At 36.7% G+C, this 72,089-nt stretch overlaps 1 protein-coding gene across 1 annotated transcript; it reads right to left on the reverse strand.

Annotated features, from left to right (window-relative positions):
• Positions 1 to 2,753: 2,753 nt before the first annotated feature.
• CYLC1 (cylicin 1) lies at positions 2,754 to 59,665 on the reverse strand. The gene is made up of 6 exons (XM_043459129.1): positions 59,625 to 59,665; positions 40,497 to 40,550; positions 36,146 to 36,186; positions 34,509 to 34,627; positions 31,490 to 33,232; positions 2,754 to 2,907 (listed from the first exon to the last, which is right to left on the reverse strand). The coding sequence occupies exons 1-6, from the start codon at positions 59,639 to 59,641 to the stop codon at positions 2,875 to 2,877; spliced, it is 2,007 nt and encodes a 668-aa protein (XP_043315064.1). The 5' UTR covers positions 59,642 to 59,665; the 3' UTR covers positions 2,754 to 2,874.
• Between the last annotated feature and the right edge of the window lie 12,424 nt (positions 59,666 to 72,089).

Genomic DNA, 72,089 nt, shown 5'->3' on the forward strand with positions numbered 1-72,089 from the left:
TGATTTGTGCATGCTAGCTGAGTACGGGGTCTGAACTTCATTCTTGTCCCTCATCTATTCTTGAAGCATCATTCCTCCTTTATTGGTAGGTTTATTTATGTGAATCTATAATGTGTGTGAATATATATATATATATATATGAATCTATATATATTCATTCATGTGAATTATATATATATATATATATATATATATATATATATATATATATATATATATATATACTCTTACCCTTTTAAAAAATACTATAGCTCATACACCATATGCTCTCTTCTGCACCTTGACTTTTTCACTTATATTTATACTGGACATCTTTCCATCTCACGACATAGGTAACATTCTTTTTCACATCCATATGACATTTCCTTGAGAAGTATTTTTATATATCAACCAATCACTTATTTATAGAAGATTGGATTGTTTCTAAACTTTCTGTATTTACAATGTCTAAATGAAAAACCTTTCATGTGTCATTTAGGGCATGTGTAAATTTATAAAATGAGCTATAAAAATGACACCTATTTAAGAATTGCATTTGAAATCTAGTAATTTCTAAGAGAAAATGGAAGTCAATATAATAATAAAAGGACAGAAAGCAGACCGAGTAAAGTGAAGGAAAGTCACCAAATTTTTGTCTGTCTGTGGCCACCATCAGGTGGCCAAAGTATTGGAATTTCAGCTTCGGTCTCAGTTCTTCCAGTGAATATTCAGGACTGATTTCCTTTAGGATTGACTGGTTGGCTCTCCTTGTAGTCCAAGGGATTCTCAAGAGTCTTCTCCAACACCGTAGTTCAAAAGCATCATTTCTTCTGTGCTCAGCTTTCTTTATAGTCCAACTCTCACATCCATACATGACTACTGGAAAAACCATAACTTTGACTAGATGGACCTTTGCTGGCAAAGTAATGTCTCTGCCTTTTAATATGCTATCTATGTTGGTCAGAGCTTTTATTCCAAGGAGCAAGCATCTTTTAATTTCATGATAGCTTTGACTATATGGACCTTTGCTGGCAAAGTAATATCTCTGCTTTTTAATAAGCTGTCTAGGAGCAAGGGTCTTTTAATTTTGTGGCTGCAGTCACCATCTACAGTGATTTTGGATCCCAAGAAAATAAATTATTTCACTGTTTCCATTGTTTCCCCATCTATTTGTCATGAAATGATGGAACCGGATGCCATGATCTTAGTTTTCTGAATGTTGAGTTTTAAGTGAGCTTTTTCACTCTCCTCTTTCACCTTCGTCAAGAGGCTCTTTAGTTCCTCTTTGCTTTCTGCCATAAGGGTGGTGTCATCTTCATATCTGAGGTTATTGATATTTCTTCTGGTAATCTTGATTCCACTTTGTGCTTCATCTAGTACAGCATTTCACATTGATGTACTCTGCATATAAGTTAAATAAGCAGGGTGACAATATGCAGCCTTGCTGTCCGTGTCAGGTTCTAACTGTTGCTTCTTGACTTGTATACAGGATTCTCAGGAGGCAGGTAAAGTGATCTGGTACTTCCATCTCTTTAAGAATTTTCCATAGTTTGTTGTGATCCACACAGTTGAAGTCTTTAAGCAGAAATAAATATTTTTCTGGAGTTCTCTTGCCTTTTCTATGATCCAATGAATGTTAGCAGTTTGATCTCTGGTTCCTCTGCCTTTTCTAAATCCAGCTTGTACATCTGTAATTTCTCAATTCACATACTGTGGAAGCCTAGCTTGAAGAATTTTGAGCATTGCCTTGCTAGCATGTGAAATGAGTGCTATTGTGTGGTAGTTTGAGCATCTTTGGCGTTGCCCTTCTTTGGGACTGAAATGAAAACTGACCTTTTCCAGTCCTGTGACCACTACTGAGTTTTCCAAATTTGCTGGCATATTCAGTGCAGCACTTTGACAGCGTTGTCTTTAGAATTTGAAATAGCTCAGCTGGAATCCCCTCACCCCCACTAGTGATGGTGGTGATGCTTGTAGTGATGCTTGATGCTTTGTAGTGATGCTTCCTAAGGCCCACTTGGCTTCACACTCCAGGATGTCAGTCTGTAGGTAACTGGTCAGACCATTGTGGTTATCCAGTTCATTAAGATTTTTTTTAAATAGTTCTTCTGTGTATTCTTGACACCTCTTCTTAATCTCTTCTGTTTCTGTTAGGTCCATACCATTTCTGTCTTTTATTGTGCCCACCTTGGCATGAGCTACTCAGTTCATGGTATTTTTATTATAGCAGCCTGAACAGATTGTCTCTTTGTATGTATGTCTATATGCATGCATGGATACATGCATGTATCTTTCCTTCCACATCCATTTGCTCTCTCCAGAAGGAATATGAAAAGCATATTCATAGGAATTTGTATAATGATTGATAAGCATGTTTTATCCTCCTATGGTCACTTGCAGTGTATCATTAAATAAAATAATAAACTAAAGAACTAATTTCTAAAGATAAATGATTGCATTTGGAATTTTGTTTATGTAGGTTGGTGGTGGGGATTATGATCTACATATATCTCTGATTATTTTAATGGTGTGAAAGATCTGGTTCCTTCCATTTTCTTTGCTTTTTCTAAATATAAAGTAAAACAGAAATTTAACAGAACACACAAGAGAATCCCAAAGAAGATTGCTGTTACAACCTGAACACAGAAGTAGCTTCCAAAGTGAAGTGATGTAAAATGCTGCAAAACTTTGTCTTGAGTAGGTCAGGCTTTTAGTAAATAAATCACACCTCTATACATCACCTTTATAAATTATGTGTAAAAAATCAACTCCTGGTGCTCACAGAAGACTTGTTTTTATTTATTACAGTTCCACAGAAGTAGAAATGCTCATTTGAGAGTAGCTATTGTTAACTGTGGTAAGGCCATTCTGTGAAATGAAGTGCTCAGATGTTCTTTAAAGCAGTTTATGGATCCATTTTGCTTCAGGCTGAGGAATAAAGTAGAAAAAAGATTAAAATAAATAGTAGGATTAAGAAAAAGCTAGTAATTATAGAGAGTTCCTGGTGTGTTAAAGACCACAATGAAACACACAATTGGAAGCAAACTTGGATATGATTTTTACATTTTCTTATTAAAAATGTAGATCCCTACATCCCACCCCAGAGTTACCAAGTAAAAGCCTGAGATGGAGTCAGCAATGGCATGTTTAATAATTTCTCTGCATGATCCTAATGTTCATTTAAAGATGTGAAATACTGAATACTAGTCCAAACACCACCATTTGTGTAGGAACCAAGTCCTAAGCAATGTTACATCATGAACACAACTACTTTAATGGACAAGGACTTCAAAAATTGATAATATAAAAACACAAAAATACATTTAAAATACTGGTAGTCTCTCTAAATTTCACCACATTAATACAAGTGTTTTCACATTTGCACATCACTGTCTATTGTTTGTAGAGTAGTTGCAAATTACACATAGTTGCAAATCTATAGTATTTTCCTCTACGTTCTCCCTTAGTATTATAGTATAAACTTTACCCTCTAAACTCAAGGTCTCACAACTAGTATTTCAATGAATAAATACTATGTTTTATATTTCAGTAAGCCAATCTTCTAATTTTCTACATTTAGTTTAATTCCAAAATTTTTGTCTTATAGACAGTATTGCAACTATCATCCTTATGCCCAGAGTTATTTTTTCCTTCTGCTGACTTGTTTTTGTTGTGATACATTTTTACTAATGGGATTACTGAATCAAATAGTACCATCCCATTTGTGACTCTTCCTACATAGTACCATATAGGTCTAGAAGAAATTTAACCAGTTTGTGTTGTTCCTCTTTTGCCATCAGCAGTGAATTAATGGTATAGATACATAGATATACATATATCTGTGTATCTTACTTGGAACTATTGAGGCTTCAGGGATAGTGGTGTATTTATTCATTTATTCACAATTCAGAGAGTAGTAGTAGAATTTTTTCCATACATAAAAGAGTTTTGGGAATGTTCAGAAAATGGAACTTTGCTAAAGGAAGGCAGATCATGGAATTAGAGCTTATTCTTGACAGTCAGACTTCAGCAAGAAGACATCAAAACTAATGGTGAGTGAGGGGAAAGGGTAGATTAGTTGCACACTTAGAGCAGAGCAAAGAAGCAGTGTATCAACACCGTTATATAACAGGTAAAAAGAAATATCTTGAAACTATATATATATATATTTTAAATCAAAGAATCATCATGGAACAAATCAGTACTTTGTTTATCTTCCATTTATTTATAGTTTAGTATTTCTTAAAAAGAAAACTGAAGCTGTAGTAGAGGTATCACAATTTTCTATTGCTGCTTTTATGCCCCTTAGCCTTGCATTATGATTACTATGCCTGTTGCCAACTCTGTGTCACTCCCATCAACCACTTTATCTGCATCCTGGTCTGGAAATTTTGTTTCTTCCTTCAGTTAATATCATCTTTCAATGTCATACTCATATTCCGTTTCATGACGCAATTTCATAGACTGGTTCTGGTATTAACTAGCTGAGTATTCTTGAATAGAAACTTCTCCCATCGCCTTTGCCCTTTAAAAATCTTTTTTTATCTTTCATGACCCAGTTCATATATCACTTTTTTACCCTAACTGAATGGGTGAATGAGTAAGTTAATTCATAAACTGGGCAGACTAAAATTTCATACTATCTAGTACCATCTGGAGTTTTAAAAATGCCCAGCAATTCGTTCATTCATTTCTTGCTAATTTCTAATAAATGACAAATTAATTGATTTATTAAATTAATATTGAGTGCCAGCCACTCTCTTGTACATATAAGCAAAGAGTTTTTATCTTCACAGAGCTTACGTTTTACCAAAGGATACACAAAATAAACATAATAAATAAGTAAATTACATAGTGGAAGGTAACAAATTTCATAGGAAAAAATGTAGATGAGGTGAGGACTAGTATGCAATAGTGGGGATTGTTGCAATTTTAAATTGTATGATTAAATTAACCTCATTGAAAAATTGATATTTGAGCAAATATTTGAAGAGAGAATTAACCACATGGAAATCTGAGGAAATAAGATTCTAGCTTGAAGAGTGGATCTGTGCAAAGTCCTACTCCTGGGATGTATGGAAGGATGCCAGTGTGGTTTTATCAGACTGATGAAAAGGTGAGATCAGAGAGAATAGCAAGTCAGATTATCTAGGATCTTATTGGCAATTGTAAGCATTTTGACATTCATTCTGAGTGAAATTAAGTACTAGAGTTTGTTGTTGTTCTTGTTTTGTTTCATTAGGTTTAATTTAACTTTGTTAATTCTAAGTATACATTTTAATAAACCTTATCAATTAGATGATGTTCAATAAATTGCATCCATGTTGAGGATATGAAAAGGAAAGATTAGAAGCAAGAGATATATTAGGAGGCTACTGCAGTAATAAAGGAGATAGATAATAGTGATGAGGGCCAGGCTGGTAGCAATGTGGTTCACAAGCAGTCAGATTTTAGATATATACTGAGTCAACAGGATCCAAGAAGGGCTGTGAAAGAAAGATAATAAAGATATTTCTAATGAATTATAATCTTATTCTTGATTTTCAAGAAAATGTGTCTTGAGAATTTACTGTTTCCTTTCAGTCTTTGATAGATAGCTATTATCAAGATAAGGGAATTCTCTATTCCTTTTTAAATTGGTGTTTTCATCTTAAGTAAGTGCTGAAATTTATCAAATACTTTTCCAAAGACATCCAATTCCAGTTCTCAAGAATAAAGTACATGAGCAAAGAACATAAAGATGGAAAATTTGTGTGGTATTTTGACTGTTTCTATTCTCAGGGAACTTCCCAGTTGGCTCAGTGGTAAAGAATCTGCCAGCCAAGCAGGAGACAGAAGTTCAGTCCTTGGGTCAGGAAGATCCCCTGGAGAAGGAAATGGCAACTTATACCAGTATTCTTGCCTGGGAAATCCCATGGACAGAGGAACCTGCAGGGCTACAGTCCATGGGATTGTACATGAATTAAAGTTGGACATGACTTAGTGACTAAGCAACAACAATTCTCGAGGAAGACTATCTTCAAGATTATTGTTGTTCAGTTGCTAAATTGTGTCTGACTCTTTGTGACCCTATTGGCTGCAGCATGTCAGGCTCCTCTGTCCTTCACTATCTCCTGCAGTTTGCTCAGATTCACGTCCATTGAGTTGGTGGTTCTATCTAACATTCTCATCCTCTGTTGCCCCCTTCTTCTCTTGCCCTCAATTTTTCCTAGCATCAGGGTCTTTTCCAAGGAGTCAGCTCTTTGCTTCAGGTGGCCAAAGTATTATTGGAACTTCAACTTCAGCATCAGCCTTTCCAATGAATATTTAGAGTTGATTTCCTTTAGGATTTACTCTTTTGATCTCCTTGCAGTCCAAGGGACTCTCAAGAGTCTTCTCTGGCACCACAGTTAGAAAGCATCAATTATTCAGCACTCAGCCATTTTTATGACTCAAATCTCACATCTATAGATGACTACTGTGTAAACCATAGCTTTGACTATAGGGTCCTTTGTTGGCAAAGTGATGTTCTTGTTTTTTAATATGCTGTCCAGGTTTGTCATAACTTTCCTTCCAAGGAGCAAGCATCTTTTAATTTCATGATTTTAGTAACCATCTGAAGTGATTTTGGAGCCCAAGAAAATAAAATCTGTTACTGCTTCACTTTTTCCCCTTCCATTTACCATGATGATGGTATTGGATGCCATGATTTAGGTTTCTAATTTTGAGTTTTAAGCCAGTTTTCTCAGTCTCTTCTTTCATCATCATTAAGAGGATCTTTAGGTCCTCTTCACTTTCTGCCATTAGGGTGGTGTCATCTGTGTACCTGAGGTTGTTGATATTTCTCCTGGTAATCTTGATTCCAGCTTGTAACTCATCCAGCCTGACATTTCGCATAATGTACTTTGTATCTGGAAGTTCTTGGATCATGTTCTATTGATGCCTAGCTTGAAGGATGTTTAGCATAACCTTGCTAGCATGTGAAATGAGTGCAACTGTACAGTAGTTTGAACATTATTTGGCATTTCTCTTCTTTGGGATAGGAATGAAAATTGACCTTTTCCAGTTCTGTGGCCACTGCTGAAGTTTCCAAATTTGCTGACATATTGAGGGCAGCACTTTAATTGCATCATCTTTTAGAATTTGAAAGAAGTAGGGTGATGACATACAGCCTTGTGGTACTCTTCCTGTTTTTTTCTGTTGCATCTTGACCTGCATACAAGCTTTTCAGAAGACAGGTAAGGTGGTCTGATATTCCCATGCCTTTAAGAATTTTCATAGTTTCTCATGACCCACACTGTCAAAGTCTTTAGCATGGTCAATGAAGCAGAAGGAGATGTTTTTCTGGAACTCTCTTGCTTTCTCAATGATCCATTGAATGTTAGCAATTTGATCTCCAATTCCTCTCTTTTCTAAACCCAGCTTGTACATCTGGAACTTCTTTGATCATGTCTTATTGAAGCCTGGCCTGGAGAATTTTGAGGATAACCATGTTAGCATGTGAAATGAGTGCATTTGTACAGTAGTTTGATTACTCTTTGGCATTGCCCTTCTTTGGGATTGCAATAAAAACTGACCTTTTCAAGTCCTGTGGACACTGATGAGTCTTCCAAATTTGCTGACATATTGAGTACAGCACTTTAATTGCATTCTTTTAGGATTTTAAATGAGTCAGCTGGAAATCCATCACCTCCACTAGCTTTGTTCGTAGTAATGCTTCCTAAGGCCCACGTGACTTCACACTCAACGATGTCTGGATCTAGGTGAGTTACCACGCCATCATCATTATCTGTATCATTAATACAATTTTTTGGTATAGTTCTTCTGTGCATTCTTGCCAACACTTCTTAATCTCTTCTGCTTTGGTTAGGTCCATACAGTTTCTGTCCTTTATCATGCCCGTCTTTGTCTGAAATGTTCCCTTGATATCTCCAAATTTCTTGAAGAGTTTTCTAGTATCCCATTCTATTGTTTTCCTCTATTTTTTTGCATTGTTTATTTAAAAGCCCTTCTTATCTCTCCTTGTTATACTCTGGAAATTTGAATTCAGTTGGGTATATCTTTCCCTTTCTCCTTTGCCTTTCATTTCTCTTCTTTCCCCACTGTTTGTCAAGCCTCCTCAGACAACCATTTGGCCTTCTTGCAATTTTTTTTACCTTTGGGATGGTTTTGGTCACTGTCTCATATACAATGCTATGAACATCCATCCATAGTTCCTCAGGCACTCTGTCTACCAGATCTAATTCCTTGAACCAATTTATCACATCCACTGTATAAATTTTTTGACTTAGATCATACATGATTGGCCTAGTGGTTTTCCCTACTTTCTTCAATTTAAGCCTGAATTTTGCAACAAGGAGCTCATGCTCTGAGTCACAGTCAGCTCCCGGCCTTGTTTTCGGTGACTGTATAGAGCTTCTCCATCTTTGGCTGCTAAGAACAAAATCAGTCTGATACTGGTATTGACCATTTGGTGATGTCCATGTATAATTATCTCTTGTGTTTTTGGAAGAGGGTGTTTGCTATGACCAATATGTTCTTTTGACAAAACTGTTAACATTTGCCTTGCTTCATTCTGTACTCCAAGGACAACCTTGCCTGTTACTCCAGATATCTCTTGACTTCCTAGTTTTACATTCTGTTATCCTGTGAAGAAAATGACACCCCTTTTTTTTTGGTGTTAGTTCTAGAAGTTTGTCTAGAAGTTTAATTCTTGTAGGTCTTCAGAGAACCAGTCAACTTCAGTTTCTTCAGCATCAGTGATTGGGGCATCAACTTGTATTACTATGATAATAAATGTTTTGCCTTGGAAACAAACCAAGATCATTCTTTCATTTTTGAGATCACATCCAAATATGCTATCTCAGACTAGTTTGTTGACTTTGAGGGTACTCTATTTCTTCTAAGGGATTCTTTCCCACAGCAGTAGATATAATGGTCATCTGAATTAAGTTCACTCAATTCTGTCCATTTTAATTCACTGATTCCTAAGATGGCAAAGTTCACTCTTGCCACTTCCTGCTTTACCACGTTCAATTTATCTTGGTTCATGGATCTAACATCCCAGGTTCCTATGCAATATTTTTCTTTACAGCACCAGGCTTTCCTTTCACCATCAAAAAAAGTCACAGCAGAGCATCATTTCTTCTTTGGCCCACCCACTTCATTATTTCTGAAGCTATTAGTAACTGCCCTTCACTCTTCCCCAGTAGTGTATTGGATGTCTTCTGACTTGGAGGACTCATCTTCTGGTGTCATATCTTTTTGCCTTTTCATACTGTTCATGGGGTTCTTGTGGAAACAATACTAGAGTAGTTTGTCAAACTAGAGTAGAAACGGCAAACTACTCTAGTATTCTTTCCATAAGTGGGCCATGTTTTATCAGAACTCTTCACTCTGACCTGTCCATCTTGGGTGGCTCTGCATGGCATGACTCATAGATTCACTGAGTTATGCAAGTTCTCTTGTCATGACAAGGTTGTTATCCATGAAGGGGAGCTTCAAGAAAGGGGACAAATGAAAGATGTGTTGCAGGCATTTTCATTTCCTGGGGAAAGATCTTATGTTTTACGACAGAAGTAGACATGTATCTGTGTATCTGCTTTCTTTAGCTCAGTGTTCAGCACAGAATATTTGTTCAAGAAATATTTGTTGACTGATGAAACAAAAAATGAAGTTGGATGATTCTAATGAATACCGAATTTTCCTAAATATATTTAGAATTCAAATATAAATCATTCTAAATATAAAATTTTAATGTAACTGATAACAAAACCAGAGATTGCTCTGGCAACATCTGAAAGTTCATCAGTCAAATATATGTATTAACTTCCTTACACTGCTATTTTCTTGGTGGAAGACTTAACCAAAAGCACAAAATAACTCCTATTTAGTGGTGGAGCTAAGTCTCAAGTCTAGTTTTTGTGTTTCTTTCAACTTAGAAGTTGAATGAAAGGAGATAGCCTACAAGAGTATGGATGAGAAAATAGTCTAGGGACACAGATTTGGAAATACACACAGAAAGGTGAAAATTAAACACATAAAATAGATGAATGCTTCTAAGTACAGTGGAAGATAGAAATATAATATAGTAGGATTCAAATATGCAAAAAAGTGTATCTATTTATTTAATCCATATATTTATGAGTGGTTGCATGTGTTTTTGGGAAACAGTGTTTGCTATGAGCAGTGAGTTCTCTTGTCAAAATTCTGTTAGTCTTTGCCCTGCCTAATTTTGTATTCCAAGGCCAAATTTGCCTGTTACTATACCTGTATATTTGCACAATTGCACTCCTCTCACACGTTAGTAAAGTGATGCTTAAAATTCTCCAAGCCAGGCTTCAGCAATATGTGAACCATGAACTTCCAGATGTTTAAGCTGGTTTTAGAAAAGGGAGAGGAACCAGAGATCAAATTGCAAACATCTGCTGGATCATTGAAAAAGCAAGAGAGTTTCAGAAAAGAACATCTATTTCCATGTTATTGACTATGTCAAAGCCTTTGACTGTGTGGATCACAATAAACTGTGGAAAATTCTGAAAGAGATGGGAATACCAGACCACCTGACCTGCCTCTTGAGAAACCTGTGTGCAGGTCAGGAAGCAACAGTTCGAACTGGACATGGAACAACAGACTTGCTCCAAATAGGAAAAGGGGTACGTCAAGGCTGTATATTGTCACCCTGCTTATTTAACTTATATGTAGAGTACATCATGAGAAACGCTGGGCTGGAGGAAGCACAAGATGGAATCAAGATTTCTGGGAGAAATATCAATAACCTCAGATATGCAGATGACACCACCCTTATGGCAGAAAGTGAAGAAGAACAAAAAAGCCTCTTGATGAAAGAGGAGAGTGAAAAAGTTGGCTTAAAGCTCAACATTCAGCAAACTAAGATCATGGCATCCAGTACCACCACTTCATGGCAAATAGATGGGGAAACGGAGGAAACAGTGATTGATTTTATTTTTCTGGGCTCCAAAATCACTGCAGATGGTGATTGCAACCATGAAATTAAAAGACACTTACTCCTTGGAAGGAAAATTATGACCACCCTAGACAGCATATTAAAAAGCAGAGACATTACCTTGCCAACAAAGGTCCATCTAGTCAAGGCTATGGTTTCTCCAGTGGTCATTATGGATGTGAGAGTTGGACTATAAAGAAAGCTGAGCACCAAAGAATTGATGCTTTTGAACTGTAGTGTTGGAAAAGACTCTTGAGAGTCCCATGGACTGCAAGGAGATTCAACCAGTCCATCCTAATGAAGATCAGTCCTGGGTGTTCATTGGAAGAACTGATGTTGAAGCTGAAACTCCAATATTTTGGCCACCTGATGCGAAGAGCTGACTCATTTGAAAAGACCCTGATGCAGGGAGGGATTGGTGGCAGGAGGAGGAGGGGATGACAGAAGATGACATGGTTGGATAGCATCACTGACTCAATGAACATGGGTTTGGGTGGACTCTTGGAGTTGGTGATGGACAGGGAGGCCTTATGTGCTGTGGTTCATGATGTTGTGAAGAGTCAGACACAAGTGAGCGACTGAACTGAACTGAACTGATACCTGTATATTGTCACTCCTGTATATTGTACACTTATTGTATATTGTCACCCTGCTTATTTAACTTGCATGCAGTGTACATCATGCCAAATTCTGGGGCTGGATGAAGCAGAAGCTGGAATCAAGATAGCCTGGAGAAATATCAGTAACCTCAGATATGCAGATGACACCAACCTTATGGCGTAAAGTGAAGACCTAAAGAGTCTCTTGATGAAAGTGAAAGAGGAGAGTGAAAAAGCTGGCTTAAAACTTAACATTCAGAAAACTAAGATCATGGCATCCGGTCCCATCACTTCACGGCAAATAGATAGGGAAACAATAGAAACAGTGAAGGACTTGATTTTTTTTGGGTTCCAAAATCACTGCAGATGGTGGCTGCAGCATGAAATTAAAAGACGCTTGCTCCTTGGAAGAAAAGTTATAACCAATCTAGACAGCATGTTAAAAAGCAGAGGCATTACTTTACCAACAACAGACCAACTAGTCAAAGCTATGGTTTTTCAAGGAGTCAAGTGTGGATGTGAGAGTTGGACCATAAAGAAAGCTGAGCACCAAAGAATTGATGCCTTTGAACTGTGGTGTTTTAGAAGACTCTTCAGAGTCCTTTGGACTGCAAGATCAAGCCAGTCAATCTTAAAGGGAATCAGTCCTGAATATTCATTGCAAGGACTGATGCTCCAGTACTTTGGACACCTGATGTGAAGAACTGACTCACTGGAAAACACCCTGATGCCAGGAAAGACTGAAGGCAAGAGGTGAAAGGGATGGTAGAGGATGAGAAGGTTGGATGGCATCACCAGCTCAATGATTTTGAGTAAGTTCTCGGAATTGGTGATGGACAGGGAAGCCTGGAGTGCTTCAGTGCATGGTGTTTTAAAGAGTCAGACACGACAGAGCAACTGAACTGTACTGAACTGAGGAGTGGTTGCTAGTACTGATAACTAGGGGCAGAAAAATTAACTTGCTGGAAATAATATATATTTTATGGCTTATAACAGTCTCTTCAAGGTTAACCCCAAAAATGAACCATAGGAAAAACACTGAGTTGGACATGGGATGAAGAATAAGTGACAGACATGAATATAGATACATAGTAATTAGGAAGGATAAAAGAGAACAGTAAGTGTAGAAATTCAAACTAGTTAAGGGAGGAGACATTTCCAATGAAAGCAAGAAGTCACAAGGTAATGAGGATGGAGATAAGGCCATAGTATTTGGTAAAAGATTATTTCAGGACATCCCTAAAAGAATGCTTTTAATAGAAAAACTAGAGTAAGAGAACAAGAAAGGAGAACTGAAGAGAAAAAATTAAGAGCACTAGGAAAAAATGAAGTTACAAATACAATGTTTCAAGTTATAAGTGTAATTAACAAATTAACTAAAAACAAAGAATCATATTAGAAAAAGAGAAGATGAATAAAATCTTCATCCATTTTGGAAGCGAGCCAATGGAAAATATATAAAACTGAGAAAAAACTATATAAATACATTATGTAGAGATACAGAAGGGTCACAAAGCGACTGAACTGACTGACTGACTGATCTCTATTCTAATCCAATTATGGGCAGGCATATTGCCTACATCTTTAAACCACCAGTAGGGAACACCAAGCTCTTCCTCCTGTGCTGTCTACAGTTACATTTTATAGTTCATCTAGTTTGATTCCTTATTCTGGAAATGAAGAAACACGTTTGGAATAAGAAAGACATTTATGTGCCTTATTTTATCATGAAGCAACACGAGTTTTAGGAATAAAGTATATTTTTAAGCCAGTTTTATAATTCAATAATTCCTATCTGTTTAACTTCAATTTGTAATTTGGCTGATTTTACATAGAATAAGTATGTTGAAGTCTTGAGGCTACTTTTGGAGAAGGGCCAAAAGCTAGAGGCAGGAGGCTTGACTCCAACACTTTAGAACATCATAGAACTCCTGACTCCAGGGAATATTAATAGACAAGAGATCACCCAAAAGTTTCCATACCTACACTGAAACCAAGCTCCACCCAAGAGTCAACAAGTTCCACTGCAAGACAAACCACACTAATTCTCCAGCAAAATAGGAACACAACCATGAATATTAAAAGACAGGCTGCCCAAAGAGATGCCAAGCCCATAGACTGTCCAAAACCCTCTACTGGACACTTCATTGCAAGCCAGAGAGTGGATCCAGCTCCATCAACCAGAACAGAGACATGAGTTCTCCCAACCAGGAAACCTTTACAAACCACTGGTCCAACCCCATCTTCAGGGAGCAGTCTCCACAATAAACAGGAACCATGAACTTCCAACCTGCAGAAAGGGCACCCCAAACACAGCAATCTAAACAAGGTGAAAAGGCAGAGAAATATTCATCAGGTGAAGGAACATGATGAAAACCCACTGTATCAAACAGAAAAGGAGGAAACAGGGAGTCTACCTGAAAAATAATTCAGAATAATGATAGTAAATATGATCCAAAATCTTAAAAACAAAATGGAGTTACAGGTAAATAGACAACAGACAAGAATTGAGAAGATGCAAGAAATATTTACAAGACCTAAAAGAAATATAGAGGAGTCAATCAATATTGAACAATACAATAACTGAGATTAAAAGCACTATGGAGTGAACCAACAGTAGAATGACTGAGGCAGAAGAGAAGATAAGTGAGGTGGAAGATAGAATGGTAGAAATAAATGAAGCAGAGAGGAGGAAAGAAAAAGAATTAAAAGAAAGGAGGACAATCTCAGAGACCTCGAGGACAATGTTAAATGCCCCAACATTCAAATCATAGGTGTCCTAGAAGAAGAAGACAAAACGATAAGGCATGAAAAAAATACTTGAGGGGATACTAGTTGAAAACTTCCCTAAAATGGTGAAGGAAATAGTCACCCAAGTCCAAGAACCCCGACAACTTCAAACAGGATAAACCCAAGGTGAAACACCCCAAAACATGTATTAATCAAACTTACAAAAATTGAAAACAAAGAGCAAATATTAAAAGCAGCAAGGGTAAAGCCAGAAGGGAATGGTTGGACATACTTAAAGTGAAGAAAGAGAAAAACCTACAACCAAGACTACTCTACCAAGCCAAGATCTCATTCAGATATGAAGGAGAAATCAAAAGCTGTACAGACAAGCAAAACTGAGAGAATTCAGTACACCAAACGAGCACCTCAACAAATGCTAAAGGATATTCTCTACTCAGAAACACAAAAGAGTCTTATAAAAAAGAGACCAAAACAAAAAAAGTAAATGGTAAGGGGATCACACTTATCAATAATTACCTTAAATGTAAATGGACTGAATGTTCCAACAGAAAGACAAAGACTGGATGAATGAATGGATACAAAAACAAAACCCCTCTATATGCTGTCTAAAACAGACCCACCTCAAACCTAGGGACACATGCATACTGAAAGTGAGAGGCTGGAAAAAGATATTTTATGCAAATGGAGACCAAAAGAAAGCAGGAGTAGGAATACCCATATCAGATAAAATAGACTTTGAAATAAAGACAGTGATAAGAGACAAAGAGCACCCTCTATAATGACCAAAGGATCAATCCAAGAAGAAAATATAGCAATTATAAATATATATATGCATCCAACATAGGAGCACCAAATACATAAGGCAAATGCCAACAAATATGAAAGGGGGAATTAACAGTAATACAATAATAGAGGGGGACTTCAACACTGTACACACACCTATGGATAGATCAACAAAATAGAAACTTAGCAATGTAACATAAGCTTTAAATGATACAATGGACCAGTTAGACCTAATTGATATCTACAAGGCATATCACCCCAAAACAATGGATTTCAACTTTTCTCAAGTGCACATGGAACATTCTCCAGGGTAGATCACATCCTAGGCCATAAATCAGCCTTGGTAAATTTAACAAACATGATCATTTCAAGTATCTTTTCTAATTGCAATGTGCTAAGATTAGATGTCAACTACAGGGAACAAAAATGTATTAAAAACACAAACATATGGAGGCTAAATCACATACATCTAAATAACTAGCAGATCATGGAAGAAATCAAAAAGGAAATCAAAACATGCATAGAAACAAATGAACATTTAAAAAAAATGACAACTGAAAACGTATGGGATTCAGTAAAAGCAATGCTAAGACAGAGATCCATAGCAATACAAGCCTACTTCAAGAAACAAGGGAATCATTAAATAAACAATCCAAATTTTTACCTAAAACAGCTAGAAAAAGAAGAAGAAAAAGAACTCAAAGTTAATAGAAGGAAAGAAATCATAAGAATCAGAGCAGAAATAAATGAGAAAGAAACAAAGGAGACTATAGCAAAGAACAACAAAACTAAAATTTTGTTGTTTGAGAAGATAAACAAAATAGACAAACTGTTAGCCAACTCATCAAGAAAAAAGGGAGAAGAATCAAGTTCATAAAATTTGAAATGGAAATGAAGAAATAACAACAGACAAACAGAAATATGAAGGAACATAAGTGACTACTGTGAGCAAATATATGCCAATAAAATGGACAGTTTGGAAGAAATAGACAAATTCTCAGAAAAGAAGAACCTTCCAAAACTGAACCAGGAAGAAATAAAAATCTGAACAGACCCATCACAAACATGGAAACTGAAACTGTAATAAAAAATCTTCCAAGAAACAAAAGCCCAGGACCAGATGGCTTCAGAGGTGAATTCTACCAAAAAACTAGAGGAAAAACTGACATCTATCATATTTAAACTCTTCCAGAAAATTGCAGAGTAAGATCAACTCCCAAACTCATTGTATGAAGCTACCATCACCCTAATAACAAAACCAGACAAAGATGTCGCAAAAAAAAAAAAAAAAAGAAAGAAAACTGCAAGCCAATATCACCGATGAACATAGATGCAAAAATGCTCAACAAAATTCTAGCAAACAGAGCCCAAAAACATATTAAAAAGACCATATATGGTGACCAAGTGGGCTTTATCCCAGGGATGCAAGGATTCTTCAATATTTGCAAATCAATCAATGTGATACACCATATTAACAAATTGAAAGATAAAAACCATATGATTATCCCAATAGATGCAGAGAAAGCCTTTGACAAAATTCAACACCCATTTATGATAGAAACTCTCCAGAAAGCAGGCATAGAAGGAACATATCTCAACATAATAAAAAACTTATACAACAAACCTGCAGCAAACACTATCCTCAATGGTGAAAAATTGAAACCATTTCCTCTAAAATCAGGAACAGAACATAGGTGCCCACTGTCACCACTGCTATTCAACATAGTTTTTAATTCCTAGCCACAGCAACAAGAGAAGAAAAAGAAATAAATGTAATCTAGATAGGAAAAGAAGAAGTAAAACTCTCACTGTTTGCAGGTGACATGATACTCTACATAGAAAACCCTAAAGATACCACCAGAAAATTACTAGAGCTAATCAACAAATATAGTAAAGTTGCAGGATATAAAATTAACACACAGAAATCCTTTGCATTCCTATAAACTATTGATGAAAAAACAGAAAGAGAAATTAGGAAACAATCCCATTCACCATTGCAACGAAACGAATAAAATACTTTGGAGTAAATGTACCTAAGGAAACAAAAGACTTGTATACAGAAAACTATAAAACACTGATGAAAGAAATTAAAGATGACACAAATAGATGGAAAAATATACCATGCTCATGGATTGGAAGAATAAATATAGTGAAAATTAGTGTACTCCCAAAGGCAATCTATAAATTCAACACAATCTCTATCAAGTTACCAATGGTATTTTTCAAATAACTAGAACAAATAATTCCACAATTTGTATGGAAATACAAAAAAACATGGAAAACCAAAGCAATCTTGAGAAAGAGGAATGGAACTGGAGAAATCATCCTTCCTGATCTCAGACTATACTACAAAGCTACAGTCATCAAGGCGGTATGGTACTGGTGCAAAGACATAAACGTAGATCAATGGAACAAAATAGAAAGTCCGTAGATAATTCCATGGACATATCGCTACCTTATATTTGACAAAGGAGGTTAAAAAACACAATGGAGAAAAAATCAAACTCTTTAACAAGTGGTGCTGGGACAACCAGTCAACCATCTGTAAAAGAATGAAACTTGAACACTTTCTAACACCTTACACAAAAATAAACTCAAAATGGATTAAAGATCTAAACGTAAGACCAGAAACCATAAAACTCCTAGAGGAAAACATAGGCAGAACACTCTCTAACATAAATCACAGCAAGATCCTCTATGATCCACCTCCCAGAATAAAGGAAATAAAAACAAACAAGTGGGACCTTATTAAACTTAAAAGCTTATGCACAAACTGTAGGAAACATGAAAAGGCAGCCTTCAGGATGGGAGAAAATAGCAAATGAAACAATGGACAAATAATTAATTTCCAAAATATATAAGCAGTTCATGCAGCTCAATGCCAGAAAAACGAACAACCCAATCAAAAATTGGGCCAAAGAACTAAACAAAAATTTCTCCAAAAAAGACATACCTATGCCAGCTGCGACAGACAATGCAGAAGTGTGGCCGTGAGGAGCTACCCCTTGCCCAAAGTCAGGGGTAGGGACTGAGAGCGCCAGGCTGCGACAGGCAGCCGAGAGGAGCCACCCCACCTCTGAGGAGCGGCGGCTGCAGGGCGCAAGAGGGCTGAGAGGAGCTACCACACACCTGAGGCCAGGGGTGGTGGCCGAGAGGAGCTACCCCTAGTCCAAGGTAAGGAACAGCGGCTGTGCTTTGCTGGAGCAGCTGTGAAGAGATATCCCACATCCGAGTTAAGAGAAACCCAAGTAAGACAGTAGTTGTGAGAGGGCATCAGACGGCAGACATACTAAAACCATAATCACAGAAAACTAGCCAATCTGATCATAGGACCACAGTCGTGTCTAGCTCAATGAAACTAAGCCATGCCATGTGGGGCCACCCAAGACGGTCGGGTCATGGTGGAGAGGTCTGACAGAATGTGGTCCACTGGAGAAGGGAATGGCAAACCACTACAGTATTCTTGCCTTGAGAACCCCATGAACAGTATGAAAAGACAAAATGATAGGATACTAAAGGGGAACTCCCCAGGTCCGTAGGTGCCCAATATGCTACAGGAGTTCAGAGGAGAAATAACTCCAGAAAGAATGAAGGGATGGAGCCAAAGCAAAAATAACACCCAGTTGTGGATGTGACTGGTGATAGAAGCAAGGTCCAATGCTGTAAAGAGCAATATTGCATAGCAACCTGGAATGTGAGGTCCATGAATCAAGGCAAATTGGAAGAGGTCAAACAGGAGATGGCAAGAGTGAATGTCGACATTCTAGGAATCAGCAAACTCAAATGGACTGGAATGGGTGAATTTAACTCAGATGACCATTGTAACTACTACTGTGGGCAGGAATCCCTTAGAAGAAATGGAGTAGCCATCACGGTCAACAAGAGAGTCTGAAATGCAGTACTTAGAAGCAATCTCAAAAACGACAGAATGATCTCTGTTCATTTCAAAGGCAAACCATTCAATATCACGGTAATCTAAGCCTATGCCCCAACCAGTAATGCTGAAGAAGCTGAAGTTGAATGGTTCTAGGAAGACCTACAAGACCTTTTAGAACTAACACCCAAAAAAGATGTCCTTTTCATTATAGGGGACTTGAATGTAAAAGTAGGAAGTCAAGAAACTCCTGAAATAACAGGGAAATTTGGCCATGGAGTACAGAATGAAGCAGGGCAAAGGCTAGCACAATTTTGCCAAGAGAACTCACTGGTCATAGCAAACATCCTCTTCCAAAAACACAAGAGAAGACTCTACACATGGACATCACCAGATGGTCAACACAGAAATCAGATTGATTATATTCTTTACAGCCAAAGATGGAGAAGCTCTACACAGTCAGCAAAAACAAGACCGGGAGCTGACTGTGGCTCAGATCATGAACTCCTTATTGCCAAATTCAGACTTAAACTGAAGAAAGCAGGGAAAACCACTAAACCATTCAGGTATGACCTAAATCACATCCTTTATGACTATACAGTGGAAGAGAGATATAGATTTAAGGGACTAGATCTGATAGACAGAGAGCCTGATGAACTATGGATGGAGGTTCATGACATTGTACAGGAGACAGGGATCAAGACCATCCTCATGGAAAAGAAATGCAAAAAGGCAAAATGGTTGTCTGAGGAGGCCTTACAAATAGCTGTGAAAAGAAGAGAAGTGAAAAACAATGGAGAAAAGGAACGATATTCCCATTTGAATGCAGAGTTCCAAAGAACAGCCAGGAGAGGTAAGAAAGCCTTCCTCAGCGATCAATGCAAAGAAATAGAGGAAAACAATAGAATGGGAAAGACTAGAGATCTCTTCAAGAAAATTAGAGATACCAAGGGAACATTTCAGGCAAAGATGGGTTCGATAAAGGACAGAAATGGTATGGACCTAACAGAAGCAGAAGATATTAAGAAGAGGTGGCAAGAAAACACAGAAGAACTGTACAAAAAAGATCTTCACAAGCCAGATAATGACAATGGTGTGATCACTCACCTAGAGCCAGACATCCTGGAATGTGAAGTCAAGTGGGCCTTAGAAAGCATCACTATGAACAAAGCTAGTGGATGTGACGGAATTCCAGTTTAGCTACTTCAAATCCTGAAAGATGATTATGTTAAAGTGCTTCACTCAATATGCCAGCAAATTTGGAAAACTCAGCAGTGGCCACAGGACTGGAAAAGGTCCGTTTTCATTCTAATCTCTAAGAAAGGCAATCCCAAAGAATGCTGAAACTACTGCACAATTGCACTCATCTCACATAGTAGTAAAGTAATGCTCAAAATTCTGCAAGCCAGGCTTCAGCAATACGTGAAATGAGAACTTCCAGATGTTCAAGCTGGTTTTAGAAAAGGCAGAGGAACCAGAGATCAAATTGTCAATATCCACTGGATCACTGTAAAAGCAAGAGAGTTCCAGAAAAACATCTATTTCTGCTTTATTGACTACGCCAAAGCCTTTGACTGTGTGGATCACAATAAACTGTGGAAAATTCTGAATGAGATGGGAATACCAGACCACCTGACCTGCCTCTTGAGAAACCTGTATGCAGGTCAGGAAGCAACAGTTAGAACTGGACATGAAACAACAAACTGGTTCCCGATAGGAAAAGGAGTACGTCAAGGCTGTATATTGTCACCCTGCTTATTTAACTTATATGCAGAGTACATCATGAGAAATGCTGGGCTGGAAGAAGCATAAGCTGGAATCAAGATTGCCAGGAGAAATATCAATAAACTCAGATATGCAGATGACACCACCCTTTTGGAAGAGAGTGAAGAGGAACTAAAAAGCCTCTTAATGAAAGTGAAAGAAGAGAGTGGAAAAGTTGGCTTAGAGCTCCACATTCAGAAAACTAAGATCATGGCATCTGGTCCCATCACCTCATGGGAAATAGATGGGGAGACAGTGGAAACAGTGTCAGACTTTATTTTTTTGGGTTCCAAAATGACTGTGGATGACGACTGCAACCATGAAACTAAAAGAGGCTTACTCCTTCGAAGGAAAGTTATGACCAACGTAGATAGCATATTTAAAAGCAGAGACATTTCTTTGCCAACAAAGGTCCATCTAGTCAAGGCTATGGTTTTTCCAGTGGTCATGTATGGATGTGAGAATTGGACTGTGAAGAAACCTGCACACTGAAAGTTGATGCTTTTGAACTGCAGTGTTGGAGAAGACTCTTGAGAATCCCTTGGATTGCAAGGAGATCCAACCAGTCCATCCTAAAGAGGTCAGTCCTGGGTTTTCTTTGGAAGGACTGATGCTGAAGCTGAATCTCCAGTACTTTGGCCACCTCATGCGAAGAGTTGACTTATTGGAAAAGACCCTGATGCTGGGAGGGATTGGCGGCAGGAGGAGAAGGGGGAGACAGAGGATGAGATGGCTGGATGGCTTCACCGACTCGATGGACATGGGTTTGAGTAAACTCCGGGAATTTGTGATGGACAGGGAGGCCTGTCATGCTGTGATTCATGGGGTCGCGAACAGTCAGACACGACTGAGCGACTGAACTGAACTGATGGCAAACAAAAGCACATGAATAGATGCTCAATATCATTCATTATTGGAGAAATGCAAACCAAAACCACAATGAGTTATCATCTCATGCTGGTCAGAATGGCCACCATGAGAAAATCTATAAAAGATAAACGCTAGAGAGGGTGTGGAGAAAAGTGAACCCTCTTACACTGGTGATGGGAATGCAAACTGATCTAGCCCCTATGGAGAACAGTGTGGAGATTCCTTTAAAAACTGAAAATAGAACTGCCATGTGAGCCAGCAATCTCACTTCTGGGCACACACACTAAGGAAACCATAATTGAAAGAGACACACACACCCCAGTGTTCATTGCAGCACTTTTTACAATAGCTTGGACATGGAAGAAACCTAGATATCCATTAGGAGATGAATGGATAAGGAAGTTGTGGTGCATATACACAATGGAATATTCAGTTCAGTTCAGTTCAGTCACTCAGTCTTGTCAGACTCTTTGCGACCCCATGAATCGCAGCATGCCAGGCCTCCCTGTCCATCACCAACTCCCAGAGTTTATACTTAAACTCATGTCCATCAAGTCAGTGATAGATACTTTTGTATCAGTTCTAATGTGGTGAATGAAACTGGAGCCTATTATACAGGGTGAAGTAAGCCAAAAAGAGAAACACTAATACAGTGTATTAATGCATATATATGGAATTTAGAATCAGTAATGATGATACTATATGCAGAGCAGAAAAGAGACACAGAAGTAATGAACAAACTTTTGGACTATGTGGGAAAAGCGAGGGTGGGATGATTTGAGAGAATATAGCATTGAAACATATATATTACTATATGGAAAATATATGACCAGTGCAAGTTTGATGGATGAAGCAGGGCACTCAAAGTTGGTGCTCTGGGACAACCTGGAGGGATGGCATGGGACAGGAGGAGGGAGTGGGTTCAGGATAGGGAAACACATGTTCACCCATGGGTGATTCATATTGATGTATGGCAAAACCCAGCACAACATTGTAAAGAATTTATCTTCCAATTAAAATAAATTGATTAAAAATATTGGAAAAAAGATCTGGATAGCCATTTTCCTAAGGATGACACATTCATGACCAACAGGTACTTGAAAAGATGTTCAAGATCACTAGTCATCAGGGAATTTCAAATCAAAACAACAATGCCTCACAGTTTTTAGATTGGCTATTATCAAAAAGACAAGAAATAAGGGTTGATGATGATGTGGAGAAATGAGAACCCTTGTATACTGTTGGTAGTGATGCAAATTGGTGCGGTCTCTAGGGAAAATAATATGGATGTCTTTCAGAAAATCAAAAATAAAATTGCCTATGACCCAGCAATCCCAATTCTGGGTATTTACCAGAAAAAAAAAAAAACCAAAAACAAAACAATAACTCCAAAAGATATATGCACCCTCATGTTCATTTCCACATTGGTTATAATATCTGAGACATGGAAAAATGAGTATTCACCAATGGTTGAATAAATAAAGAAGTTGTGGAATATATAAAAAGTGGAATATTATTTAGCCATAAAAAGAAAATCTTGCAATATACAGCAACATGAATGGAAATTGAGGGACTTATGCTAGTAAAATAAGTCAATCAGAAAAAGACAATATTGATATTGAATTTATATACATAGAAAATCCTAAAATAACTAGTATAGCTCATCAGTGAATTTGATAAAGCTATGATACAAAATAAATACACAGAAATTTCTTGTATATCTGTTCACTAACAATTAAATATCTGACAGAGAAATTAAAGAAATAATTAAATTTGCCATTGCATCAACAAGAATAGTGAAATACCTAGAAATATACCCACCTAAGGAGGCAAAATACCTGTAGTCCAGAAACTATAAGATGCTGATTAAAGAAATCAAAGACAACACAAACAGATGATGATATATATTATGTTCTTGGATTGGAATAATCGCTATCATCAAAAATTATCCTACTTAAAGCAATCCCTGTCAAATTACCAATGAAATTTTCCCCAGAAGTAGAACCCCCCCCCCAAAAAAAAACTTACAATTTGTATGGAAACAAAAAGAGACCCCAAATAGCCAAAGCAATTTTGCAAAAGAAAAGCAGAGCTTGAGGAATGAGACTCCCTGATTTTAGGCTATTCTACAAAGCTACAGTCATCAAAATAGTACGGTACTGGCACTGAAATTGAAATATACATCCAAGGAACTGGATAAAAAGCATAGAAATAAACCCACACACCTATGGTCAACTAATCTAGGACAAAGAAGGCAAGGATATACAATGGAGAAAAGACAGCATCTTCAGTAAGTATTTCTGGGAAAAATGGACAGTTACATGTAAAAGAATAAAATTAGAAAATTCTATAAAATCATACACAAAAATAAACTCAAATGGGTTAAAGACATAAATATAAGATCAGATACTTTAAAACTCTTAGGAGACAGTATAGGCAGAATGCTCTCTGACATAAATCATAGTAAGTTCCTCTATGACTCACCTCCTAGAGTAATGGAAATAATAACAAAAATAAGCAAATGGGATCTAATTAAACTTAAAAGCTTTTGCATAGCAAAGAAAAACATAAACTAGATGAAACGATGACCCTCAGAATGAGAGAAATAATTGCAAGTGAAAGTGAGAATTGAAGCCACTCATTTGTGTCTGACTCTTTGCAACCAACTGACAAAAGGTTAATCTCCAAATATGCAAGGAGCTCAGGCAGCTCAACATCAGAAAAACAAACAACCCAATCAAAAATGGGCAGAATACCTAAACAAACATTTCTCCAAAGAAGACATACAGATAGCTAATAAACACATGAAAAACTGCTCAACATCTCTTATTATTAGAGAAATGCTAATCAAAATTGTAATGAAGTACCACCTCACACTGGTCAGAGTGGCCATCATCAAAAAATTTACAAGTGATAAATGCTAGAGAGAATGTGGAGAAAAGGGAATGCTCTTGCCCTGTTGGTGTGAATGTAAATTGATACAGCCACTATGGAGAACAGTATAGAGATTTCTTTAAAAACAAAAACAATATAACTAGGAATAAAACTAGCATGTGATTCAGTAATCCCACTATTGGGCATATATCCTGAGAAAATCACAACTTTAAAAGGCACAAGTATCTCAGTATTCATTGAAACACTATTTACAATAGCCAGGACATGGAAGCAACATAGATACCTATTGGCAGATGATAAGATGAAGAAGTAATGGTACATATATACAGTGGAATATTACTCAGCCATAAAAAGGAACACATTTGCATCAGTTCTAGTGAGGTGGATGAACCTAAAGCCTGTTATAAAGAGTGAAGTAAGTCAGAAAAAAAGCAAATATCACATAATAATGTGTATATATGGAATCTAGAAAAATGGTACTAATGAAGCTATATCTAGGGCAGAATTAGAGACATAAACATAGAGAATAGACTTGTGGACACAGTGGGGGAAGGAGAGGGTGGGACAAACTGAGAGAGTAGCATGGAAACATATACATTACCATATATAAATATCCAGTGGGCATTTGCTATGACACAGGGAGCTCAACCTAGTGCTCTGTGATGAGCTAGAGGTGTGGGATAGGGTGGGAGGAGGGTGGAGGTTAAAGAGGGAGGGAATATATGTGTACCTATGGATGATTTATATTGATGTGTGGCAGATACCAACACAACATTGTAAGGCAATCATCCTACAATTAAAAATAAATTGTTAAAAATGTTGTACATATATACAATGGAATATTACCAAACTATTAAAAATAACAAAATACTACCATTTGCAATAACATAAATGGACTTATAGATTGTCATACTGAGTGAGGTAAGTCAGAAAGAGGACAAATATATGTTATCACTTATATGTAGAGTTAAAAAAAAATGGTACAAATGAACCCATTTCCTGAACAGAAATAGAGTCACAGATGTATAAAATATATTTATGCCTACCAGAGGGATAATAGAAAGGGGGGGATAAATTGGGAGATTAGGATAGACATATACACAGTACTATATATAATACAGATGCCTAATAAGGACCTATTGTGCAGGCCAGGGACTTCAATACTCTGTCACAACCTATATGGGAAAGGAATCTATAAAAAAGTGAATATATGTACATGTATACCATGTATCCTTAGAGATAGCAAGAGAATATTTTATGCAAAGATGGGCACAATAAAGGATAGAAACGGCATGGACCTAACAGAAGCAGAAGATATTAAGAAGAGGTGGAAAGAATACACAGAAGAACTATACAAAAAAGATCTTCATGACCCAGATAACGACGATGGTGTGATCACTCACCTAAAGCCAGACATCCTGGAATGTGAAGTCAAATGGGCCTTAGGAAGCAACACTACGAACAAAACTAGTGGAGGTGATGGAATTCCAGTTGAGCTATTTCAAATTCTAAAAGATGATGTTGTTAAAGTGCTACACTGAATGTGCCAGCAAATTTGGAAAACTCAGCAGTGGTCACAGGACTGGGAAATATCAGTTTTCATTCCAATCCCAAAGAAAAGCAATGCCAAAGAATGCTCAAAGAACTGCACAATTGCACTCATCTCACACAATAGCAAAGTAATGCTCAAAATTATGCAACACTGTGTAAATTCAACAGTATGTGAATCAATAACTTCCAGATGTCCAAGCTGGATTTACAAAAGGCAGAGGAACCAAAGATCACATTGCCAACATCTGTTGGATCATAGAAAAAGCAAGAGAATTCCAGAAAAACATCTGCTCTGCTTCACTGACTATGCTAAAACTTTGACTGTGTGGATCACAACAAACTGGGGGAATTCTTATGGATATGAGAATGCCAGACCACCTTACCTGCCTCCTGAGAAGTCTGTATGCAGGTCAAGAAGCAACGGTTAGAACTGTACATAGAACAATAGGATGGTTCCAAATTGAGAAAGGAACATGTCAAGGCTGTATATTGTTATCCTGTTTATTTAACTCATATGCAGAATACTCCGTGCAAAATGCCAGTTGCATGAAGCACAGGCCGAAATCAAGATTGCCAGGGGAAATATCAATAACCTCAGATATGCAGATGACACCACACTTATGGCAGAAAGTGAAGAGGAACTAAGAGCCTCTTGATGAAATTGAGAGAGTGAAAAAGCTGGCTTAAAAGTCAACATTCAAAAAAAGATGATCATGGCATTAGGTCCCATCACTTCATGGCAAACAGATGGGGAAACAATGGAAACAGTGACAGACTTTATTTTCTTCGGCTCCAAAATCACTGAAGATGGTGACTGCAGCATGAAATTAAAAGACCCTTGCACCTTGGAAGAAAATCTATGACCATCCTAGACATCATATTAAAAAGCAGAGACATTACTTTGTCAACAAATGTCCATATAGTCAAAGCTATGTTTTTTTCAGTAGTCATGTAGGGATGTGAGAGTTGGACCATAAAGAAAGCTGAGCACCAAAGAAGTGATGCTTTTGCACTGTGGTGTTGGAGAAGACTCGTGAGTATCCCTTGGACTGAAAGGAGATCAAATCAGTTTTCCTAAAGGAAATCAGTCCTGAATATTCATTGGAAGAAATGATGTTGAAGTTGAAGCTCCAATATTTTGGCCACCTGATGTGAAGAACTGACTCATTAGAAAAGACCCTGATGCTGGGATAGATAGAAAGCAGGAAGAGAAGGGGATGACCGAGAATTAGATGGTTGGGTTGCATTACCAACTCAATGGACATGAGTTTGAGCAAGCTCTGGGAGTGGGTGATGGACAAAGACCCCATGGACTGGCTTGCTGCCATCCATGGATCACAAAGAGTTGGACATGACTAAGCAATTGAACAGATCTGATGGACATGTACAAGTGATTTTCTTTGCTGTACACTGGAAACCAACAACATTGTAAATTAACTATACTCCAGTAAAAATTAAAAAAATAATAATAAAATATTGTGTGATATCATATGCAGAAAATTTAGAAAGAAAAACAAAATTGAATTACAGAGAACAGATTGGTTGTTGTCAGATGTGGGGAGGGTGGGCAGTGGACAAAACGGTTCAAAGGAGTTAACAAGTACAAACTTGCAGCTATAAAAAAAATGTAATGGAAATATAATGTAAAGGAGGGCAACTACAGTTAATAATACTGTATGCATATTTGACAATGTTAATAGAATACTTTTTAAAATTTTTCATCACACAAAAATAGTTTGTAGCTGTGCACAGTGATAGAGTTGAATATGCTATTGTCATGATTATTTCTAAATATATAAAAATATCAAATCTTATGTTGTAGACATGAAACTAAAATATCAGTGTATGCCAATTATATCTAAATAAAAAATAGAAAAAAATTAGAATGGAAAACAAACACTCTAAACTTAGTTTTCTACTTCCATTAAATGGAACAAAAATAATTCTTCATTCAATCTTGAGGAGTATGTCAATCTTCACAAGCATAATTTCAATGTGAATTATTTTAATCCAGGAATAATGTTGACCCTGAAACAAGGTACTAGCCTTATTTATGTGCTGCTATAAGAATCAGAAGGACTCTGGTGGGAGGACTAAGGACATGGTTTTTCAAGCTCATACAAAAAAAGACTTAAGAATCATTAACTCTATCTAATCATTAATTTCCCACACAAAAGTGAGGTTATATATATTTTCTATTCAGATGTCAATTTAGAATGTAACTTGCACTATTGTGACTTCTTTCCTTCTAAAATGTCTTATTTGTTCATTTTAGTCTAATGTTGCTAGAAAAGAAATACTTAGGAAAATGGATGTCAGATATGATATGATCTGCAGCTCCTTTAGAGATATCAAATTCTTAACCAATCAAATATAGGCCAGGTGACACTTTTTGAACTGTGGATACAGAAATGAAGAAAAAAAAAAAAAAAAAGATCAGGTTCACTGTTGCATGGAGCCTAAATTCTAATGGTTAATGTAACTAGCAAACAAATGAATAAACATAACATTTTATATTAAGATACATAATTCTATGAAGGGGTTTCCCTGGTGGCTCAGTGGTAAAGAATCCACCTGCTGATGCAAGTGTGGGTTTGATCTCTGGGTGGAGAAGGCCCCTTGGAAAATGAAATGGCAATCCACTCCAGTATTCTTGCCTGGGAAGTCCAATGGACAGAGGAATTTGGTGGACTATAGCCCCATAGGGTTGAAAAAAAGTCAAACATGATGTAGCAACTGAACAACAGCAACAACAACAATAGAAATATTCTATGAAGAAAAATAAAGTAGGATTCTGGGTTAGAAGAGTAACTGGACAGTTGTTGTGGGAGGGGATAACATAAGATATAGTAAATCAGGGAAGGCTTCTCCAAAATGATAATATTTAAGTTGAAAAAACAAATGATGAAAAGGACTAGTCATGCAAAAACTGGGGAGAAGAATTCCAAGCAGACGGAACAGTATATGCAAAAGCTTGCCAAGAGAGCAATCTTAATGTATATGAGAAGCAAAAATACCCTAGTTTGGGTAGGTCAAAAAATAAAATGGGAAACTGGTTCAAGATGAGGGTAGAAAATAGATAGAGGCTGGATAATGTAAGCATTGAAAGCCAGGGTAAGAAGTCTGAGTTTATTATGAATGTAATGGGAAACCATTAGTGTTTTAAGCAGTGGACAGTAGAGGCAGCAAGACTCTTGCAGTACTTCAGCAAAGATTATGATGAATATTGGGACTATTTAGGTAGTAGTAATTGAGATGGAAGAAGTGGACTGATTCAGGATATATTTTGGACGTAAGGTATACAAGTTTTAGTGATTGATCACATATGAGGGATGAGGTAAAGAGCAGAATCATAGATGATATCCAGATTTTAAAAGATTAAATGGGTGGATGGCAGTGCCATTTACTAAGATGGAGAATATTGGGAAGGACTAGGTTTTGAGATGGGTTAAGAGTGTTATTCATATATGTTAAATTTGAGATGTCCAGTAGACTACACTGAAACTTCCAAGTGGTGTTTAGAACTTGGAACTCATTGGAAAGACCAAAGTTGGCTATATTACATTTGCAGTTATCAATATGTAAATGACATTTAAAACTATTGAATTGGATGAACTCACCAAAGGAGAATTTTAGAGAGAAGGTCCAGGACCAAGACTTAGATCATTCTAACGTTAAAGGTGAGGAAGCATAAGATATAATAAAGGGGGTGAAATGCTTCCAGTAAGTAGAAAGAACAGGATGGGATAGACTCAAGTAAAGTAAATATTTTTTAAAAGAAGAAGAGGTTGGTTTAAATGCTGCTGGATTATAGAATAACATGAGGAGAGAAGAGAGCTCAGTATGTGTGGCTACAAGAAGGTATTTGGTAATCCTGAAAAGAGCACTTTTAGTAAAGTGGTAGGGATGGAAGAGCCTGATTACATGGTAGCTATACAAATTTAAGCTTATTACAGTGATGGTATGAATATATGCAAGGCCAGAACATATCCTGAAAGTTTTTTTTTTTTTACAATTAAAATTAATCCTCAGATTCAAGGATTTTGTAGTATTACTTTCTTGTATTTTACATATTTTTCATAAAAACTGCTTTTGTAAAAGAGTTCAGCTTTTCGAGGGTCTCTTTTCTCAATTACCTTAAAATTATACACCAATTAGAGGGCGGCGGCGGAAAAAAAAATTATACACCAATATATTTTCATTCCTTACAAATTTTGTTGCTTTACTGGTTATCTGCCCCGTTGACTTAGACTGAGCCCTAAACAATGGGGTCATTAATCAGCTTTGTCACAAAGCAGACATTTTGAGTCTGCCAGGAGAAAAATGGACTTAAAATCAGCCTTTTTGAAAGAGATAATAGGGATTCACTCATCTCTCCCACAAATGTAAAATATGTGAAGAACAAATGGAAGTCAATACAAAAAGTTTTATTATAAATAAACCAAGGATAGAAAAAAAACTTGGAATACAAGGTAAAGTGAGATTCCCACCATTCATAAGAGGAAATGGAAGCCCTTTGAGATATAAGAATAAGAATAGGGGGACAGAGAGGAAGAGGAGAAAGGGTGGGGGAAAATTAATTAAATATAAGGTCAAGACCCAGACATACCTACAGATGTTCTGAAGTTAGCAGGACAGACAGCATGAGACCTACCATGCTGAGAATAGTCAATTAACACTGTGGAAAAGCAGAGGAAACACAGACTGATGCCCAGAAACAATGCAAATGAATCACACCTCAACCAAAAATCAGAGAGCCAACAAGGGAGGACAAGAATGGGAAGAGCAGACCTTCCATCCAAAGTGAAATGTGTAACTAAGCTTCCCTTTACAGCCAGGTTTTAAAGGAAGGGGGATTGAAAGGGAGATCCTCTGTAGGAGAAAAATAGAAAACTTTAAATTTACAGATCCAAAGAGATTGGATCAACCTTGAAAATACTGTTTCCCACCGCTGATTATCAGTACTAGTGACAACTCATAAAGATACTGTTAAAAAATTAAATAATTAAATATGCTTTTTTGCATATCTGAATCCTAGTATATTTCTATCTTGCTGTATCTGAATTTGGTTGAGCTTTTACCATATTCAGCACTTCCTAGGAAATGTCTTTATATACTACTAAAATATGCCCCTTAGAAATTTTAGCTATTTTCCTTTCTGTTCTTTCATAAGTATAGGGCAGTTAACCACATCTGTAATATGATCCTTTTTACAAATAATTATAAATAATTTCTTAAATACCAAGCCAGTTCTCTCTGCTCCAGTCTAAATACTATTCTTAACTTTTTGACATTTGCTTTGCATCCCTTTTGGGTCCTATGGAAGTACTCTATCTTTTCTCATCTGTGAGTCTCAAACTTGTCAATATTCCAGTAAAAGAGAACTAATCTTCAGAGAAAATATGAATTCAAAATTTAAAATATATCTTTCATTTTTAATCAAATTTTCTCTAAAAAATAAAACAGGAGCAAACATACCAAAGGAGCGTATCTTGGCTTTGGAGGTGGAGGAGGCATCTGGCACCAACAGAGACGTTTGACTCTAGGTGATGGCAATAAAGGCTCACAAGGAGGTAGTGGTGCTCTTTCTCTTGATGGAGGAACTCTACCTGTACCTATTTTTTTTCCTTTTTCTTTGAATGTAGTCCTCCGGGATGGCATTTTGATTCCTCTTTTTAGTTCCACTGCATCCTTCTTTGAATCTGTAGATGTGGCATCTGATTCATCAACTCTCTTTTTAGGCCCAGGTTTAAATAGAGACTCTTCAGATTCAGCATCTGAACTTTTGAACATTTCAGTCTTCTTTAGGTCTCTTTTGGAAGACACATCAGATTCAGCATCACTAGACTCTGTGTCCTTCTTTGCACTCTTTTTGGCATCTTTCTTTGATTCTCGTTTAACCTTCTTTGACTCCCAGTCAGACTCAGTTTCAGTAGACTCTTCAGATTTCATTGCAGACTTCTTTTTGTCATCTTTCTTTAAATCTTTCTTATCTTTCTTTGAATCTTTTCCACCCTTTTTTGCATCCCCTTCAGATTCAGAATCAGCATCAGTAGACACAGCATCCTTCTTGGCATCCTTTTTCTTATCATCTTTCTTTGAATCTTTCTTGCCCTTTTTTGAATCTTTCTTTTCATCCTTTGAGTCTCCAGATTCTGCATCGGTAGACTCTGCATCTTTCTTGGTATCCTTTTTCTTATCATCCTTCTTTGAATCTTTCTTGCCCTTTTTCGAATCTTTCTTTGCATCCTTTGAGTCTCCAGATTCTGCATCAGTAGACTCTGCATCTTTCTTGGCATCCTTTTTCTTATCATCTTTCTTGCCCTTTTTTGAATCTTTCTTTGCATCCTTTGAGTCTCCAGATTCTGCATCAGATGCAGCATCCTTCTTGGCATCCTTTTTCTTGTCATCTTTCTTTGACTCTTTCTTGCCTTTCTTTGCATCTTTTGAGTCTCCAGATTCTGCATCAGTAGACTCTGCATCCTTCTTTGCATCCTTCTTGGTGTCTTTAGCTGCACCCTTCTTATCTTTCTTTGCATCTTTCTTTGCATCTTTTGAATCTACAGATTCAGCATCAGAGCCCTTCCCCTTTGCATCTTTTTTTGCATCCTTCTTTGTGGGCTTCTTTGAATTATTCTGTGAATAATTCTTTAACCACATATCAAATTCCATGGATTCAGCATCTGACTCCCCTAAATGCATCATTAAACCCACATTTGAACTATTTTTTGAGAAAGTCTCTGATATGGCATCAGAATTATTATTTGAGCTCTTAGAGTACTTCTTTGTACTTATGGATTCAAAATCCATCTCCTTGGAATCTTTTGAATATCTCTTATCTTTTTTTGGATGCTTTATTGAAACTTGTATAGAATCTTTGGATTCTGGGTTTGCTTCTGATTTGGACTTTAACTTCTTAGATAGTTGACTTTCATGTGATGATTTTGATGGAGTTTTATCTGCTTTACTTCCTCTTTTAGGTTTCTCATCTATTTCATGTGGGCCTGTGTCTTTCTTGGAAATTTTCTTCAAAGTTGTTCCTTTTTTGTCATCTTTGCACTTTTTAGATTCTGCCTTTTTAGAATGGGTTATATGTCTGAATGAGGCCTGTCTCCTGATGGTTAAATTAATAGATGGACTTTGAATTTTTTTCCTTAAAGAATGCCTTATCCATATATGAGCTGGCTTCTGAAGTTCATCTACATTTCTTTTGTCATGTCTCTGAAAAAAATGGTTTGAATAGTGATAAGTTTTTTAATGAGTTTTATCTTTTTTATATTGAAACAAATAGTCTAGCTTTTCGATGACCATCTATTTAGATTGTGTCTTGTTTCTTTTTCAACATTCTTTGTGTGTTTGTATGTGTATGTGAAAAAATTCCACTTTAGAAATAAAATGAATTTAAGAGGAACCTCAGAATATCCTCAGTGATTCATATTAGGATAAGAAGGGGTCCACAATGATTCATGACATTTCAGGACCTGGCCTCACAATAGATAATAAATTCCTTTAGAACTCTTACATGGGAGAGATATTTTGAAACATTTTGCATACCCTTCTGCCCCAAAATAGATAAAAAAATAAGCTGATACTCTTGAAGTTTGTCATGATAATTCTTATGATAGTTTACAATTCTGTAGGCTTCAGGGTTAGCCTGATTTCTACATCTACTTTCAAGATTTTCTTACCAAATTGAAAACCTAAGATCTCTGCTGTGAAGCACTGCTGAAAACAAATACATAAAATAAAACAAGTGTCTTATCTGCATTAATTAGTGTAGCAGTAGCGTATTATTATAATTATATATATATTTTTACTTCTGTCCAAACATTTGTCAAGGCTGGTTGTCATAGTGACCACATAGACTAATTTTACATTTACTTCTTATATTTCTTCCATTGTTATATGGAATGAAAGGAAGACCATGAAGAGAAGCATGAAACTTGGATCTCTATAGATGTAAATAAATGGCCCTTGAATAAATGCATTGACTATAGCTCTGCTTTGGGAGATGCTTTTAAAACATATTTTGCTATCACTATGGGTGACCTCTGTAAGCTAACTTTTCTTTTGGTTAGTTGAAAGGATAACTCCACTTTATAAAAAAAAAAAAAAATAGAAAACTTGAATCTCCAAGTATCTGGTATTTGAATTCTAGATTAAAGAAAATGTAAAGGCCCTGAAACCTCAAGATTGGCTCCTATTCTAAGACTCAAATTTTACATGCTTTTGCAGCTGGCAAACATTTCCTGAGAGATCCCACCAGTTTCAGTATTAGATTCTCCAGCTTACCTAGCCTATGAGCTTTAAAATGCCTTTGAAATGGAGAAACACATATAAGTTCAATCAGAAACAGCTGGAGACAATCTGCTATACAGGAAATTATACACCTAAAATATTTGCCTCCTAAAGGTATCAAAATTCAAATTATGTATTTTATTTGTATGTATGTATTGTAACATTATATTTAATTAAAAATGATCTTGTCAATACTCACAGGAGCTGTGATTTGTATTTCTGAAGGTCTTAATCTCTTTTTTCCACCTGGCTGGGATGGTTTGGGAAATGCTATAGTGAAATATTGTTGATTCCATAATTTTTTGCTTGATTCAATGACTGAAATGAGAGAGGATAACAAACAATTTTGCAGCTAATAGCCAGACTTTCATCAGTCCTGAAATATTCCTGAGCAAGGAATATAGTTTAATTTAAACTAAATTATAGCTCAAAATACAGTCCCCCGGCCTAGAGTTTGTAGTTTATTTGCATGCCAGTTAAGGGAAAATAAAAATCGACTATTTCATTTAGAACCAAATTAAGTTTAAAATGACATTTGTAATTTTACTTTCTAGATTAAACCAACATATGCACTACCCTGTGTAAAATAGATAGCTAATGGGAAGCTCCTGTATAACACAGGGAGCTCAGCTCAGTGCTCTGTGATGACAGAAGGGGTGGGATGGGGGAGTGGAAGGGAGGCTCAATAGGGAGGAGATGTATGAATATTTATAGCTGATTCATGTTGCTGTGCAGCAGAAACTAACAAAACATTGTAAAGCAGTTATCCTCCAATTTAAAATATAATGAAAATAATAGTTACAGTAATACAACCAAACAATAGGAATGGAAAATAAAGAAACTGTTTCCTTCCAAACATCTCCATTATCTCCACTACCTTCATGTCATTTTGTTCAGATTGCAGAGCATATGACTTCTTCTATAGTCCCCATAATAGCTATTAACAGAGCGTCAGTTGAAAGTCTCAAGTGATTAAGTGTTTATGTTACTTCTCCTCTGTCCTCAATGACATCCCAAGCCATAAAAATTAGGGCCACAGGCCCAAATGCTACATTCAGTTCTGACACTCTTATTTAAAGAAGGGGCATGCACACATTTGAGGGCATCCAGAATAGAGTGATCAGGAGGATCAAGCTATCTGGAAGCTATCAAAAGTAGAAAAGTGGGATAGTCTAGATAGTTCTTCTGGAGATTAACAAGAGATGTGATCATTATACTCAAATATTTAAAGAGCTGTTACATAAAAGAGTAGTAGTAATAGTAGTAATAAGATAGCTGCAACTGCCAACATATATATAGCACGTGCTATATGCTGGACTGTGTTTTAAGCACTTTATATATATCAACTCTTAGTCATTGCAACACTTTGAATTAGCTAATATAATTTATGATTGACTCCATTTTACAGATGTAGAAAAATAAAGCACCTAGAGAGGTTAAATTACTTGCCCCCAAATCATAAATTTAGCAGAAGAGTTAAGATTCAAGCACAGATAGTTTGGCTCCAGAGTCCATGCTCTTAATTACAATGTCAGAGACTTCTCTGCTTCCTGAGGGAATAACTAGAATCAATGGATAAAAGTTGTAGCATTGCAGGTGAATTTCAACTCAATATATTAAGAAATTTCCTAAAGTTTTAGCTGTTCAACACATGAACTGTCAACTTTCTTCTTTCTGACTACAGGAATACTTTAAACACACAGACACACATACCAATATTCATGCTTCTCTTAGATTTTAACAAAAACTCAAGGATTTTTTATGCTTTATCACATTGAATGGAAGACATTAGTCATTTTCCCTAAAATTATTTTCAAATATAATTTAAATTCTTACTTGGTATGGAATTATCATATGTTATGATGTTTATTTCTTGCCTGTTTAAAAAAGAAAATGTTTTAATTGAATTTGTACTATGTCTAATAATAATAATAATAATGACTATTATTACTAAGATGCCTTTAATAGTAATGCTGTCAGAAATCTGATGTGTTCTCTGAACTCCATTATCTAAGACTCTCTACCTGTAATCCACAATTACCTTCCTCTAAATCAAGTTATAGATGTATATGACTGTATTTCTCATCAGAAACTTGAATAAAAATAGACTATAGATCAAAACTGAAATAAAAACACTCCAATTAAAGTAAATAAATTAATTTTAAAAACTTGGTAAATAGAAGGAAATATAATCTTATGTGCATATCTAAATAAACTTACTAATGACAAATTTAACTTAGTAAAAAAATCCACTAATTTGAAAAATTCTATAACATGTAAAATATCTTATTTAATTATATAGAGCAATAAATAGAATTAGTTCCCCTGCAATTTTCTAATGAAAACATCTAAATCAGTATGAACCATATATCTTCTAAATTCACTACATAAATTTTGAAGACAACCTACCACTTTTTAATATTTTTAGTACTTAAATTAAATTAAAACACTAATGATGTGTGAGAGGGGAACATATAACTGTTGATCTGTATTTTGAGTTGCTCCTACACATGGAAAAATTGGTCCATGGTATTTTCCATTTGGAAAGTACTCATTTAATTTTGTAATGATTGTGTTGTCTATCGAATATACACATGTATAATTTGTTTTTGATTTTAAAATTTTTATCTTTTTAAAATTGTATTTTATTTAAGTATTGCTTCCTTATTAATTAGCAGGAACAGTAGAATGTGACCATTGCTAATTCTGAGATTGTACTTCTGTGTGCTAAGTCACTTCGGTTGTGTCAAACTCTTTGCAACCCAGAGTCTCGATGTGGCTTGATCAAGTCTATTTAAAAACTCTCACAGGTTATTTGGACACTCAGTTCTAGTTATGAATCACACTCAGTTCTATGTATGAATTAATGGTCTTGAAAAAGAAAACTTCATAGATTTCTGAAATAGTCCAAGCTTGTGATGTTTGCTTTTTCAAAAAAAAAAATAGATCAATGGTCTATTCATCTGTATTGAAACCACATTTATTCTATAGCATAGCTAGAAGGTTAAATGGCCTGGGATCCTGGAAATTGTATAGTTTAAAAGTTAGAAATGCTGGCTGGATCACTGTCTTCACATTCTGGGAAAAATACTTTGCACCTGTATTGATTTTGACTTCTTTGCTACAGTCTAAAGTAATCCTTTTCAAACTTTCTTTTGAACACGATTCAATATAGATGATGTGTGGATAGTTCAAATTCTACTGTAACAATATACCTTATAAATTATGCATTAAGATAGAAAATTTTAAGAGATGAAATAAAATACATAAATTGAAGCTGTAATACCCTGTTCACACATTCCAACTGATTATCTTGCATGTGCATCTCATTTTGGAAAACACTAGAAAAGGCAATCAAGAAACAATGAGAAATGGGAAAAGAGTCAAATATCACAACATGTCTACCTTGTATATGGGCTTCCTAAGTGGTATAGAACCTGCCTGCCAATTCAAGACATGAAAGAGATGTGGGTTTGATCTCTGGGTTGGGAAGATTTTTGCCAGTATTTTTGCCTGGAGAATTCCATGGATAGAGGAGCCTTGCAAGCTATGGCCCATAGGGTCACAAAGAGTTGGACACTACTAAAGTGACTTAGCACACACTGCCTTGTATACAAGTGGCCTCAGTCTCAAATCATTAGGGCTTTAATATAGTTAAAATCCTGAGAATTTTTATTCATTTCAAAGAGTACATTTTAGTGCAATAAATGATTGTGTGCATACAGTTTTGTTACATAGGTGATCTGAACCTATATTTTGAAATAAAGGGGAAAATTAGTGACAGAAGCCAGAAGAGAATGGAAGGAATATTTAGTTCTTTTTTTATTTTTTATTTAGTTCTAAAAAGAAAAAAAAAAAAAACCCTGACAATTTAAGAATTTTATCACAGCACAAATATTTTTCAAAAGTGAGTGTGAAATAAAAACATTGTTTTTATATTAAAATAAAAAAAATTGTGAAAGTTGTATAGCTAGCAGAAAGTACTAAAATAAATGCAAGTAAGAATTCTTAGGTTAAAAAAAAAAGAATTCTTGAGGTAGAAGGAAATGACCTAAGATAATACATACTTAAGATAAAATAAAGAGCATAAGAGAGCACATATTTGGGTGCAGAACATGAATATTAAGTATTTACACATAATAATGATAATCTGGTGAGTTTAAAATAAAAATTATAAATTTAAACACAAAATTTATAGTGGTAATAAAGATTGGTGAAATAATTGGAGTTAAGGTGTTATAAGAAACTTGATTCTCTGGGAGTTGTAAAGATACTAATTTGTTATATACCTCTATAAATTAAAACGTAACCACTAAAGAATAATGAAAAGTGTATAAATAAAATAATAGAGAAGGAAATGCAATTAAAATGTTTGATTAATATAAGGGAAAGCAATAAAGGATAAATGAACAAAAACATGGGACAAATAATAAAACTAAAATGATAGATGGAAATCCAAACATAAAGCGGTTACATTAAAAGCAAATGGACTGGGGACTTCCCTGGTGTGCATTGAGTAAGAATTTGTCTGCCAAAGCAGGAGACGCAGGTTTGATCCCTGGTCTGGGAAGTTTCCACATGCTGCAGAACAACTAAGCCTGCGAGCCTCAACTGCTGAGTTTGTTTGCCACAACTACTGAAGCCTGTGAACCTAGATCCTGTGCTCTGTAACGAGAAGCTACTGCAGTGAGAAGCTCATGCCTAACAAGAGTAGCTCCCGCTCACCACAGCTAGAGAAATGCCTGCAAGCAGCAACAATGCAGTGAATTCTTTACCCTCTGAGCCACCAGGGAAACCCAAGAATACTGGAGTGGGTAACCTGTCCCTTCTCCAGGGGATCTTCCTGACCCAGGAATCAAACCAGAGTCTCCTGCATTGTAGGCAGATTCTTTACCAACTGAGCTACCAGGGAAGGTCAAGAAAGACCCAGTGCTGCCAAAAATAAATAAATAAATAATAAACTTTAAAAAAGCAAATGGACTAAAATCAACAAGTTATATAGTTTTTCTGCATAACATTGGGCCTATAATTAACAATACTGTGTTTTACACTTAAAAATTTGGTGAGTAGTCCTCATGTTTAATTTTCTTACCACAGAAAAGTATATGGACTAAGTACACCACTTAAACCATGAATTTGTCACTGGATTATAATAAATAAACCTAAAATGTAAGAGAACATGATGTTTTATTGTTTGTTTCTTTTTTTAACGGTAAAGGGATACACTGTGTACCTTAATGGATAATAAGCTCATGGAGCTAAACTAATGTCAAAGTTAAATTTAAGATACATAAAAATAAATAGGAATATTTTATAATGGTAAAGGGGTTAATCCAACAGAAAGATGTAATAATTCTAAATAGGCATGTACCCACTGACATAGCTCTAAAAACCATAAAACTATAATTTATAAAAGAAAAAGTAATGTGCAAACTGACAATTATAGTTGGGAACTTTAGCATATTTATTTAAATGATTAATAGAACAAGAGGAAAAGAATATAGAGTAGAGATATAGAAAAGTTGACAAAACTTGGCAAAATATAAAGACATTACACCAAATAACTGCACAATACTATACATTTCTTTCAAGTTCACATGGAACATTTAACAAAAGTGACCATAGACTAGGCAACAAGCAAATCTCAAGTATCAAAGTACTAAATCATATGGCATATGTTTGCTACTTACAGTTGAATAAAGCTAGAAGTCAACAATAAAAACTAAAAAAAATACCTAAACAATTGGAAATTAAAAATACAATCTATGGATCAAAGAATAAATTACAATGTAAGCTAGAAAATATTTTTAAAACTTTTTGAATAGCATAAGGTAAATACAGTATTGAAATATTTGTGGGATGTAAAAACCTATTTAAAACTTTATAATTTTAAATTTGTAAATTAGAAAAGAAGAATAGCTGAAAAGTCAATGCTTTAAGTATCTAGTTTAAGAAGCTAAAAACAGAACAGCAAAATAAAGCCAACATATATAAGAGGAAAAAATAATAAAATTATCATCAGAAAGAAATTAAAGAAGCAAAAGTTTTATGCTAATATATTCAAAATTTAGATGAAATAGGCAAATTCCTTTAAAAAGAAAACATATCAAATCTGAAACAAGGGTTAAGTAGAAAATATGGATTACTGTTGTATACTAAAGACATTGTTTGATCATTAAAAACTTACCTACATAGAGAATTCCAGGTGTAGATGTCTTCATTGATTAAGTCTCCCAAACACCTAAGGAAGAGAAAGTAACAATTATTCAAAAAATCTTCCAAAGAACAGAAAAAGAAGGACTTATCAATTTATTCTATGAAAATAACATAACCTTGATACCAAAATCTGATGAAGTCATTAATAGAAAAACATCACAGACTTATATCCCTCATAAATATAAATACCCCAGTCCTTAAACATTCAATCTAATTCAATACGTAGAAAGGATACTCTATCACAATCAAACAGGATTTAATTCAGGTTAGTTTAACATTTGAAATTCACCACATTAACACATCAAAATAAAGAAGGGAAAATTATATGAACATTTCAATATGCAGTCTAACAAATTCATGGTAAAATTTTAGCAAATAAAAATTGGAAAGAAACTTCCTTAACCTGATAAAGGATATTTACAGAAAACTAGAGAAAATACGAATACTCAGTGCTGAAGCATCAGAAACATTCCCCTTAAGCTCAGGAACAACAAAAGGATATCTGCTAGCACAACTTCAATGTAATATTTTACTGGACGTTCTAGCTAGTGCAATAAGACAAGAAAAAATATAAACAAAACGTCTAAGAATAGGGGAAAAAAAGAAATAAAACTGTTAGTATTTACAGACAGCATGTATATGTAGAAAATCCATAATACCTATAGACACACAATTAGAATTAATAAGCTAATTTAACAAAATAGATATAAGATTAAATGTGAAAATCAATTATATTTATATATACAACAAAGCAAGTAGAAAATATTTTAATAATACAATTTGTCAGTTCAGTTCAATCACTCAGCTGTGTCCGACTCCTTGTGACCCATGGACTGTAGCACGCCAGGCTTCCCTGTTCCTCACAAACTCGCAGAACTTGCTCAAATTCAGGTCCATCAAGTCAGTGATACCATCCAACCATCTCATTCTCTGTTGTCACCTTCTCATCCCACCTTCAACCTTTCCCAGCATTAGAGTTCTTTCCAATGAGTCAGTTCTTCACATCAGGTGGCCAAAGTATTGGGGCTTCAGCTTCAGCATCATTCTTTCCAATGAATATCAGGACTGATTTATTTATGACTGACTGGTTTGATCTGTTTACAGTTCAAGACTCTCAAGAGTCTTCTCCAAGACCACAGTTCAAAAGTATCAATTCTTTGGCATTCAGCTTCCTTTATAGTCCAACTCTCACATCCACACGTGACTACTGGAAAAACCATAGCTTTGACTAGATGCACTTTTTATGCAAAGTAATGTCTTTGGTTTTTCATATGCTGTCTAGGTTGGTCATAGCTTTTCTTCCAAGGAGCAAGTGTATTTTAATTTCATGGCTGCAGCCACCAGTTGCAGTAACTTTAGAGCCGAAGAAAAATAAAGTCTATCATTGTTTCCATTGTTTCTCCATCTGTTTGCCATGGAGTGATGGGACTGGATCCTAGGATCTTAGTTTTTTTAATGTTGAGTTTTTTTTTTTTTTCCTCCTCTTCCATTTTTTAAAAATTTATTTATTTATTATTTTACTTTACAATGTTGTATTGGCTTTGCCATACATTGACTTGAATCCTCCATGGGTGTACATGTGTTCCCCATCCTGAACCCCCTTTCCACCTCCCTCCCTGTTGAGTTTTAAGCCAGCTTTTTCACCCTTCCACTTTCCTCAAGAGGCTTTTTGGTTCCTCTTTACTTTCTGCCACAAGGGTGGGGTCATCTATGTATCTGAAGTTATTGATATTTCTCCTAGCAACCTTGACTCCAGCTTGTGCTTCATTCAGCCTGATATTGCACATGATGCACTCTGCATCATGACATGTGGTCTCATCACTTCATGGCAAGTAGATGAGGAAACAGTGAAAACAGTGACAGACTTTATTTTTTTGGGCTCCAAAATCACTGCTGATGGTGACTGCAGCTATGAAATTAAAAGAAGCTTGCTCCTTGGAAGAAAACGTATGATCAACCTAGACAGCATATTAAAAAGCAGAGACATTACTTTGCCAACAAAGACCTGTCTAGTCAAAGCTATGGCTCTCCAGTAGTCATGTATGTATGTGAAAGTTGGACTATAAAGAAGACAGAGCACCAAGAATTGATGCTTTTGAACTGCGGTGTTGGGGAAGACTCTTGAGAGTCCCTTGGACTGCAAGGAGATCCAAACAGTCCATCCTAAAGGAGATCAGTCATGGGTGTTCATTGGAAGGACTGATGCTGAAGCTGAAACGCCAATACTTTGGCTACCTGATGCGAAGAACTGACTCATTCGAAAAGACTCTGATGCTGGGAAAGGTTGAAGGCAGGAGGAAAAGGGGACGACCGAGGATGAGATGGTTGGATGGCATCACCGACTCAATGCATATGAGTTTGAGTAAACACCAGGAGTTGGTGATGGACAGGAAGGCCTGGTGTGATGCAGTTCATGGGGTCACAAAGAGTCGGGCACGACTGAGGGACTGATCTGAACTGAACTCTGCATATATGTTAAATAAGCAGTGTGACAATATACAGCCTTGATGTACTCCTTTCCCAATTTGGAACCAGTCTGTTGTTCCATGTCCAGTTCTAACTGTTGCTTCTTGACCTTCATACAGATTTCTCAGGAGGCATGTAAGGTGGTCTGGTATTCCCACCTCTTGAAAAATTTTCCACAGTTTGTTGTGATCTACACAGTCAAAGACTTTGGCATAATCAATAAAGCAGAAGTAGATGTTTTTATGAAACTCTCTTGCTTTTTCTATGATCCAACGGATGTTGACAATTTGATCTCTGGTTCCTATGCCTTTTTAAATTTCTGCTTGAACATCTGGAAATTCTTGGTTCACGTACTGTTGAAGCCTGAATGGAGAATTCTGAGCATTATTTGCTAGCACGTGGAATGAGTACAATTGTGTGGTAGTTTGAACATTCTTTGGCATTTCCCTTCTTTGGGATTGAAATGAAAACTAAACTTTTCCAGTCCTTTGACCACTGCTGAATTTTCCAAATTTGCTGGCATACTGAGTGCAGCACTTTAACAACATCATCTCTTAGGATTTGAAATAGCTCAACTAGAATGCCATCACCTCCACTAGTTTTGTTCATAGGGATGCTTCTTAAAGCTTATTTCACTTCACATTCCAGGATGTCTAGCTCTAGGTGAGTGATCATACAATCGTGGTTATCTAGGTCATGAAGATATTTTTTTGTATAGTTCTTCTGTGGATTCTTTCCACCTCTTCTTAATATCTTCTGCTTCTGTTAGGTCCATGCCGCTTCTGTCCTTTATTGTGACTATCTTCGAGTGAAATGTTCCCTTGGTATCTCTAATTTTTTTGAAGAGATCTCTAGCCTTTCCCATTCTACTGTTTTCTTCTGTTTCTTTGCATTGATCATTGAGGAAGTCTTTATTATCTTTCCTTACTATTCTTTGGAACTCTGAGTTCAAATAGAAATATCTTTCCTTTTCTCCTTTGCCTTTAGCTCCTCTTCTTTTCACAGCTATTTGTAGGGCCTCCTCAGACAACTATTTTGCCTTTTTTGCATTTATTTTTCTTGAGGATGACCTTGATCACTATCTCCTGTACAATGTCATGAACCTCTATCCGTAATTCTTCAGGCACTCTGTCTATCAGATCTAATTCTTTGAATCTATTTGTCACTTCCAGTGTATAATCGTAAGGGATTTGATTTAGGTCATACCTGCATGTGGTTTTAAGCATTTTGTACTTATGTTAATGACATATAGTATAAGTACAAAATACTCAAAATAAATTCGAAAATATATGTGCAATGCCTCTACACTGAAGGGTACAAATCAATGTTAAGATAAATTAAAGAAAATATAAGTAAATAGAGCTATATACTGTATTCAGAAGGTTCAATGCTATAAATGTGACAATTCTTCCCAAATTGATACACTGATTCAATGTAATCCCAATAAGATTTGCTCTGACTTTTTGTGATAACTGACTAGATAATTTTAAATTTTATATGAAAATAAGAGCCAAGATTATACAAGACAATTTGAAAGATAATCAATGTGAAGGATATGTATTACAAAATATCAATATTATATATTGATATATGTTACCAAATATCATTTATTACAAAGTGAGAGCAATTAAGATGATGTATGCAGGTCAAGAAGCAACAAATGGAACCTGATATGGAACAATGCACTGATTCAAATTTGGGAAAGGAGTACAATGAGGCTGTGTATTGTCACATTGCTTATTTGAATTACATGCAGAGTATATCACGTGAAATGCCTGGCTGGATGAAGCACAAGCTGGAATCAAGATTTCCAGGAGAAATATCAATAACCTCATGTATGCAGATGGCACCACCCTTATGGCAGAAAGTGAAGAGGAATTAAAGAGCATCTTGATGAAGGTGAAAGAGGAGCGTTAAAGTGCTGGCTTAAAAGTCAACATTCAAAAAACGAAGATCATGGCATCTGGTCTTATCCCTTCATGGCAAATAGATGGGGGGAAATAATGGAAACAGTGAGACATTTTATTTTCTTGGGCTCCAGAATCACTGTGACAGTGACTGTAGCCATGAATTTAAAAGACACTTGTTCTTGGAAGAAAAACCATGACAAACTTAAACAGCATATTAAAAAGAAGAGACATTACTTTGCAAACAAATGTCCATATAGTCAAAGCTACGGTTTTTCCAGTGGTCATGTATGAATGTGAGAGTTGAGCATAAAGAGAGCTGAGCGCCAAAGAACTGACACATTTGAACTGTGGTGTTGGAGAAGACTGTTGAGAGTCCTTGGGCTGCAAGGAGATCAAACCAGTCAATCCTAAAGGAAATCAACCCTGAATATTCACATCCAACTCTTTGTGACCCAATGGACTATACAGCCTATGGAATTCTCCAGGTCAGAATACTGGAGTGGGTTGCCTTTTCCTTCTCCAGGGGATCTTCCCAACCCAGAGATTGAACCCAGGTCTCCCTCATTGCAGGAGGACTCTTTGCCAGCTGAACCACAAAGGAAGCCCCAAAATACTGGAATGGGTAGCCTATTACTTCTCCAGCAGATCTTCCCAACCCAGGAATTGAACCAGGGTCTCTTGAATTGCAGGTGAATTCTTTAACAACTGAGCTATCAGGGATGGAAGGACTGATGCTGAAGCTGAATCTCCAATACTTTTGGCACTTGATGCAAAGAGCCAACTCATTGGAAAAGACCCTGATTCTGGGAAAGATAGAAGTCAGAAGAAGAAGGGGATGACAGAGGATGAGATGGTTGGATGGCATTACTGACTCAGTGGACGTGAGTTTGAGCAAGCTCTGGGAGATGGTGAAGGACAGGGAAGCTTGGCATGCTGCAATCCATGGGATCACAGAGTCATACATGACTGAGCAACTGAGCAACAACAACAAGTATCAGCCTGAAGACAAATAACCTATAATACAGATTAAGGAGTTAAAAAATAAGAGACCTATATAGATATGGTCATATGAATTCTCCCAAAGTTGTTATATATTGAGGAAAAATTAGAGTTTCAATAAACAATACTAATCAATTGGATATCTTCAAGGGGGGAAAAAAAAGTGTTTCTTGACCTGATCTCACATTACACACTAAAATCAATCCTAGATGTAAAGTAGACCCAAAGGTGAAAGGTAAAAGAGTAAAGTTTCCAGGAGGTAACAAAGGAGACTATCTTAGTGATAGTGGCGTAAACATTTCTTAAACATGACACAAAAATCTATAACCATAATGGAATAGAATGACAGATTTGGCTTCTGTTATCCAATTATTATTAACTCTAATACTCTTTCTTTTTTCAGTAATGGAAATGTAAAAAAAATGAATAGAAGAAAAGACACATTTGTTCTTTCAATATCTTGAGAGAAATAGTATAGTCATGACAATAGTAATAACAGTAATAATTAATATGCTTATTATGCTTTCTGTTTAAAATTGTTGCTGTTTAAAATATACTTTCAAAGATACTATATCATTTCATATAACTGTATAATTATTTACTCACTTAGGTTTTTCTGAAGTGAAATTTTTCCCTCAAAATTCTTTATTCTTTTTCAGTTTATATATACCTTACTTCAAATCTACCTTTTATAAAATTACTTCCTTCTTGTCCTATTGTTTTTGCTCCACTTGTTTTCACTCATTCCTATTCTTGCAGTTGTATCCCCTAGTAACTGAATGAGTCCATCCTTCAAATTTGAACAAGAAAATATTATGTGATTTTCACTAATCTGTTCATTCAGCTAATTAATATTGATCACTGTGAAAAGTTGATAAACGACTCCTCAAAGTATTCATATCCAAATCTCTGAAACGTATGAATGTTGTTTTACATGGCAAAAAGGACTTTGCACGTGTGACTAAATTAAAACCTTGTGAACAGGAAATTATTCTAGATTACCCAGGAAGACACTAGATATAGCCACCAGAGTTCTTATAAAGAGGGAAACAACGGGGTTAGTGAAGAAGAAAGCAGGCTGATGATAGGCGTTGTTTCCAGCTGTGGTCCAAGAACTAGCCTCAACCCCTCTCAACTATGGTCCAGGATTCCCCGGAGAACATTGCTTTAGATAATCTCCCACAGATAAGACAGCCTTTGTGGAAGTCCAAATTTCCAGGAAAATGATGATAGGTTATAATGAGAGCAAAAAATATAAATTTGGGTGCTTGGAGAGGGTCAGAGAATACTTGATTTTATAGACATCATCCCTCCCTTAAGGTAGCACAGTATACTGCTAAAAGAAATCTCCTTGGCCTGTGATTTCTCCCGTGAGAGACAGTAAGGTTGTGTGAGTGAGCATCCAGCTTCCTCTGCAGTGTCTGATGCTGTCAAAAAGGATCATTTCTCTGTCACCACCTCTAAAGTACTGAGTCATAAGCAGCATGGGTGGAAGCAAGAAGCTGAGGGAGCAGCAGATATGACCCTCTGAGGGCATTAAAGGGAAATAAATCCTATAGTGTTGCAAACTACATCACGAAGCCTACCCACAAGCTGCTGGAGATGACTTGCTCAGGGATACCCCCAGATGGCCCACAGGCACCCCCAAAATATCATGTGCTTTATCCATACATATTCCCACCCTGTGGCTGGTTCCTTGTACATATTTTTAATGATGGTAAGGGTGAGCTTTGAAAGACAGTGAACATGCACAGAAAGCTGGCATGAATCTGTGGGCCAAGGAGAGACCACAAACATTAGCTTTGGTTCTGCCACTAGGAAAGTAAAATGGAGACTGTCATCAGTGGGCCTTGTACATGGTAAGATCAAAAGATGGTTACAAGCTTAAGAATTCTGCTGCAAAAGGGATCAAGAAGCATGGAGCAGAAATATCCATAGAGGGTCTGAGAAAACCCCAGAATCCCAAGCAGGTCTGATGGAAGGTATTTCTCTCTCAAAGAATGGAGGAAGTCACTGCTTCTTCAAATGTGAAGCCAGTAATGCAAGACTTCAAAAAACGTGAAAAATCAAAGAAACATGATACCACAAAAGTATCATAATTATCCTCCAGCAACCAATCACAAAGACATAGAGATTTATGATTTATCTCATAAAGAATTCAAAACAGCTGTTTTAAGAGAGTTCGATAAGCTACAAGAAAGCACAGAAAGACAATTCACTGAAATTAGGGAAACAATACACTAATGAATTTAGCAGTTTAACAAAGAGGTGGAAATCACAAAAAACAAAACAAACAAACAAACAAAAAAAACAACTAATTCTCAAGCTGAAGAATATGGTGAATTAAATAAAAATGCAATACACAGCAGAGCACCAAGTAGAATAGATCAAATAGAAGAAAAATCCTAAGAATGGAAAAACAGGACTTTTGAAATTATTGAGTCAGAATAGAACAAAGAAAACAAATGAAAAAGACTGAAGAAATCCTATGTGATCATGGGATACCATCAAAAGAAACAATTCATGAATTATTGAAGTCAGAAATCTTACAATTCAGGAGAGTAAGATGATATATTCAAAGGGCTGAAAGAACAAAAGGAATATTATTCAGATATAACAAACAGCACACTTGAGTCAGTTCTAATGAGGTGGATGAACCTGGAGCCTATTATTCAGAGTAAGTCAGAAAGAGAAACATCAATACAGTATATTAATGCACATATATGGAATTTAGAAAGACAATAAGGACAACCCTGTATGCAAGACAGAAAAAGAGACACAGACATAAAGAACAGACTTGGACCATGTCAGAGAAGGAAGGGGTGGAATGATTTGAGAGAATAGTGTTCAAACATGTATATTACCATATATAAAATAGATAACCAGTGAAAGTTTGATGCATGAAGCAGGGCACTCAAAGCAGATGCACTGGGACAACCCAGAGGGATGGAATGCGGAAGGAAGTTCAAGATGGGGGGACACATGTACACCTGTGGCTGTTTCACGTCATTATATGGCAAAAACCACGCCACAATATAGTAAAGCAATTAACTTCCAGTTGGAAAAAAGGAAAAAAAAACACCCTGCCAACAAAGATCATTCTATCTAACAAAAGTTTTCCTTCATAAATAAATGGGAAAAAAAAATCTCATACCAAAAAAACCTTACAGAGCTCATCACCATTAGATGTTTCTTACAAGAAATGAAAGTTCTTCAAGGTGAAATTAAAGGATAATAACTAGTAATATGAAAAGATATGAATATATTCAACACACTTGGAGTATATAGTCAAATTCAGGATACTTTAATACTGTAATATGATTATATGTTAACTTAATTGAAGTTAAGTATTTATCAGTGAAAAATAAAGTATTGCATTAATAAGAGTTTTTTAAACTGATGGTAACTGCAAGGCAAAAACTTATAGTAGATACACAAAAGATAAAGGAAATGGGAAATAAAAACAACTTAGTATGATATTAATCAATTCACAAAGGAAGTCAGCAAGAGATGAAGGAAGAAAGAAACAAGGGAACTATAAAACTGTCAGAAAGAATAATATGACATCAGTAAGTTCTTATTTATCAATAATTACTCTAAAAGTAAATGGATTAAATTCTCCAAATAAAATACATAGAGTGGCTGAATGAATGTAAAAACAAGACATAACTATATGATATGCACACGAGAGTCACTTCAGTTTTAAGATCACATATAGATTCAAAATGAAGTGATGGAAAAATATATTCCATACAAGTGAAAATCAAAAGAGAGCTTTCATCATAAGAAATACACATTAGTCCAGAAACCATAATCAGAGAAAAAGAAGGTCCTTCTATGATGATAAAGAGATCAATTCATAAGAAGATATGTCAATGATAAATATATATTCAGCAAAGATTAGAATACCTAAATATATTAAGCAGATACTAACAGGTCTTAAGGTAAAAATATACACCAATACAATAATATTTCGGGACTTCAATACCCACTTGCAACAATAGATAGATCCTCCAGACATAAAATCAATAAGGAACAATTAAATTTGGAATATATTTTATACCGAGTGGGCCTAACAAACTTATACATAATAGTCCATCCAATAACAGCAGGATACATATTCCTCTCAAGAGCACACAGAACAGTCTCCACAAAAGATCATATGTCAAAGAACAAATTTTAGAAAATTTAAGAAGATTGAAATCATATCAGACATCTTTTCCAACCACTATGATATTACAAATATTATACAGTATGATTACAAATCTGTAAATGTGACACTCTATATTAATAGAATGAAAACTGAGAATCACATAATTATCTCAATAGGCACAGAAAAAGCATTGATAAAATATAAGATTTTTCCATATAGAAACAATGCTGTCAACAAATTGGCTATAGAAGAAATGTACCTCAATGTAATAAAGGCCATCAATGACAAACACTCATTTTACATTACACTGAATGTTTAAATGTTGAAAGCTTTTCCTCTGTGATCAGGAACAAGTGTGACCACTCTTGCCACTGTTAGTCAACATAGTAGAGGAAACCTTAACCAGAGCAATTAGGCAAGAAAATAAACACACGACATCTAAATTAGGAATAAGTCAAATTATTTCTGTTTGCAGATATGTGATCTTGAATATAGAAAGTCCTGAAGATTCTACCAAAAGCTATTAGAACTAATCAGCAAATTCAGTAAAGTTGCAGTATACAAAACATATAGAAATCAGTTGCGCTTTAATACACTAAAACCAAAATATCTGAAAAATAAAGAAAACTATCCAATTTGCAAGAGTTAAAAGTAACAAAATCCTTATAAATATATTTAGCCAAATAAGTTAAATAGCTACACACTAAAAGCTATAAGATTTTGATGGAAGAAAATATAGAAGATACAAATAAATGGAAAGACATTTCAAGTTCATGAATCAGAAGAATAATATTGTTAAAATATCTAGACTACCAACCAAAAGCCATCTATAGTTTAAATGCAATCTTTATGAAAATGTCAATGGTGTTTTTCACAAAAATTGAAAACACAAATCTAAAATTTGTACAAAACCACAAAAGACTATGAATACCAAAGAATTCTTGAGAAAGAACAATGCTGAAGACTCACAGTTCCTGATTGTAAACTACTCTTAAAAACTAGAATGTACTTGCATAAATATATATATATATATATATATATAGTTATGTAATATATATATATATAGAGAGACTATTATAACAGAATAGAGAACCCAGAAGTACCAAGAGAACAAAATGGGGAAAAGATAGCTCTTCAATAAATGTTTCTTTGAAAACTGGATATCCACATGGAAAAGAATGAAAGTGGACTCCTATCTTACACAACTCAAAAAATAAGTTTGAAATGGATTAGTGACTTCAACATAGAAGCTAAAACTGTTCAGCTCCTAGAAGAAAACAGGAAAAAAGCTTTTTGATATTCTCTTGTCCCTGATTTTTTTTTATATGACACCAAGGAAGTACAGGCTAACAAAAAGAGAAATGAATAAGCTGAAAAGCTTTTTTACAGCAAAAGAAACAATACTAAAAAAATAAAAAAAGTTAAAAAATTAAAAATAAAAACTAGGGAATGAGACAACATGTATTCAAATTGTCTATCTGATAAAGGGTTAATATTTAAAATATATGAGACACTGATACAGCTCATCAGCAGAAATAATCCAAACAACCCTATTTTTTTTAAAATGAGCAAAGAAACTAGAGACATTTTGTCAAAGTATTTATAACAATGGCGAACAGGTATATGAAAAGATGTCCAACATAATAATCAGGGTAACTAATATCAAAACTAGAATGTGATATCATCTCATATCTGTTAGAATGGCTCTTATCAAAAAGAGTAGAGACAAGTATTGGTGAGGCTGTGGATAAAAGGAAATTTGGGCACTCTTGGTACAGATGTCAATTGGTACAGCCACTGTGGGCAACAAGAGGGAGTTTCTTCAAAAATTAAAAACAAAACTACCATATTTTGTAGCAACTCTACTCCTGGACATATATCTAAAGGAAATGGAATCACACTTGAAGAGATGTGAGACTTATCTATCATCTCTCAATCATTTATCTAATTAGCCATGATAAAGAAGGAAGTTATGGCATTTATGACAACATGGAAGGACTTTGAGGGCATTATGATAAGTGAAGTAAGTCAGTGAAAGACATATACAGTACAATCTCACTTATAAATGGATTCTAAAGAAGCCATACTTAAAGAACAAACTGAGAGGCAGGGGGAAATGCAGAGATGCCATTCAAAGTGTTCAGACGTTCAGTTAAAATATGGGTAATTTCTGGGTATTTATTGTACAGTGTGTTGACTATAGTTAACAATGCTATATTATATACTTGAAATTTGGTATGAGAGTAGACCATGTTGTCACCACAAAAAGAAATAGTAATTTTGTGATGTGATGGAAGTATTAACTAATCCTATGTTACAATATACATGCATAACAAACCATCACATTGTACACCTTAAACTTAAACAATGTTACATGTTAATCATATCAGCAGAATTCTGTAATAAAAAGAAAGACAATGAGGATACAGAAGAAGAGTTAACTATAGGAGCTATACTTTTAGTGGAGAAAATCCAGCAGCCAGTGTTGTGAGTTGATTTGTGCTTCTTATAAAGATACACACAAGTCTTACCAGTTGGTACCTGTGAATTTCACCTTATTTGAAAATAGTGTCTTTTACAGGTGTAGTCAATTTAAGATGAGATAATTCTGGATTATAGTGGGGCCTACTACAATGACTGGTGTCATTATGAAAAGGGGAAACTTGGCACACACACAGGGAGAGTGAATTCTATGATGTTGGAGGCAGATTGAAGTGATGCATCTATAAAGCAAAGAACACCAATGACTGCCAGCAATTGCTGTAACCTAGGGTAGAGACATAGGCCTCCCTCAGAGCCTCAAGGAGCCAAATCTGCTGACACCTTAACTTTGGACTTAAAGCTTCCAGAAGTGTGAGACAATTAAGCCACTTGATTTGTGGTAATTTGTTTTGACTGCCCTAAGAAATTGTCACACTTCAAATTATACTCAGGCATGAGCAAGAAAAGGGCATTTGCTATAATAGAAGAGAAGGCAGAAAATAGGGTTGTAAGATGACTGTAGATTAGTATATTCAGTAGTGATGATGGTGAAATTTTCCCCTAGCTGAGAGCAGGGTAGAGTGTAGCTATTATAGATTTGAGAAGAGAGGGAAAAGTGGGGAACACTCATCTTCAAGAATATGAGAGCTATGAATAGATGATAGAAGTTTAATATTATTGCCAGGTACCATTAACAGTACACTTGCAGTTCGTCATCATAAACATGAATTGAAGCCAATCATCATGGCTACATGTTTTTCCTTAGTCGTGTTCAGTTGCAAAAGCGCCACCAACCATTATGGAGTAATAGGAGAATCAGATTTAACTAAAATTAGGGTTTTTGCTGGAAGAGATGTCTAAAGGAGAGTGGGGAAATGGAATTGAGGATTTATGCAGGGAAACATTTGTGCTGATTCACCATGAGCTTGTAAGAATCTAAGATAGGTAAGAATTTATAATGGGTAAGAATATTAGTAAAGCCATGGAGAAGGGATTGATGAGTGACAGTTCAAAGACTGTAAATCAATGGTAGGTTTTGGAGGGGTGGAAACATTGTTGGAGTGGGGTTATTAAAGTTACCCGAGGCAGTGGTCGAAGAGTGAAATGCTAGAAAGTGAGGTTTTGGTGGGATATGTATGGAAGTGAGCCACTGAAATTAGATGAAAGGCAAGATAATTGGACATTAAAGATGGCAGAGAAGAAGAATGTGCACTCACCTTTTCCTGGGAGAACTCCAAAATTGAAATTAGCTGCTGAACAACCATGGTCAGGAAAAAGTTAGATCCAACCAAAATATGATATCCCACATCCAAGGGCAAAGAAGAAGCCCGAACAAGATGGTAGGAGGGGCAAAATTTAATTTAGAATCAAACCTTATACAGGCCAGAGATGCTTGAAGGGTGCAAATAAAGCCTTGTGTGCACAGGACCCAGGGACCCCACGGGAGACTGAGCCAGACCTGCCTTTGAGTGTTTGAGTGTTTCCTGCAGAGGCACGGGTCAGTAGTGGCCTGCCACAGGGACAGGGTCTCTGACTGCAGCAGACCTGGGCTCCTCTTGGAGGAGGTCGCCATTAGCCCCATCATAGAGCCACAGAGCAGAGGACTCACAAGCTGGAGAAAAGTAATACCAAAGAAATTCTTGCAGTGTTGCAAAAGTTCTGTGGCCCACAACAGATTTCCCAACCTGGAGATCTGGCGAAGGGACTGTGAACTCCCAGGGAATTTGAAGGCCAGTGGGATTTGACTACAGAACGTCCACAGGATTGGGGAAACAAATTTTTGGATGGCACAAAATCTTGTGCACACCAGGACCCAGGAGAAAGGAGCAGTGACCCCACAAGAGACTGAGACAGACTTCCCTGTGAGTGTCCAGGAGTCTCTGGTGAAGGCAGGGCTCAACAGTGGCATGCTGCAGGGTTAGGGGCACTGACTTCAACAGTCCTGGGAGCCACAGGGTGCTGGCATAAGTCCTTTGAAAGAGGTCACCATTACTGCCATTACTCCTGCCATAGTTTTGCCTCAGGCCAAAGTACAGGGAGGGAACACAGCACCACATCAGTAGATAATTGGATTAAAGATTTACTGAGCAAGGCCCCACCTATCAGAGCAAAACCCAGTTTGCCCACAGCCAGTACCTAGCATCAGGAAGCTTCCACAAGCTTCTTATCCTTATCCATCATAGGACAAACAGAATGAATAGGACAATTACAGAAAACCAACCAAACTGATCACATGCATCACAGCCTTGTATGACGCAATGAAACTATGAGCCATGGCGTGCAGGGCTACCTAAGACAGATGAGTCATGATGGAGAGTTCTAACAAAAAATGGTCCACTGGAGAAAGGAATGGCAAACCACTTCAACATTCTTGCCTTGAGAACCCCCTGAACAGTATGAAAAATCAAAAGGATACAAAACTGAAAGATGTTTTGTAAATACAGATGTTTTGTAAATACAATGTTTTGTTCTGTAAATAAAATACAGAAACAGTATGGGCCTAACAGAAGCAGAAGATATCAAGAAGTGGTGGCAAGAATACACAGAACAACTGTACAAAAAAGATCTTCATGACCCAGATAATCACGATGGTGTGATCACTCACCTAGAGCCAGACATCCTGGAGTCCACAGTCAAGTGGGCCTCAAGCATTTCAAACTCCTCAGATTGGTACGCGCCCAATATGCTACTGGAGAAGAGTGGAGAAATAGCTACAGAAGGAATGAATAGGCTGAGTCAAAGTGGAAACAATGCCCAGTTGTGGATGTGTCTGGTAGTGAAAGTAAAGTCCAAGGCTGTAAGAACAATAATGCATAGAAACCTGGAATGTTAAGTCCATGAGTCAAGGTAAATTGGAGGTGGTCAAACAGGAGATGGCAAAAGTGAATGTTGACATTTTAGGAATCAGTGAACTAAAGTGGGCTGGGATGCATGAATTTAATTCAGATGACCTTTACATCTACTACTGTGGAAAAGAATCCCTTAGAAGAAATGCAGTAGACCTCATAGTCAACAAAAGAGTCAAAAATGTAATACTTGGGAGCAATGTCAAAAACAACAGAATGATCTCTGTTTCTAAGGCAAACCATTCAATATCATAGTAATCCAAGTCTTTGCCCCGACCACTAATGCCAAAGAAGCTCAAGTTAAATGGTTCTATGAAGACCTACAAGACCTTCTAGAACTAACACCAAAAAAAGATGTAATTTTCATCATAGCTGACTGGAATGCAAAAGTAGGAAGTCAAGAGATACCTGGAGTAATGAGCAAGTTTGGCCTTGGAGTACAAAATGAAGCAGGGCAAAGGCTAACAGAGTTTTGCCAAGAGAACACACTGGTCATAGCAAACACCCTCTTCCAATAACACAAGAGACGACTCTACACATGGACATCACCAGATGGTCAATACCAAAATCAGATTGACTATATTCTTTGCAGCCAAAGATGGAGAAGTTCTATACAGTCTGCAAAAAGACTGGGAGCTGACTGTGGCTCAGATCATGAACTCCTTAGTATCAAAATCAGATTTCAATTGAAGAAAGTAGGAAAAAAAACAATAGGTCATTCAGGTATGACCTAAAACAAGTTCCATATGATTAAACAGTGGAAGTTACATATAGATTCAAGGGATTAGACCTGATAGACAGAGAGCTTGAAAAGCTATGGATGGAGGCTTGTAACATTGTAGGAGGCAGTGATCAAAACCATCCCCAAGAAAGAAATGCAAAAAGGCAAAATGGTTGTCTTAGGATGCCCTTACAAACAGCTGAGAAAAGAAAAGAAGCAAAAGGCAAAGGAGAAAAGGACACATATACATGGGGGTTGTAAAAAGCCTTTTTAAGTGAACAATGGAAAGAAATAGAGGAAAACAAAAGAGTGGAAAGACTAGAGATGTCCTCAAGAAAACTAGAGATAACAAGGAAGCATTTCAAACAAAGAAAGGCACAATAAAATACAGAAACAGTATGGGCCTAACAGAAGCAGAAGATATCAAGAAGTGGTGGCAAGAATACACAGAACAACTGTACAAAAAAGATCTTCATGACCCAGATAATCACAATGGTGTGATCACTCACCTAGAGCCAGACATCCTGGAGTCCACAGTCAAGTGGGCCTTAAGAAGCATCACTACAAACAAAGCTAGTGGAGTCGGTGAAATGCCAGGTGATCTATGTGAAATCCTCAAAGATGATGCTGTGAAAGTGCTGCACTCAATATGCCAGGAAATATGGAAAACTCAGCAGTGATCACAAGACTGGAAAAGGTCAGTTTTTACTCCAATCCAAACAAAGGCAATGACAAAGAATGTTCAAGCTACCCCACAATCACTCTCATTTCACACACTAGCAAAGTAATGCTCAAAATTCTCCAAGCTAGGCTTCAACAGTATATAAAAGCCAAGAACTTCCAGATGTTCAAGCTGGTTTTAGACCAGAGATCAAATTGCCAACATCTGTTGGATCATAGAAAAAGCAAGAGAATTCCAGAAAGACATCTACTTCTGATTCATTGACTATGCTAAGGCCTGTGACTGTGTGAATCACAACAAACTGTGGAAAATTCCTAAGCAGATGGGAATACCAGATCACCTTACCTGTCTCCTGAGAAACCTGTATGCAGGTCAAGAGGCAACAGAACAGGAAATGAAACAATGGACTGGTTCCAAATTGAGAAAGGAGCACGCCAAAACTATATATTGTCACCCTGCTTATTTAATCTATATGCTAAGTACATCAAGTGAAATGTCAGGCTAAATGAAGCACAAGCTGGAATCAAGATTGCTGGGAGAAATTTCAGTAACCTCAGATATGCAGATGTCACCAGCCTTATGGCAGAAAGTGAAGGGGAACTAAAGAGTCTCTTAATGAAAGTGAAAATGGAGAGTGCAAAAGCTGGCTGAAAACTCAACATTCAAAAAAATGAAGATAATAGCATCCAGTATCATCACTTCATGACAAATAAATGGAGAAGCATTGGAAATAGTGCCATACTTTATTTTCTTGGGCACCAAAATAACTGCAGATGGTGACTGCAGCCATGAAATTAAAAGACACTTGCTCCTTGGAGAAAAAAAAAATCATTGAAAACCTAGACAGCATATTAAAAAGCAGGGGCATTACTTTGCTGACAAAGATCCATCTAGTCAAAGCTATGGTTTTTCCAGTAGTCATGCACAGATGTGAGATTTGGACCATAAAGAAGGCTGAGCATGGAAGAATTGATGCCTCTGAACTGTGGTGTTGGAGAAGACTCTTGAGAGTCCCTTAGACTCCAAGATCAAATCACTCAATTCTAAAAGAAATCAATCCTGAATATTCATTGGAAGGACTGATACTGAAGCTAAAACTCCAATACCTTGGCCACGTGATGTGGAGGACTGACTCATTGGAAAAGACCCTAATGCTGGGAGAGATTGAAGGCAGAAGTAGAAGGGGATGACAGAGGTTGAAATGGTTGTATGATATCACCGATTCAATGGACATGAGTTTGAGCAAGCTCTGGGATATGTTGAAGGACAGGGAAGCCTGATGTGCTGCAGTTCATGGTGTCACAAAGAGTCAGTCATGACTGAGTGGCTGAACAACAACAGGTAAATCACAAGGAATTGACAAGAGTACAGTTTATAGTACTATACAGCATGATAGTAGGCCACATAAGAAAATCATGGCAAAATGAAGTGGAGCAATAATGGAATCAGCAGATGAATATAGTAGGGAAAGCTATCAGGTGACATGATCTGATGGCATGAGATTCCAAGCTAGCTTGTTTTAACGAATAGAGAAAAGAAAATATTTGGAAATGGCATTGAGGAAACAAACCTACAGTACCTCTGAGTTCTGTTTTATGAGGGGTTATGGGAGAAAATACTTCTCACTAGAGAGGGATTTACTTATAACACTGTGTTTAAAAGAGATAATAATGTCCAGTAGTGACATAATCTGAGCCCTTTGTGATGTAAGAGGCAACATCAAACTAGAAATACATTTTAAAAGCACTAGGGAACTAAATCGTTGATTTCTAGATAAAATCATTTTTTTCCTTTTTTTTTTTTTCCCAAACTATGTTGCATTTTCTGATTCTAAAAGTAATACATACTTTTTGAAAAAAATCCAAACATTATAGAAATGCATCATTTTAAAAGGGAATAGATCTCTAAGTTTTTAGAGTTTGAATTTCTGAGTCAAAGGTTTTATAAACTTTATTTTCATTGTTGAAATTGTGCAGTTTTTCATATTTTTACTGATCTTTGACTTTTTTTTTCCTACAAATTACCTATTCCATCTTAACTATAGCTTTCTTACTGATTTTTACATGCTTTTAAAATTAGGTTGTGTCACAGAATTTTCCATTTTTGTAAGTCAAAATGACTGAATATTGATAGTTTTATATGGTTCAACTTAATACATATGGATATTAGCTGTTAGCTCTGTCAATATGGCTTACATCATCATAATTTTTTGTATTACTGTCAGTAATACTCTTTTAAAGGAGATTGGCTTTTAAAATATAGACTAACACTGAATGATGTAGCCACTAAATCCTAAAGAAATGCTTTTGTTTAAATCAACTCACTATAATGTCTTAATTGGCAATAATATAAAGTCTTCCTTTTTATCAGAAAAACAGGATGGGCTAATCTTCTTTACATATAAAATTAAGTATACCAGAGTACCATAATAGAGTCTTATTATGTTTTATTCTGCTTTTCATTTTAAAGTGCCTTCACACACAGTAATTACTTCCCTTCTCCCTAAAATAAGATATGGTTATAAGTACACATATACACACACTCAGAGTGATTAAAATACTCAAGGCCATGCAGGTATTTTGTGAAAGAGCCTGAACTAGCTAAATTTCAAAGTAAAACACTTAAGATGTCAATGAAAATTTTGTACCTCTGTTTAAAATACAACTTTCAGTCATGGACAGTTAGCTCAGTTGGTTAGAGCATGATGCTAATAAAATACAACTTTTAATCTATAAATAGCTACTACTAGAGGAACATTATTTATATTAAAATATAAATATGAAGCTAAATTGAGCATACGAACCGTTAAAAATGCTAAAAATGATTGAAAAGAGGACTTACAGTCTTGGAAGAGACATTTCCCCTGCCTATAGGTTGCCAGGACTTTAGCACTGTAAGTTCAAACTGGTAATGCTGAGTGATGACATCATAAAGAGATTGTAAACAGCAGGAACTTAAAGGGATAAGACACAGTAATTACATTTTACAGTGCATAAGCACTTCTGAAATCTATTCAATAACTTTAGATGTGTTCACACACAATGTTTCACAGTTTGAACTGAGAGAATCAGTTTTTCATTGATTGAATCTATTTTTATTTTTTTTTAATTAGAGTAAAATTGCTTTACAGTTTTGTGTTGATTTCTGCCCTACAACAACACAAATCAGCCATAATTATACATATATCACCTCCATCTTGAACCTCCCAAACTTCTCCCTATCCCACCCCTCTAGGCCATCACAGAACTCCAGGCTGGGCTCCATGTAGTGTATATATGTCAGTGCTACTTTCTCCATTCGTTCCACTCTCTCCTTCCCCGACTGTATCAACAGATGCATTCTCTAAATCTATGTCTCCATTCCTTCCCTGCAAATAAGTTCATCAATAACATTTTCTGAAATTCCATATACATGTGTTAATATACAATATTTGTTTTTCTCTTTCTGACTGACTTCACTCTGTATAACAGGCTCTAGGTTCATCCACCTCACTGGAACTGACTCAAATTCATTATTTTTTATGGTTGAATAATATTGCATTGTATATATACATATATATATATATATATATATATATATATATATATATATATATATACCACTTCTGCTTTATCCATTCATCTGTAGATGGATATCTAGGTTGTTTTCATGTTCTGGCTACTGTAAATGGTGATGCAATGAATATCGGGGTACTTGTGTCTTTTAGAATTGTGACCTTCTCAGAGTATAGTCCCTGTAGTGGGACTGCTGGGTCATATGGCAGATTTATTCTTTGACCCATCTCATAGAGTAATGGAAATAAAAATAAAACAAACAAATGGAATCTAATTAAACTGAAATGTTTTTGCACAGCAAAGGAAATGACAAACAAGATTAAAAGACAATCCTTAGAATAGGAGAAAATAATTGTAAATGGAACAACTGACAAGTGATTCATCTCCAAAATATACAAGCAGCTCAAACAACCCAAAATCAGAAAGAAAAGAAACCAGCTCAATCAAAAAGTGGGCAAAAGATCTAGGCACACATTTCTCCAAAGAAGACATACAGACGACCAATAAACACATGAAAAGATGCTAAACCTCACTAATTACTAAAGAAATGCAAATAAAAATTACAGTGAGGTATCACCTCACACCAGTCAGAATGGCCGTCATCAAAAAAATCTACAAACAATAAATGCTGGAAAGGATAGGCAGAAAAGGGAACCCTCCTACACATTAGGTGAGAATGTAAACTGATAGAACCATTATGCAGAACAGTATGGAGATTACTTAAACTAGAAATAAATCTGATTGCTTAAGAAACAACTAATTGCTTGATATCAGTTTATTTTAACATGAGTTTTGAATATGTATATGTCCACACAAATCTGTGTACCTGTATACGTATGTGTGCATGAGAGATATATGGGCCGAAAGGAAAATAGAAGAATATTCTTCTCTAAAGAGCAACTGTAATGTGTACATTTTCTGCATGTTTAGGCTCCTTTTCCTCCAAAACTATATATATGCTTGCAGAGATTATCCTAAAAAAATACTTGAATATAGTTTATTCTTAGATATTTAAATTAAGCAAAGGTAAAATGCCTATTAAAATAGTACCAAAGAGTATGAAAAACATTTTTTTTTCCCTCATTTTAATTGGAGGCTAATTACTTTGTAATATTGTAGTGGTTTTTGCCCAACATTGACATGAATAAGCCATGGGAGTAATTGTGTCGCCCATCCCCAAAGCTCCTCCCACCTCCCTCCCCATCACATCCATCAGGGTCATCCCAGTGCACCAGTCCTGAGCACCCTGTCTCACGCATCGAACCTGGACTGGCGATCTATTTCACGTATGGTACTATAAATGTTTCAGTGTTTTTCTCTAAAATCATCCCACCCTCATCTTCTCCAACAGAGTCCAAAATTCTGTTCTTTACATCTGTGTCTCTTTTGCTGTCTCGAACATAGGGTCATCATTACCATCTTTCTAAATTCCATATATATGCATTAATATACTGTATTGGTGTTTTCCTTACTGACTTACTTCATTCTGTACAATAGACTCCAGTTTCACCCACCACATTAGGACTGATTCAAACACATTCTTTTAAAAGCTGAGTAATATTCCATTGTGTATCTATACCCCAAGTTTCTTATCCATTCATCTGCTGATGGACATCTATGTTGCTTCCATGTGCTAGCTATTTTAAACAGTGCTGTGATGAATGGGTTACATGTGTCTCTTTCATTTTTGGTTTCCTCAGTGTGTATGCCCAGCAGTGGGATTGCTGGGTCATATGGCAGTACTGTTTCCAGTTTTTTAAGGAATCTCCACCCTGTTCAGTTATCAGTTTCTTTCTTTAACAACATTCACAGGCAGAATGTCAGGAGATCACATCTTCAGCTGAACCTAAAGATCTCATCTACCTTCTCCTCTATTCTGACCCTTCCTGTCACCCTATTTCCTTATTTTTTCCCATAGCACTTATTACCTTCTTTATAACTTATTTATTGCTTATCTCCAACCACTAGAATATAAGGTCCATGAAGACAGTGATTTTTTGTCTATTTTATTTACTTATGTATCCCCAGTGCCTAGCACAGTGATGGCATGCAAAATTTTTTATTGAATGAAAAAATGAATGCTACAATTTGAACTATTATTATGTAAGGAAATGTTGGCTCTCTCAGTTGCTTTCTTTCACTATGGAAGCATCATTAAAGTCTGAGTCACTTAAAAGCTGAGACTGAAATGTTCAAGTTCTGTAAACATAGGTTCTGTTATCTACTACTTATACACCAAGCTGGCCATTTATTTTGAGCCAGAATTTATGACTATGCTGCATTTTCACTTTGCACGGATCTCCAGCTGACCCTGGTGATGAAGATGGAAATGTTTTGAAGAGGTGTACTTGGGAGCCCCTGGAGAGGGAAGCAGCAACCCACTCCAGTATTCTTGCCTGGAAAATCCCATGGATAGAGGAACCTGGTGGACTACAGTCTATGGGGTCACAAAGAGTTGGACACAACTGAGCATACACACATGCACACACATGAAAGCTTCCCAGGTGGCTTAAATGGAAAAGAATGCATCTACCAATGCAGGTAGACGTGGGTTCAACTCTTGGGTCAGGATGATCTCCTGGAGGAGGGGACAGCAAATCACTCCAGTATTCTTGCCTGGAGAATTCCATGGACAGAAGAGCCTGGCAAGTTGAAGCCCATAGGGTCGTATAAAGTAAAACAAAACTGAAGTGATTTTGCACACAAGAACTCGGAAGTAAAAAAAAAAAAAAAAAAAAAAAATTAAATTGGGATTCAGGAGACCAGTGTTCAAATGGTGGTCTTTGTCACTAATATGGTAGCCTTGGACAAGCTAATTAAATTTCCTCTAGGGTCTCAATGTGTAATAGGGATGGACCAAATAACTGGTTTACCTGGCATGACATAGAATACTAAGGATGTAGGAAGGTAGTAATAGAGTCATCCAGAGCTATATTCCACATTTCAAAAATGGAATTAGTTTGAATCTTGTGTTGATAAATCCTATGTAAAACAAAGAAATTTGAATGCTTTGCATATAAAATATTAGCCCAATAAGGTAATATCTCTATTTCATATTGATGAGACATTCTGATTGGCAAACCTATGTAATGAAGATAAATGTTAATACTATAACTTAAAGGTAAAAAATAAAATCTGAAATGTCTCTTCCACCTATTCTTATCATACCCAGGAAGCTCCAGTAGGTTAAAAAGAGTTGGATATATTTCCATCAACTCTTGTATTTTAATTACTCATGGATGTTACAAGTGAAGATGAACGCTTAAAGGTTTATCAAAATAAACCTTGAGGTGAATCAATAATCTGAATAAACTTGGAGCAAATTAAAAGGGGTAAAGTGTTATGTGAAATGAGCCAACAATCTTATGTTTCCTGGAACATGAAAAGCAAGCCTATATGTGTGTGTGTGTGCATGCATGCGTCCAGTTGTGTCAGACTCTTTGTGACCCCATAGACTATACCCTGCCAAGCTCCCCTGTCCATGAAATCTTCCAGGCAAAAATACTGGAGTGGGTTGCCATTTCCTACTCCAGGGTATCTTCTGGACCCAGGGTCTAACCTGCAGTGCCTTCTGCACTGCCAGGCAGGTTCTTTACCACTAGCACCACCTGGGAAGTCCAAGCCTTACATTAAGTTTTGGCTATGTCTGTTTTGTTTTTTTTTTGCTATTGTTGTTGTTCATAATTTAATCGCCTGTGCCTAGCAGAGTGTTGCTTCAGAGTAGATGATCACCAAAGATTTGTTGAATGCATAGATGTGTAAGAGACTGTATGAGGAGGAAAGAGTTTAGTAAAGTAAAGGGCTGAAAGGTTACAACTTAAATAGTACAAAAGTGGATATTTTTATAGCTCCTGAGTGACATTTAATACTAAAGTAGGTGAAAGTGAGTCTTTCAGTCATGTCTGACTCTGCCATCTCATGGACTATACATTCCATGGAATTCCCCAGGCCAGAATACTGGAGTGGGTAGCCGTTCCCTTCTCCAGGGGATTTTTCCAACCCAGGGATCAAACCCAGGTCTTCCACATTGCAGGTGGATTCTTTACCAGATGAAGCCATAAGGGAAGCCCAAGAATACTAGAGTGGGTGGCTTATGCCTTCTCCAGGGGATCTTCCTTACCCAGGAATTGAGCCAGGATCTCCTGCATTGCAGGTGGATTTTTTACCAACTGAGCTATCAGGGAAGCTAAAGTAGGTTTGTGTTGCAATTATTGTGGTCTTCTATAGCTTTAGATAGTCTTATTTGAAACATGTGCTCAGAAATTCTCATTTTCAAAGTACTATAAACACATGCATCCACAGACACAATTGTGAATCACAGAATCAGAAGAACTTATTCAAAAAAGGCAATTTTCTAAAAGCTGATGAGAAAACTTTACTAAATGTTATATTTATATGTAAGACCCCAAACAACAAAATGGGTTTAAATTTTAAGAAGACAACTGAATATCATTGACAAAATTCATTACATACTTATTGTGATTTTTCAAATGGAGACATATCAAAAAGGCAACAGAATCAGAAAATTTAAAAGGCAATATCCAGGCACTACTTTTTATGGCTATTCTTATCAATACAAATGCTAAATATGAAATTCCCATATTTCAGTAGGTGAGTATGTGTATGCAAACTATTCATTCAAACATTTTTCTGCTAGTCCTCTCATATCCTTGATATCTATTCCCCCACTGAAAAATGCTGTGATAGACTTTATAGGTTGCCTATCCACTTTACCCCTTCTTTTTTTCAGAATGTAATAATAACTGCTCTAACAGTCCATGCTAGTTTATAAATTCTTCCAGTGTCAAAAATACACAATGTGAGAGCTGAAAGTTATGTTTTATTGGAGATAAAATGAAGACTGCAACTCTGGGGACAGCACTTCAGATAACTCTGAGAAACTGCTCCAAAGAGGCAAAGGGGAATATCAGTATATATGTGGTTTTTGTGAAGAGGAATACATGCAATCAAACACATATTTTTTACAGAAAGTTTCTGCTAGTCTTGTGAAGCATTAGAGATACCAAGGGGTATTTCATGCAAAGATGGGCTTGATAAAGGACAAAAATGGTATGGACCTAACAGAAGCAGAAGATATAAAGAAGAGGTGGCAAGAATACATAGAAGAACTATACAAAAAATATCTTCACGACCCAGATAATCACGATGGTGTGATCACTCACCTAGAGCCAGACATCCTGGAATGTGAGGTCAAGTGGGCATCAGGAAGCATCACTACGAACAAAGCTAGTGGAGGTGATGGAATTCCAGTTGAGTTATTTCAAATCCTGAAAGATGAAGCTGTGAAAGTGCTGCACTCAATATGCCAGCAAATTTGGAAAACCCAGCAGTGGCCACAGGACTGGAAAAGGTCCGTTTTCATTCCAATCCCTAAGAAAAGCAATCCCAAAGAATGCTCAAACTACTGCTCAATTGCACTCATCTCACACACTAGTAAAGTAATGCTCAAAATTCTCCAAGCCAGGCTTCAGAAATATGTGAACTGTGAACTTCCAGATGTTCAAGCTGGTTTTAGAAAAAGCAGAGGAACCAGAGATCAAATTGTCAACATCTGTTGGATCATCGAAAAAGCAAGAGAGTTCCAGAAAAACATCTATTTCTGCTTTATTGACTATGCCAAAGCCTTCCACTGTGTGGGTCACAATAAACTGTGGAAAATTCTGAAAGAGATGGGAGTACCAGATCACCTGACTTGCCTCTTGAGAAACCTATATGCAGGTCAGGAAGCAACAGTTAGAACTGGACATGGAACCACAGACTGGTTCCAAATAGGAAAAGGAGTACGTCAAGGCTATATATTGTCACCCTGCTTATTTAACATATATGTAGAGTACATCATGAGAAACGCTGAGCTGGAAGAAGCACAAGCTGGAATCAAGATTGCCAGGAGAAATCTCAATAACCTCAGATATGCAGATGACACCACCCTTATGGCAGAAAGTGAAGAGGAACTTAGAAGCCTCTTGATGAAAGTGAAAGAGGAGAGTGGAAAAGTTGGCTTAAAGCTTAACATTCAGAAAACTAAGATCATGGCATCTGGTCCCATCACTTCATGGGAAATAGATGGGGAAACAGTAGAAACAGTGGCTGACTTTATTTTTTTTGGGGGGGGCTGCAAAACCACTACAGATGGTGATTGCAGCCATGAAATTAAAAGACACTTACTCCTTGGAAGGAAAGTTATGACCAACCTAGATACCATATTAAAAAGCAGAGACATTACTTTGCCAACAAAGGTCCATCTAGTCAAGGCTATGGTTTTTCCAGTGGTCATGTATGGATGTGAGAGCTGGACTGCGAAGAAAGCTGAGCACTGAAGAATTGATGCTTTTGAAGTGTGCTGTTTGAGAAGACTCTTGAGAGTCCCTTGGACTGCAAGGAGATCCAACCAGTCCATCCTAAAGGAGGTCAGTCCTGGGTGTTCATTGGAAGGACTGATGCTGAAGCTGAAACTCCAATACTTTGGCCACCTCATGCGAAGAATTGACTTATTGGTAAAGACCCTGATGCTGGGAGGGATTGGGGCCAGGAGCAGAAGGGGACGACAGAGGATGAGATGGCTGGTTGGCATCAGCAACCCGATGGACATGAGTTTGAATAAACTCCGGGAGTTTGTGATGGACAGGGAGGCCTGGCGTGCTGTGATTCATGCAGTGGTAAAGAATCAGACAAGACTGAGTGGCTGAACTGAACTGAACTGAACCTTGCTAGGAACTGAAAGTTACAAGAGCATGTTTAGGAGCTCCAGGAATGTCTCTCAGGCCAGAGGCCACTCTCTTGGCTGCCTGCCTCCGGGGCAAGTTACCTGGAAAGAGGGTCTAACTCCACCCCCATCTAGAGCTGGGAGAGATGCCTATGGTAGAAAAAAATCCATGACTATACATGCCACATTTTTTCTGTCTTATAGATGGGAGCTAGCAGTTCCACTACCTTTAAGATAGATGTATTAAAAAAAAAAAAAAGGACAATTTTGATCTCCAGAGTTTAAAAAAGACATGCCTGATCTTTTTCTGTGATACTGAGTGGCCATGGTATCCTTTGGAAGATGAGGAATGCTGGACAGTTAAAATGTCTCTTAATTATAATACTGTTTTACAATTAGATTGGTTCTGTAGAAAACAAGGGAAATGGGTAGAAATGCCACATATGCTACTCTTTTTCTTTCTCTGAGACATGCCAGACTTATGTCCTAAGGGTTCATATTTGAGTGCAAAATCTTCAGCTGCCTCCTGTCCTCTTACTATGCCCCTGTACCCAGGGCTCCCAACTGAACAGGTTGAGAATCAGGCCACATTTCCAGGAGGGATTGCCTCAGTCTTGGTAGAAACTCAAACAGTCCCAATTGCAATCAAGACTATTTAGAGGACCCAAAAAGCACACAGAAGCCTTTACATGACTAACTTTACATTATGACCTTACTTGGAGAGATGTAATGTATGCCTTGAGATAGACACTAACTCCTGACTCAAAAACTCGAGTTTTGAGGAAAAACTGTTGCCTTTGAAGATGAACAGCTTGGTAATGAATCAGCAGAAAAGGGGGAGGGTGAGATAGCCACCTTCCCTTCTGGGAATCAGACAGTCCCTACAGCAGAGTCAGACAGGGACTAAAAGAAAATGGGGACCAGGGTCATTTTGTCAGATGTGTTCTTGAAGGACTCAAGCGGGTGCATGCTAAAACTTTAAGCTATGCCAAGTTGACAAACAGAACAAAAGGGAGAGAAGGAAGCTCCTGGTAAATTCCTAGATAGACTACAAGAAGCCCTTCACAGAGTCACTGAAATTGATCCCTAAAATGCAGAAGGAGGAATGATCTTAAAATATCGATTTCTCACTCAGTCGACTCCAGATATCCACTGTAAGCTAACAGACATGTGCACCAAATCAGTCTTAGATAACCTACTACAAGTGGCTCAGACAGTTTATTATGGAGGGAAGGAGGAGGAGAAAAGGCAGAAAAAGACCAGGAAAGACTAAAGCCCTAACAATGACTTTCAAATCTGCTTTGAAACTGCCAGAAAAACTGCCCAGAGGGACCCAGGTGAAAAGAGATGGACTTGCTATTACTGTGGAAAGGAGGGGCACCTCAAGCAGGATTGCTCTCAGGTGTCTAAGCCTCCCCCCAGCTCCATGTCAGGTCTGCAAAGGACCACACTGGAGAGGAAACTGCCCTCCAAGGTGTAGGCCCCGGGGGTTGGACTATCAAGACAATCAGGACTGAAGGTGCCCGGGGCTCCCCACATAAGCTCCTGTCCTAAGTACACCTGAGGAACCCTGGATATTGATAACTTTGGGGACCAATCAGTCAATTTCCTTTCAGACAGCAGGGCAACTTACTCTATGCTTGCTGAAGCCCCTGGTCCACTTTCTCCCTGATACACTTCTGTAATGGGACTGTCTGGATGAACCAAACGTTATTATTTCAGTTGTCCTTTAAGCTGCAACCAGGACTTTGCTGTTTTCACACGAGTTTCTGATCATGCCAGAGTCCCCTTCACCCCTTTGGGGAGGGATATACTGAGCAAGGTCCATGCCTTTGTTTTCATGAACATGGAGCCCTCTCTGTCTCTCTGATTAATTGAACAAAACATAAATCCTAGAGTGTGGGCTGATGGAAAAAACTGGGTTGAGCACAAATGCTATTCATGTTGTTGTTAAACTCAAAGACCCTCACCTATTTCCACATCAAAAGGAGTATCCACTGAAACTAGAGGTTAAGAAAGGATTAAAACCCACCATTGAGAATTTAAAGGAGCAAGGGCTATTGATTCCCTCTAACAGTCCATGCAGCACTCCTATTTTGGGTGTAAAAAAGTTAAATGATAAATGAAGACTAGTTCAAGATTTACAAATAATAAATGAGGCAGTGGTTCCTTTACACCCCATGGCGCTTAATCCTTGTACTCTGTTGTCTGAAATTTCTGAACAAGCCAAATATTATTTCAGTCATTGATTTGACTTTCAGTCATTGATTTGCTTTCTTTTCTAGAAGGGAGGAGGGCCATAGGCCCTGAGAGAATTAACCCTACGCTAAATTATCCCCTACCTATGACTTTAAGACAGTTGAGAGGATTGGGGGACATCACAGGCTATTGCCACATTCGGATTCCTATGGGGAATTTGCTCGGCCTTTATATAAACTTATGACTGAAACTCTGCAGGCCCAAACCAACAACCTGGTTTGGTCTCCAGATACTCAAAAGGCTGTTAAGGCTCTTCAAATTGCTCTCTTGTAGGCTCCCACTTTGAGCTTGCCCACAGGATCAGAGTTTAGTTTGTTACTGGGTGAAAAAAATGGCCATTGCCACATTCCTTAAGGGTAATTGCTATTATTGTTTTGCTAATGCCTAAAGCTCTTAAGTTTACTAATGGGTGGAATCTTTCTGTACTGACTTCTCATTATGTGAATAAAATCTTATATTCTAAGGTTAATATTTGGATGACAGTCAGCTTTTTAAATATTAGTCATTGTTGTTAGAAGGACCCATAACTAAGCTAAAAGTTTGTGGAAATTTAAATCCTGCCAAAATAATAAACCCTGCCACTTTACTTCCTGAGAGGGAAAATAAAACACCCTATCATGATTGTTCTCAATTTCTAACCTTAAACTATGCAATGAAGATAGATTTAATGGATACCCCATTAGACAATTCTGACATATTTACAGATGGCAGTTCTTTTGTTTGGGATGGGAAATGGAAAACTGGTTATGCTGTGGTGATGGCTGGACAGGTTTCAGGAACAAAGTCTCTCACCTCAGGAATGAATGTTCAGCTATTAGAGCGTGTGAATCTGACCCAAGCTCTAGAGTTAAGCAAAGGGCAGTGAATAAATATCTATGCTGATTCTAAATACGCTTATTTGACTTTATATGCTCATTCTATAATATGGAAAGAAAGTTTAAAACAGAAGCAGGAGAAATCACAATATACTGAGGAAAAATTAAAAAGATATGGAAAAGAGGAGCAAAGATTACTGATAAAGGATAGTTACAGTCTGAGAACAGCTGATTGATAATTCCTGAAAATGCTCAATGAAAAATTCTTGAAGATTTACACCAGTGTTTTCCTAAATCCTTGGAATTGGCTAACTATGTAACTCAACTTTTAGCTTTTCAACAGGGACATTACAGAAATTCAGGGAGGTGACTTCTGACCCAGCCTCTGAGTCAAACAAATTGCTGTTTGAGCCAGGAACCAAGGTCCTACTAAAGACATTGGGATCTGGGAGGCAATCTCTTGGGCCCCTCTGGGAAGGCACCTACCAGGTTATTCTTTCTTCTCCCACAACTGTCAGGGTGCCAGAAATTGATTGCTGGGTGCATCCTGACTCAAACTAAGGGATGCCATTTTATGTCTGTATTCTCTATGCTTTTACTTTTTACTTTTCAGTTAGGCCTGATAATCTATGTGGGCTTGCTTCTATTGACTCCTAAAGTCCTGAGTCTGCTGTTTGACCCTTGAGACAACGACTTTCTTTCCCGGACTCATTCCTATGCTGCATTCCACAATAGGATTAATTGCCGGGACTCAGCAGGTGGGTGTCTCCACTTCAAGGAAAGGACTTTTTCCAATTCTGCGACTACCTTCACCAACAACAATCATACATGATGCCTCTTCTTAATGTGATGACATCTAACAATCCCAAAATGGACTGTAACACTTTATACCTTATCTATGGACATAATGTGACTTTTATCTTTGCTAATTGTTCTGTTTTTGCTGTTTTTTCTCTGCATCTGTAATTGTGTACCTGGATTTATTTTTAGCCACATGAAGGCTTTTAAGTTACAAATGGTTGTTCAGGCTCCTGTGAGTACCACACCCTCCTCCAACTACTACTTGGGGGTCTTGGATCAGAGACCCTCAATATGAGGGTAAGGAGAATATGCTGCCTCAAAAATTTAGGGATGATGCCCCTGACCAGCTCAGAAGCAGTAATGGAATGAGAACGCTGCCCCTTTCCCTTGACAACATAATTCTCCTAAATGAAAGGGGGGAATGAGAGTGTTAATATCCTTGGTAGGGAAGCCAGAGGTCCCCAAGTAGCAGGAGGAAATAAAACTGCAAATGGCAGACTTTTTTTTCTTTTCTTTTAAAATTTGGTGTCATGATGACACCTGGTTCCACCTGAACTTAAATTTATCTCAAACCTTGAGCTAACCAATGCATTTTTCTCATGATGATGAATTATATATTTGCATGGAAATCTGCCTTTCTTCAAGATTCATGTCAATTGTTTTATGGCCCAGGATAACTCACCTTGTGCCGCTATCTCCAACTGCATGTTGTGGGTGAGGGGCTTAGTGCAGCTCTCTCAGTTTTGAGGTGCTTCCTTTCTCTAGCAGCGTTCTAATAGGTATATAGCTTCTTGCTGAAAACTAGCCAGGGAGCACTCTTTCTGTCCCCTTCTGATGTCTATGTCAGAAGCTTTCTCTATCTCATTTATACTTTAACAAAGCTTTATTACATAAAAAGCTCAGAGTGATCAAGCCTTATCACTGGCCCCAGATCAAATTCCTCTTCTCTAGAGGCCAAAAATCCTGTCATCATTCATGGCTTGTAGCAGCAACCTTTCAGTAGGACATGGCTTAGTGACTGAACAACAGCAACACTAATTACACACATTTATAGTAATAGTTGAATTATGCTAAGCATTTCCTACATTCTAAGCACATGAGAAACATTTTTCATGCTTATACTTAATCTCCCAGAAACTTTCTTGGTGTAGCA

Source organism: Cervus canadensis, chromosome X, assembly GCF_019320065.1.
Source record: "Cervus canadensis isolate Bull #8, Minnesota chromosome X, ASM1932006v1, whole genome shotgun sequence".
Taxonomy (NCBI): domain Eukaryota; kingdom Metazoa; phylum Chordata; class Mammalia; order Artiodactyla; family Cervidae; genus Cervus; species Cervus canadensis.

Coding starts and splice junctions, on each gene's coding strand:
- CYLC1 (XM_043459129.1), bottom strand. Junction 33,233..34,508: donor AAATACAAATCACAGCTCCT/GTGAGTATTGAC, acceptor CATTTTTTTCAG/AGACATGACAAAAGAAATGT. Junction 2,908..31,489: donor AGCCAAGATACGCTCCTTTG/GTATGTTTGCTC, acceptor TTTATTCCTCAG/CCTGAAGCAAAATGGATCCA.